Source organism: Melanerpes formicivorus, unplaced genomic scaffold, assembly GCF_026170545.1.
Source record: "Melanerpes formicivorus ecotype bairdi unplaced genomic scaffold, bMelFor1.0.p_v2 SCAF_23, whole genome shotgun sequence".
Lineage (NCBI taxonomy): Eukaryota > Metazoa > Chordata > Aves > Piciformes > Picidae > Melanerpes > Melanerpes formicivorus.
Genome location: NW_027142375.1, coordinates 5765458 through 5837546, shown reverse-complemented (window position 1 = coordinate 5837546; position 72089 = coordinate 5765458).

The window sequence follows — 72089 nt, the reverse complement described above, 5'->3', positions numbered from 1 at the left end:
AAGCCTGTGTACCCCTGAAGCCTACAGAAGAGAGATTATGTGGAATTCGTACGGTGCACTGGTCGGGTGCTGCCTCCATGCACAGGGAGGAATGGCATCCATGCAAAATCGTTAGTCTCCCCAGAATGTTCTCTAGAGTGATAAAAACGACTTATGTTTCATGGAGATCGGTGGGCCAGCAACATCTGATCAGTCTTTTCCCATCATTTGCCCCAGCCACTCTTGGACTGAATATTAGCTTTGGAGCATCAAAAAAAAAATAAAATAAAAGAAAAGGGGGAAAAAAAAAAGGACCATTCAAGGTTTTATCAGTAAAATGCATATCTAATCCAATTTGTGAGGCAATTAAAATTTTAATCCTGATTTTAGTCTTGGCTAATTTTCTGTAAGCAAAATAAAAGCTTCCCCCCACCCCCCCCCTTTCTTTTCTTTCTTTTTTTTGTTTTCCTATGAGACATGCAAAAATAATACAACTCCTGCTGGTAAATTGTGTGGGAAGAGGAACACTGCTACTGGAAGGAGTCATGAGGTCACGAATAATCAAGCATTTTAGCACGATCTCTTTGATAGGTGATCTTGGTCCTAGCTACACAACTTTGCCATTTAAAATGTGTTCTTTCTCCTGGTCCTCCATATGGCTGGCATAGGGAATTCATTTTCCTAAATCAAAATGCAAATCATTACTCTCCACACGCAGAAGTCTTCCTGAGACCGATCCTCACTTCTTTCCATTTGTGCTTGGGTTTAATGTCCTTCCACATGGTCTATGAGTAGAGTATAAGGGCAGAGTATAAGCAGCTTGTGAGGCAGGGATGGAGCTGATATGAAACCACAGGGCCAGGGCTCAGACTCTGCTGGCAGAGAATGGGGAGAAGGGGACAGAGCCTGAATGAGGGCTGAGAGGGCACAAGAGCAAAGCTTGCTGCCCCTGGAGCAGAGGTGCTTTGAGATTCCTAGCAGTCTTGGTCTCATTCTTTCTCCTGTAAGGCAGCCTGGTTCCCTGGCATAGTTGCAGGCAGTAGGGCTGTTGCATTGACCTCTGCTATATGTCCTGACTGCTTTCTCTTTGTCCAGAGCCAAACCTAATAAATATGTTTATTCATGCTTAGCAGACAAGTCACTCATAAACAGCACAAGCAAAGTTTTCCTTTTACTTGTTTCCCTTCTGGTAGCATAAACTAGTCTCTTGCTTGCTGCTTCAGAGGACAGCAGCAGGGAGCACATGGAGGACAAGAAGGTGTGGAGATTATGATTGTTCCCTTCCATCTTCTGAGGCAGGGGAGTGCACTGCCAGAGGGGATCATATGACAGTGAGGTAAAATGGGCAAGATTTTCTGGAAGACCTTGGGGAGGGGTCTGGAGCACAAGCCCTGTGAGGACCAGCTGAGGTTGTTTCGTCTGGAAAAGAGGAGGCTCAGGGGAGACCTTATTGCTGTCTACAACTACCTGAAGGGTGGTTGTAGTCAGGTAGGGGTTGGTCTCTTCTCCCAGGCAACCAGCACCGGAACAAGAAGACACAGTCTCAAGCTGTGCAGGGGGAAGTTTAGGCTTGATCTTAGAAAGAAGTTCTTCACAGAAAGAGAGATTTGCCATTGGAATGGGCTGCCTGGGGAGGTGGTGGGGTCAGTGTCCCTGAAGGTGTTTATGAAGAGACTGGATGAGGCATAGTGGCATGGGCTAGTTAATTAGAAAGGGTTGGGTGATTGGTTGAACTTGGTGATCTTGGAGGTCTCTTCCAACTTGGCTGACTCTGTGATTCTGTGTAGACTTTGGGTTGGATTAGCTAGAAGCATGGTGGCAGCAAATAACACAGAAAATACCCAACAAAGAAACCAAACAATGGAAAGAACTGTGTGAGGGGTAAATAAACAAGTACAAGCAACAAGAGAGAGAGCATGCCTGCAATTCGTGGAAGAAAAGGAATAAAATGTGCCAAGAGCTGAAAAAGGAAAAGCTGCCTTTGTTTTGGGAGGAGCTGTTCTCATACAGGCTCAAGAACGAAGCTGTTGCTCTAGAGGAAACTGCGTAGATAGGCAGTGGTGCCAGCCTCTGGCCCCATCCACTGGCCACATCAGCATGGCATTGTCTAGGCAGCCTGTTCCTTTACGAGTTCACTACCAAAATTACTAGGATCTATGAGCAAAGAGATGCATTCCCTCCCCTCCTTCACACTAGGGAAGAGGAAACTATTGAGTACATTTATTTTCTTCAGGTAGGCCAAAGCGTTAACAGAGTTGTAATTATCAACCACATTACTGATAGTTCAGTTGTATAGACTTTTATATTAGGACAGGTTTGAGAATAGGTTGGGTGGTTTGGTATATTCTAAATTTGAAGTGAGGCTTCAGTTTTGCAGTGGATTTCTGCAAGACAACAAAAATCTCACAAAGTCCATGTTTACCAAAGGACATTAGAGGCATCTAATGCTGCAGAAAATGTGCTTCAGAAATGGGCTGGTACCAGCTGATTTGTACTTAAAGGTTTGCAGGTGAAATACCCCAGCTCACTAAAACACAGATGAAATTTGGTTTGAAGTTTGGGCTTCAGTCTCTGTCTAAATGGCTCTTTTGGTGATATAGGTTATTTGGGGGGGGGTACAGTGGCGATGATACCGAGTTATAGACCATATTTATCACTTCTAAGCTCCCAAACAAAGCCATAAATGCACATTCCTTAGTTCCCAGACAAAAATAAACAGAGTTTGCCATTTCTAATCCATTCCTTCTTTCCCTTGGTGCTGATTAGATTGCATATCCTGAAAGGGATGAATCCAGGCTCTTCCCAAGTTATTTCTTAGAGGTTCGTTTGTGATTTAACACAACTGTTTTGTAGATTTGAAAGATATATGGCACAGCTGTTCCTTCTGCATATGACAACTTTTGTCTAAGCTCTTCTGAAGGAAAAAAAGAATCAGCTCACAGCTATCTGTTTGCCATAGCACCCTGTGGCCTTCTTAAAGCCTGAAGAAAATGTTCTCATTCCAGAGCCTCAGATAGGGGATGATATTAACTGTCACTTATCTGACACTAATTCCATGTTTAGAATACCGAGGGCTGGTATGTTTTTATCTTCTCTCTTAAAAAAGGAAAGATATTTCCTGGGCCAAAAAGAAATATCTTGTAATGACTTCTGATAAGCCTGGAGTAACTAAATAAATGTCGGGACTTTACAAGTAATTCAGTTTCAAATAAAAGAACGTGTAAGAATTTGTTTCCACCAAAACAAATTCCCCGTGTGGCTTAGCTGAACTGATCCTACCGCCAACTCTCCTTATTTTCCCCTTAGATGTTACATTTGTGATTCAAAACTAAGGGGCTAACACCAAGTTCTCTGGCATTCTCTTTGTGCTGCTGTCAGCCCATTCACATGCAAAACACCACCCCACTGCCTAATCCCTAATCTTCATTGAAATCCAAAGTATCCATTTCAGGTTTGATGTTGATGGGTCACCTTTACATTGAAAAGGCCGTGGGTGGTGCCTCCACAGCTTCCTTCCTCTCAGTAGACCACTCTTAAAAGACTAGCACATTAATGACTGGAAAAGTTTTATAAAGGCCAGTGCTTCTACCACTCTGAAGCTAAACCAGTGATCTGCTTGTTGTATAGAAAAACTGGGTGTTTGGACTTTTCCTGTTGAGAATCAATATATGCTAGATTGAAGAACAGAAGCATGGCACAGCTTGGATCCCCACAAGTCCATGGGACCGGATGGGATCCATCCTAGGGTGCTGAGAGAACTGGCAGATGAGCTGGCCAAGCTGCTCTCCATCATTTTTCACCAGTCCTGGCTCACTGGAGAGGTCCCAGATGACTGGAGTTGGCCAACGTGGTGCCCATCCACAAGAAGGGCCGGTTGAACGAGCCAGGGAATTACAGACCTGTCAGCCTGACCTCAGTGCCAGGCAAGATCATGGAACAGGTCATCTTGAGTGCAATCACACAGCACTTACTGGATGGCCAAGGGATCAGGCCCAGCCAGCATGGATTCAGGAAGGGCAGGTCATGTCTGACCAACCTTATCTCCTTCTATGATCAGATGACTGCCTGGTGGATGTGGGCAAAGCTGTGGATGTGGTCTGCCTGGACTTCAGCAAGGCCTTTGATACCGTCCCCCACAGCAAACTTCTGGCCAAGCTGTCAGCTCATGGCTTGGACAGCAGCACTCTGTGCTGGGTTAGGAACTGGCTGGAAAGCTGAGCCCAGAGAGTGGTGATGAATGGTGCCACATCCACCTGGCAGCCAGTCACTAGTGGTGTCCCCCAGGGATCAGTGCTGGGCCCCATCCTGTTCAATACCTTTATTGATGATCTGGATGAGGGCATTGAGTCCACCATCAGTAAGTTTGCAGATGACACCAAGCTGGGGGCAGGAGTTGATCCGTTAGAGGGCAGGAGAGCTCTGCAGAGGGACCTTGACAGGCTGGACGGATGGGCAGAGTCCAAGGGCATGAGATTTAACACATCTAAGTGCCAGGTTCTGCACATTGGCCACAACAACCCCAGGCAGTGCTACAGGCCAAAAAAATGTTAGAATTCGTTGACATTTAAAAACATGCACTGATAATACAAGAGCATTGGCTGTGCCCAGGAAAATTCCTGGTTAAATTGTGCTTCAGAACAATGCAAACACATAAAGATATGGAAACTCATCCAAAGAGATCTGGACAAGCTGGGGAGCTGGGTGCAGGCAAATGTCAAGAAGTTCAATATGGAGAAGTGCAGGGTCCTGCATCTGGGGAAGAATAACATCCAGCACCAGGTTATGGGCTGCCCTGCTGGAAAACAGCTCCATGGAGAAAGACCTTGGAGTCCTGGTGGACAGCAAATTATCCTTGGGACAGCAATGTGCCTTTGTGGTCAAGAGAGCCAATGGTATCCTGGGGTGTATCAAGAAAAATGTGTCCAGCAGGGCTGGGGAGGTTCTTCTCCTCCTGTGCTCTGCCCTGGTGAGACCACACTTCCATTTTTGGGCTCCCTAGTTCAAGAGAGACAGAGAACTGCTGGAGAGAATGCAAGGGAGATCCATGAGGATGATTAGGGGACTTGAGTATCTCCCCCACGAAGAGAGACGAAGAGCCCTGGGGCTGTCTTGAGAAGACTGAGAGGGGATCTGATCAATGTCTATAAATATCTGAGGGGTGGGTGTCAAGTGGAGGAGGCCAATCTCTTTTTGGTGGTGCACAGACAAGTAACAATGGATGGAAGCTTGAATGTAGAAGATTTCACCTCAACATGAGGAGAAACTTCTTTACAGTGAGGGTGACAGAGCACTGGAACAGGCTACCCAGAGAGGTTGTGGAGTCTCCTTCTCTGGTTTCTTCAAACCTGAGCTATTCTGTGATAAGATTTTGCTATAGTTGTATTTCTTTTATTCAGGTTTAATTAGAGATTTCACTCCTACCTTCAAAATTACTGCACTTTTGAGGACAAAAATCTCCGTGATCTAAAAATGATTTTATCTTCTCAAGTAAGAGTTTATTTATTTATGTTAAAATTATCAACATCAAAATTAAAGGATAAATGTGAAGCTATGGCAAATCTCTCTTGCACAGAGTGTAGATGTATTGGAGCTTCAAGCTTTTCACATGGGCAATGTTTTTGATGTCTATCTTTGAGTGCTGCTAGGTTAATGCTTATGAAGTGTGATGGGCTCATACCTAATATTCACACCAGGGCATATGCTGGCAGCAAGATCCACTGCAATAAATGATCTGAACACCTTTTTACATCTCTGACAGTTCAGAAAGAGTCAATGGTGTATTACAAACACTAACCTCAGAGAAAATCGGATTCTGGATCTGAGCATGATTTCTCTGGACATATAACTTAGTAAAACACAAATCCAAAGGAAAATTATAATAATATACATGAGGTAAGAACATGAAAATGTCTGGGCTACATGTACACCAAGAAACTCTATTTCAGGCGGTCGTAGCTTCTTCCAGCAATTCTTCCATGTGTTTCACTTGTTGCAGTCTAATTGACCTAGCCAAATGCTGAAAGAGCACCTCACACAGCTCAAAATTAGTCTTGTTCTTTCTTCTTTGCAAGCTGGAGGATGAACAGAATAATTGCAGAGACTTAATCCTGTGGAACTGTACTCCATTATATTCCAGTATTAGGAAATGGCTGGAAAGAATTCCCATACTGACATGTGAATAGTGCAAAAGCATGAGTTTTAAAATTCAGTCTAATTACATTATTCACCCCTTATCTATGCAGCAAGTGAAAAAAAGTCACTGTTATGCTCCACAAAGACAAGAGTCTTAATAAACCCCAAATATTAGAGGTGTTGTTTGACAAGAGGCAGCATATGACAGAAAATGGTTTCTTTCTTTGAAAGGAATGTCCTTATGAGCATGTTTGCTGATGATTAATTGTAATTATTGTATTTTATTTCACTTAATGCCCTCTAGATAGGTTGGTTGAATTTCCTCTCTGTATGTGTGCGTGTGAATGTAGGTTTTTTTTACTCAAATATGAACGATGAAAATCTCACATGGATCTGTTTGGAAATGGTAGCCAGCTTTGTTGAAAGGCAGAACATCACCCAGCTGGCACAGTGAAAGCAAATTACGCCCAAGCTTCAGAGTCTTTGCAAGTAGGCTTGAAAACCATTTCCTTTACATTTTCCAATGCTTCACAACATTGCCTCTAATCATAACGAATGCTTACTTTGTGCCTAATGGTGCAAATATCATGTATGATGGCATTTTTATCTGAGGTGGCATAAAAACAGTGCAAGAAATCATTAGAGAAAATGCTAAGCAAATGTGAAAAATCAGCAAAGTTTAAAATGAAATGTGCTCTCTTGATTTCATACATTCCTGGCATAATAATACTGTAGCATATCATTATCATTAGTTGTGCTGCTTGAATTAAGGTTATATAAACCAGTTGGGTATAGCCTTGAGTTAGACACCACAGCTGTCTTAGCTGCGCTGTTATAAGGAGCACTGGAATGAAAGATGATATATCTAATGCCCAGTTTCACCCTTTCTTAATTTTGCTTAGGTGTTTGCTGCTAAAAAAGACAAGGAGAAAACTTTCAGTTCCACTTCTCTCCAGAGGCCAGAAATGATAGGAAGTAAGTAAGTAGCAAAATATGATTCACAGGCTGCTTGTAATGAGCTGAAACCCAGTTTCACACACAGCCCTGAGAAGCTGGACATTGTGGTCAAAATAGCAGTACTAGTTGGGAAAGGAAATATTTAATCATGATGACTTACCTTTTTTATTCTTTTTTGTTCCCTCCCAATTTCAAGTAGTGCTGAACTCTCACTTCAAACCAGTACAGGGAGTAACCGGCAGGATTGTGGCTTTGTGCATCTCTTTTAGCCTTTTCAAATCATGAATGGAAGAATAAAATACAGGGTAAATTATATTTTGCCCAATTTCCCCTTCTCCCTCCCCCAAAATCATTAGGAATTTGGTTTGGTGTCTGTAATGCTGTTTCATTCCATTCAGCCACTTCGTAAAGCAGGTATCAATAGCTGAGCTACTTCATGTCCAGAGAGAAAATGCTCATCTTTATTTAGAATAAACCAAACCAGGTTGGAAGAGACCTTCAAGATCATCATGTCCAACCCATCAACCAATCCAACCCACCTAAACAACTAACCCATGGCACCAAGCACCCCATCAAGTCTCCTCCTGAAAACCTCCAATGATGGCGACTCCACCACCTCCTTGGGCAGCCCATTCCAATGGGCAATCACTCTCTGTATAGAACTTCTTCTGACAACAATCTGTCTTCCATTCTCATATAAACGTTAAATAGTTATTATAAATTGTTATATAGGAATTTGGTACAATTATAAAGGCAGAAAGCTGTGTATTGATAGAAGAAACAAACCCAAACCCATCTGAACACCTCAAGTAGGACCATGCTTCTAAATTGCAGGTGTGGTGTTGTATATATTGTCAGTGTGTCACAAAAAGTGTTCTGAGGCTGAATGCTGATTTGCACTCAGATATGGACCCTCCTGGGTGTTGCCCTTTCAGGCTGATGCCTAGGAAGATTCCAGAGACATTGAGTAGAAAATACTTTGAGGATAAATAAGGTTAGCCAGTGGATGCAAAATAATAACATAGATATGTCTGTATAATTCCATTCACTTGCTAACATGGGTAAAAAGCAGTTAGAATCATAGAATTGTTAGGGTTGGAAAGGGACCTCAAGGATCATCTAGTTCCAACACCCCTGCCATGGGCAGGGACACCTCACACTACATCAGGTTGCTCAGGGCCACATCCAGCCTGGCCTGAAGAACCTCTAGGGATGAGGCTTCTACCACCTTCCTGGGCAACCTGTTCCAGTGTCTCATTACCCTTAGGGTGAAGAATTTCTTCCTAACATCCAATCTGAATCTACCCATTTCTCATTTTGTTCCATACGTTTCATACATATTCATTACATTTTCTATTTTCTATTTATTTTCTATTTTCTGCTTTCTATTTTCTATTTTGCATGTTGTATTTATTTATGTATTTATTTTATGCTTTATATTTTTGCTTGCTTTGTAACTACAGCTTTCCTCTGCTTTCCAAACCAACTGAGATAGTCTGGTGATTTGTTTTGGGGCTAATTCTTCAAAACTTGTTGAGAGGTATATTCTCAACCCACCACACCAGCATACAAATTCTTCCTGTCACTCTTCTGCCAGCAGAGACTGAGCATGTGCACAGATTAACGCTCACCAGGTGCCACATGCACTTTGACAACATCGCCTGAGATAATGCTGTTTGGTGCAGGGTCTCTGAAGGAACACTGCATTGCTGTGTTTCAAAGCAGTCTGCTCACATTTCAGTGCACCTGCTGCACTTTCTGAACCTGCTGGCCTAAGCACAGCTGAGTGGTGAGATGCTGATAGTGGTCTCTCTGAGTAAGATCAACAAGACAGCCATAACAATTAGCCTGACAAGCCTTATAGCTGTACTGTAAACATATAAGCAGTGCAAGTGTTCAGAAACTGCCCTGCTGGAGAGAACTGAAGGGAAAAAGGACCTGGGGGTCCTAGTGGATGGAAGGCTGACCATGAGCCAGTAATGTGCTCTTGTGGCCAAGAAGGCCAATGGTATTCTGGGTTGTATTAGAAGGGCTGTGATCAATACGTAGAGAGAGATTCTCCTCCCTCTCTACTCTGCCCTGGTGAGGCTACATCTGGAGTATTGTGTCCAGTTCTGGACCCCTCAGTTCAAGAAAGACCTCAGGGAGCTGCTTGCAAGATTACAGTGCACAGCCACAAAAATGCTGAAGGTAGTGGAACATCTTCCTTATGAAGAGAGACTGAGGCAGCTGGGTCTCTTTAGTTTGGAGAAGAGGAGACTGAAAGGTGGCCTCATTCATGTTTATAAATACACAAAGGGTGAGTACCTGGAGGATGGAGCCAGGCTCTGCTCAGTGATGCCCAATGACAGGACAAGGGGCAATGAGTGGAAGCTGAGGCATAGGAAGTTCCATGGAAAAATGAGAAGGAATTATTTCACTGTGAGGGTGATAGAAGACTGGAACAGGCTGCCCAGGGGGGTTGTGGAGTCTCCCTCTCTGGAGATATCCAAGACCTGTCTGGATGTGTTCCTGCGTGACCTGGTCTAGGTGATACTGCTCTGTCATGGAGGTTGGACTGGATGATCTCTTGAGGTCCCTTCCAGCCCCTGATATTCTGTGATTCTGTGAAAGCAAAAGTCAAAGTCACTCATTTGGTATTTGTGTCTACCAATCTATTTCTAATTTTTCATTTCTCTTTCACAGCATTGGACTACATGGCAGAGAGAGAGCTGAAGTAAAATGAGTCTTACCTTCTGATGGAGGCATCCATGAAATACAAGCTATGGTTTTAAAGGGTATCTGTAGTCTAAACGAGGCAAGAGGATGTTCAAAAGAAGTGAAGCCCTATTAAAACCCTCTGCTTGTGTTGCACAGAAATTTTACATCAAACAATAAAGCCATTTTCTTTTTTGCAGTAACAATATCTATTACAAAATTTTCAGAGCTGGGAGTGGTGAAGAGCAAGGAGACAGAGGGAAAACAGAACCTTCAAATACAGCTCCTTCCTGTATGCTTTATGCTGGACTGAATTTTCATTTAATGTAGAAAATACTACCTCCATATCTGTATTCTGCTATACTCCCAGGCATTCTCTCAAAAGGAAAACCAACAGCACAATGCAAATTTTTATGCACCTAAGTGATATGTGCTCAGAATAGTGATTGGCCCCCTGTGGTATAGGGAAAAAATGAAAATCTTTGCTAATTAGACACCTTTATAATAAGAAAATTTAATGGCTACTGTTATGCAATTGAGAAGGAGAATTTCTCCCATTACAAAGAGCTATTCTTCAGTACTATGCCAGAGCAACCACTAATTTTATTTTCAGATCAATAGTTTGTATGTTGAGTTAATAAATGTGAAATGTTAATGTAGTACCAAACAGCAATTTAGGCCTCTGGGTCCTAGTAACATCCCCTCTAATCAGCACACTCTGCAGTGATATATAGGGCTATCTGGAGGGACAGATGAATCATACAATACATAGAGTGCTGTTAGCTCTTGTAATGATTCCAAGCTGGACAGGCCTCTCTGAAGAGGAGCTGGCCACACAAGGTTTTTTATCATGTTTGTCTAATAAAGTCTGTATAACTGTGAAACTTGTTTCTCAAGAGATATAATGCATATTTATTCTCTGCCTTGGGCCAGTTGAGCTAATAATGATTGCAATCAATAAGAAAGTCTTTCATCACTATAGTTTTCTAATAGACATTTTAAGGGTCTCCAGCTATCAGATGGAACCTACTTACATCTTGTGGGTGATTCACCTGAGATGTCTTGTGAAAACTACTTATAGAATCATGGAATCATAGAATTGCCAGGGTTGGAAGGAACCTCAAAAATGGAATGGAATGGAATGGAATGGAATGGAATAGAATGGAATGGGATGGAATGGAATGGAATGGGATGGAATGGAATGGAATGGAATGGAATGGGATGGAATGGAATGGAATGGAATGGAATGGAATGGAATGGAATGGAATGGAATGGAATGGAATAGACCAGGTTGGAAGAGACCTTCAAGATCATCGCATCCAACCCATCAACCAATCCAACCCACCTAAACAACTAACCCATGGCACCAAGCACCCCATCAAGTCTCATCCTGAACACCTCCAATGATGGTGACTCTACCACCTCCCCGGGCAGCCCATTCCAATGGGCAATCACTCCCTCTGTATAGAACTTCTTCCTGACATCCAGCCTAAACCTCCCCTGGTGCAGCCTGAGACTGTGTCCTCTTGTTCTGGTACTGGCTGCCTGGGAGAAGAGACCAAGATCTGCCAGTCTACAACCTCCATTCTAGTTCCAACCCCCCTGCCATGGGCAGGGACACCTCACACTACATCAGGTTGATCAGAGCCACATCCAGCCTGTCCTTAAAAACCTCCAGGGATGAGGCCTCCACCACCGCCCTGGGAAACCTCTTCCAGTGTCTCACCACCCTCATGGTGAACTCCTTCCTAACATCCAATCTGATTCTACCCATTTCTATTGTTTTTCCATTCCCCCTAGTCCTATAATTACCTGACACCCTTCCTAGCTTTTTTGTAGGCCCCCTTAAGAAGTTAACACTTATTTTCATGTGAAGCTTGTGAAAATCCTGCCAGATCCAGGGAAAGAAAACCATATTTTATCTCTGCTTTAGACTGGTAACTAGCAGGTTCAGTTTTCAAAGAGCCCTCTGAAATTACACAAGGAGCAGTTGAATCCCAGCTTTCACATGCAACTCAACTCAAAAACATGAGCTAAAATTATTCCTATGAAAACCAGGCGTGCAATATTGCATTAAAAGTCAACAGAACACGTTTGAAAATTTGCCCCTAGTTGTCTGGTGTGGTGTGCTTGCAAATGGATTCACTGCCAAGGTATATTTATAGGACACATGAAAGGCATTGTTATTCTTTTTGTTCCTCTTGCCTGCTTTATTCATTTGGGTTCTCTAACGGTTTCCATATGCAAGTGATGGCAGGAGAAGGCCTTAATGCAAGGCTGTGTGAGGGCCTATAGCTGTTCTTGACAACGAGGTATCTCCAAGGGGCTCAGCAGAGTGCCACAAACTTTTTAGCTGCATGAAGCACTGGCAAGCGAGACGTCTTCTAGATGAAGTAAGTTAATGTAAGTGTTATGTGGTACCAAAGGGCTGGCAGCTTTCCTGACTATACCTGTAATAGTTTATTTTCTAATTTGAAGCCCCATGTCCTAAGACCAATAGATCCTGGCTTTTCTTCAAAGAAAATGAGTTTCCAGTCCTCCTCTTTGTGAAGGAAAGCTTGACATTGTGACTGAAAACCAAGCATGGAATGTGGAGCTTCAGACTCAAACTTTTTGGTTGTAAATACCTGGGATTTCTGAACAAATTTCCTTATCTTTAAGGTCCATCTCCTGATTTTGGAATAATATGCAGCAATGGCCCCACAGGTTCCACTAGGCACATTGTTTCCATTACCTTGCTGCGGTTATTTTTATGAAGAACGTTGTTTCTATCTCAACAGTGATGCTTGAAGGCTAGCCAAGCTGAACTTCCTACACATTATTGTTTTTCTTTTTTAAAGAGTTATAAACAGTGATCTGTCTCAAATGTGTTACATAGCCATTACCTAGGATTTCTTGTCTAAAAACATATGTAATCCTTTTACTGAGTGACAGAAGTTAAAAACGTCGACAAACTGAACCAAAGGTGAGGATGTTAAACCTTCACACCTTGCTGCTGAATGCTTTTTCCATTGCTATATAGAAAAAGATGCAAAAAGCATCTGACATTCTTCATGCAGAAGACTTGACTTTGTGAACTAGAGTAATTATAAACCCATTTGGCCATTTTTCCATTGAAGTTATAAGCCTAAGTGTGATTGTCACTGGGATGGCCCCCAAATAATTTGAGAGAATTACCCCCCCAAAATAAAATTGCCAGACTATCTCAGTCTCATGAGGAAAAGCTGAGGGAGCTGGGGTTGTTCAGCCTGGAATAGACTTAGAGGGGACCTTATCACTCTCTACAACTACTGAAAAGGAAGCTGTAGTAAGGCGGGAGTCAGGCTCTTCTCTGAGGCAACTTGTGACAGGACAAGAGGGCATGGCCTGAATAGAATAAAATAAACCAGGTTGGAAGAGACCTTCAAGATCATCATGTCCAACCTATCATCCAACACCACCCAATCAACTAAACCATGCAAGCTGCACCAGGGGAGGTTTAGGTTGGATATTAGGAAGCACTTAGTCACAGAAAGGCTAATTAGGCACTGGGAGAGACTGCCCAGGGAGGTGGTGGAGTCGCCTTCACTGGAGGTCTTTAAGAAAAGATTGGATGTGGCACTTGGTTTAGCTGGTGTGGTGGTGTTAGGTCATAGGCTGGACTTGATGATCTCAGGGGTCTTTTCCAGCCTCAATAATTCTGTGATTCTGTTTGGGATAGAAGCAAATGCAGCTATATTTACAACCAAACTACAATCGAGACATATGAAATGCAATGAGTATGTGCAAAATATAGAATATATGTACTCTCTCTATATATACCTATTTATCTATATATCTATATATATATTACAATTTATAAGCAACACAGAAACTCCTCAGACCCCCCTGGATGGCTCCAGGGGGACCCATTCACCTCCTCCCCCACTCCCTCCCTCCTTTCCGTTACTTCACACAGTAGTCAAAACAGAGATACTCTTGGCAAGGCCAGAAGAAAAGAGGGAGAGCGAGAGAAGTTGCAAGCAGAAGTGACAGGTGAAGAAAAGAGAAAGAACTGTTTATGCCTCTGCTTTATATGCCATTAGCAATCCAATGAACTAAATAGATCTTATCATTATTTTCCTTTTACATCCAACGGTAATTTATTTTAGTTTCAGTCTTTGCACTCAGGATCTAGGCTAAAGTTCCCCCTTCAAACCATAACAACTATGTAGAGGATAGTATACTATATCTGCATTAGCACAAAAAGAAGTTCATGGTAAAAGGTTTTACTGGTGTGGGACTTCAAATTTTAACTGTGAACAGATAGGTGTGGTGACAGGTTGGACTTGATGGTCTTTGAGGTCTCTTCCAACCTTGGTGATTCTGTGTTGCATTCTGACATAGACCAAGTTAGACGAAAAAGGAATTGTTCTGAATATTTGCCATTCTTTTCCTAACCTGAGTAGCAGGTAAAACAGCTACCAGAGAGAGAGAATCTTCTGTGTTAAATACAGCAAATATAAAGCATGCATATCTTCACATCATTAAACATATGTGCAGAGATAGGTTATTTCAGACAAATGAAAACAAATTAGATTCTAAGTGCCAAACACCACTGCAAATTCACTTTCAGCTCTGCTAATGAATACAATGCTAACACTGCTACCACAGTGGTATGCAGCTTGCCTGTGAATTATCTGTACAGAGATTGTTAGGATCTTCCAACAGCCATAAATGGAAGATTCAGTCAGTGGTTTAACTTTTCCATCTGATTGACTCTGAGTAGTCGTGCAGAGTTCAGAGGTCAAATTCGAGACTTTATGGCAAATCTGAGAAAAAAATTACTTTTCAGTTTAAGAATCCAGGAGAAATGTAGCCATTGGAATAGTCATTTAGAATGCCAACATAATATATATGTGGCTGCAGATAAATACAAAATATAAAGTAATGACAGAATTTAAAAGGCAGAAAAGAAACCAGTAATAGAACTTCTGGTCAGCAAAACCCCATTGCCATGGGTTAGCTGTTTGGGTGGGTTGGATTGGTTGATGGGTTGGACGCGATGATCTTGAAGGTCTCTTCCAACCTGGTTTGGTTTATTCTAAATAAGGTTTATTCTAAATGGTTAGGCAAACTGCAAGCTCAAATAGTTTCCCTGATTTTCCATAAAGACCTAGGAATATTTTCCCTGATTTTCCATAAAGACCTAGGTACTAAGAGCACAGCATTGCTAAGTATTAATTAAGCAATGGTGCATAATTGGATAGAAACATAATTGAAGCAATTTATTACTTATTAAGGATGCAATTTCAATCCTATCTAGACAACCACTGATATTTCCTTTGAAAGCTTATGCACTTTGCACATGTGAAGATAAGCATTCAGAGATAACTTGCTAGCACAGGCCCTGCTGCTGAGTCATTTAAAATACTGGCACACTTTCTTGCAGCAGAATCTGCATTAGATTTTGCAGTCTGAGTTCAGTGGGACCTTGCTTACATTCCCTGTGAGGACAGGACATTTACAATTTGAGGACTACACCACAGCATCACGCTGAGTATAAATAAGGTTGCTACCTAGCTCATATTCCTCATGTGCTGTGGTTTTTTTTAAGGGCAGATGTTCCCTGTTTAGAAAAAAAAAGTGTCATTTGAAAGCCCACGCTTCTGATGCAGTGACATCTGGGGATCTGCAGGTGTGTGCTCTTATCACCAATTTAATGACAGTGCTGAGGTTAAATTTCTTAAACCAAGCAAGAATGGAAAAACAAAACTGTTTTTTTTTTTTTTTTCTGTACTAGCTGGAAGGAAAAATTAGCCAACCATCATGACTAGCTTATCATAAAACGTGGTACTTCTTGCTGAGATGAGCATGCTGGCAAAATTTTCTTTGGCCCTCTATCCTTTGAAACACTTGTGGGAAAATATTTACAGTGTAAATGCTGCCTGTTTGGTAAACTGGAAGTTCACAAGAAGGAAAATATCCTGCAGTAATTACTTCCCTATCAGGGATTTATGCTGTCATTTAGCAGGTGGTCTGTTGACCTTCAGCCACTGGATAGTTCTGTGTGTTGTAAAGTGGCCATCCTTAAAATATAACATTTACCTGCTGAGAACAATGTTATACTATTTATGAAACCATATAATTTCAACAGCCACACTCAGCAAGACTTTATTGCTCTCTCCACCTGTAACTGTGGAACAGCTGATTCATCAGTCCACGATCATCCCTTATCAATGAACAGCTTAGCTGAAACTCTCAGTGACTTGTTTTCTCATAATTCCTGGAAGCACTGCCTCTCCTCCTCAACCCCTTCACATTTTTTAGACAGTAAAAGAATAATCTCTAAAGATTATAATTAATTACAGCTCAGACTAATATTCACTGTCTTGATGAAAGATGTATACTTTTAATAACACAAAGTTATGATAAAATAAAATTAATCCCATGAGATTTGGGCAGGCTGAGAGCTGGGTGCAGGTGAACCTTGTGAAGTTCAATATGGACAAGTGCAGAGTCCAGCATCTGGGGAAGAATAACAGCCAGCATCAGCACAAGTTAGGGGCTGCCCTGTTGGAAAACAGCTCCATGGAGAAAGACTTTGAAGTCCTGCTGGACAGCAAATTATCCATGGGACAGCAATGTGCCTTTGTGGCCAAGAAAGCCAATGGTATCCTGGGGTGCATCAAGAAAAGTGTGTCCAGCAGGGCTAGGGAGGTTCTTTTCCCCCTCTCCTCTGCCCTGGTGAGACCATACCTCCATTTTTTGGGCTCCCCAGTTCAAGAGAGACAGAGAACTGCTGGAGAGAACGCAAGGGAGATCCATGAAGATGATTAAGGGACTTGAGCATCTCCCCTATGAAGAGAGACTGAGAGCCCTGGGGCTGTCTTGAGAAGACTGAGAGGGAATCTGATCAAAGCCTATACATATCGGAGAGGTGGGTGTCAAGTGGAGGAGGCCAATCTCTTTTTGGTGGTGCACAATAATAAGACAAGAAACAATGGATGGAAGCTTGAACATAGAAGATTTCACCTCAACATGAGGAGAAACTTCTTTACAGTGAGGGTGACAGAGCACTGGAACAAGCTGCCCAGAAAGGTTGTGGAGTCTCCTTCTCTGAAGACTTTCAAAAGCCTCCTGGATGCATTCCAGTCTTAACTACCTTAAGTGATCCTGCTTTGGCAGGGAGGTTGGACTCAATGATCTCTGGAGGTCTCTTCCAACCTCTAACATTCTGTGATTCTGTGATTAATATCTTAAAAAATTGTATGTATTCTAGCAGTTAGTTAACTTTTTGTCTAAGATGTATTAAAGATTCCTTAAAGGATGAAGACAGTTTCCTCTTGTTTTTCCTCATTCACTACCACAGAACACTCCTTAACAAGCTTCCATCTACCCAACAACTTTTCCCCTTTAAATCTTTTGAAAATACAATATCCACTATGATCTGCAATACTTGTTAAGGAATCAAATGTCTGTGAAACAGGGAAAAAAAAAAAAGTTGTTCCTATTTATTCCCTTCCAATTTTAGTCCAGGAGTAGGGGAGAAATCTTTGCTTTCACAACAAGCAAAGCTCTATATTAATATATGACTGTAGAGAAGTCATGCTTCAGGGATTTAGTAAATTGGTTGCAAAGATCAGGACATAATACCTGACCCTTTAGTATAAACTGGATTTTGAATCTGGATTTGGGTTTTTAACTCCTGTTTAGGCATTTCCTCTGGCAAGAGCTAGGGTTAGGTCACGAAGCAGGATGCACAGCACTCTGAGCCTCCTTTCTCAGGAATTGCCTAGTATATGGTTTTACGACTTAACCAGAATCAAGCTGCTGAGCAGATTTGGTGTGAGGGAAGTTCTGTCAGGAACCCCACTTTTTGCAACATGACATATAGTTCACCTGTCAGAATAATCTGAATCTGACGAATTCCCTGTCCTGTAGCAGGACAAACTGCTGAAACTGAAAAGCACGGTCACATCTCCAGAGCAGTAAATTAATGCTCTTAGCAAATAGCTGGTTGGAGAGATCATAAATACCTCAGACTACCCACTTTCTGCTGAAAGCATACAATCAAGGGATGACTGACAAACCTAAAATACTTCAGATTTGTCTAAGTCATTGGGCTCAGTCTGTCAACAGCTGTACTAAACTGACTTGTGCTCTGCAAAAGGTCAGGTTGAACAGTGCAAAAGAGCCCCTGTGGCAGGAGGCTCTGTGAGTCTGGGGGATTTGCACAAGTGAATTTTAATCTGTGTTTGCAAGGGAACTAAACCAGCACTATAGGAACCAAAGAAATGCTGCAGCAGAATTCAGTATGGATGGATGGATGACTCAGTAAATCCAGGATCCAGGCTTCAGGAAGAAATGAGATCAGGTCAGGTATTTATCACTACACTCAAAGCAAGAGCTGATTTTTGCAGTGAAGAGATGCACCTTTTTAGATGGTTTCTCACATTCCTACTACAACAATGATTACTGAGGAACTCTTCTATTATTCTTTCAACAGCATTGCTGAGGAAATTGTTTTTTTTTCAGATAAGCAGCATCCTGCACAGAGCATATGAATGGGGGGGTGGGGGGAACTCACCAGAGCAAGCTCCTCTCTGTGAATCCCTTGGCACACCCTTGTCTCTGAACTGAGTGCCTAAATCATAGCAGCTACTCCATGGCTCTATTATATGTCAAAGTGACATCCACAATCATTATATATTCCATGCTCTTGAATGCTCCATCCCCTACTTTCTTTTGCTGATGGGAAGATGATACGTGACTTTTATAACTGTCTGGCCAATAGTTCTTTGAAAAGCAACTATTCTTTGTTTTATTTCCTTGCAAAGTGACTTATATTTCTGTGGTTCTGGCTTGTGGCACGTTGTCCAGATAAACCAAGAGGAATTTTATTTGTTTCACAGCTATATCTGAAATGCTAAGAGGCACCTACAGGGAAAAAAAATAACAACAGCCACCAAACAAGAAAGAAGGATTGAAAATACGGATGGAGTCAGATTCTCAGCAAGTAAAAAAATGCCATATCCTCACTGCTTTTGACTGACTTTGCACCAGGTTAAGGTTTGGCCCAGCATTAGAAATGTTGGGAAAGACAATTTATTACTCATCCCAGGTAAATGGAAAGAATGCTTAGAACTGAAAGACAACACCCTGTATTTGACTTCTTCAAAACATTTTTAGACTTTATGGTTAATAAGATTAAAAAGGAGATGAGCAATAAAGATATTGGAGCTGAGTTTATTATGAGAAAAAGTATACTTCAGGAAGAGTGCTCTCCCACCACTTAAGCAGAAAGTTTGTGTACACATCCTTCCATTCAGGTTTTTTTATTGCTGTTTGCCTAGAAAGGAAAGAAAAAAAGAGTTCCTATTAAAAGAATGTGAGCGGGAGTGCATCGCCTCCCTTCTCCAGGTTACTCTCAACGCGCTGATCCCTGTGTTTCCCAAACCAATGTAGTTTTCTGCCAGTCATAATTGTAGACTCTTCAGTGGGAGAAACATAATACTTCCCTTGAAAGTAAAGCAAGTCTTCTGACAAACCGTGCTCCTCCTGCCTTTTGTGGACCGTTCAGTGACTTTATTTTACTGAGAGAGCAAGGGGAAGTTTATAATAGGATCAGTTTTGTTTGCAATTTGTTTCTAATAGATGCCAATAAGCCGGTTAACTAGGCTCTAGTTAATGGAAATTTTATTGTTTCCCCCCCTGCAGAGCACATGACCTTTTCTTACAAGAGTTTGTGATTCCTGAAAACATGTATCTGCTGCCTTGCCTCGGGGTCTGCTTACAACAGCAGGCATATGACCATAGGCTCTTCTGAACTTGTTCGCCAGCCCTCTGCTTTGAGCAGACCAAAATACTTTGATCATCCTGTCAGTGGCAAATTTACAGCAATGCACTGGCTTTTTGTTCCATGTATATTTCTCCAAATATAATATCTCCTTCAAGAAATCAATGATAAGCTGTTAAACTAAAGAGCATGGTAACATCCACAGAGCAGTAAATTAATGGTCTTTTGTGGATAGATGGTTACAGATTTCATCATAAAAAATGGATAAAAGATTACATCTCACACAGAGCGAAACTTTTAATAACTCAACATGACTTTTCTTAATGGGTTTTATTCATTTTAATCATTATAGTGTCAATGATGATTATAGCCTTATTAGATTCTGGTGATTGAGGAGCCTGTTTATGAGATATTGAAAATCTTAGTCTGCTCGGAAGTGTAGTTGCAGTCTGTGTAGGTTTGATGTGTAACTTCATCTGCAGACCCAGGGCTTGCCAGAAGAGTTTCAATTAATACTTTTACTAAATTGCTCCTGTCTGTGGTGACCTAGGTCACAGATGACTTAGGGATTACACAACGCTAGCTTCTCAAAACAGTAGACCAGCAAGAGTGTAAATCAAAGAGAGCTCAGGAACTGGGAAAAAAAAAGAAAGAGAAAAGGAAAAAGAGGAGGAGTGGGAAATCATCTGGCAAAAGAAACCAATCTGCTTTCCTCTCTAGCAGCCACATAAGAATCTAGGCTTGTGTTACCACTCTAGGCCAGGTTTTCCTTCCTAAAGATGGATTTTTCACACAGACCTAAGCATATATCAACACTGGCAATTAGAATGGCTCTTCATATTATCTTGCTCAAGAGCAGAATAAACCAAGTTGGTGCAACAATGCAGTGCAATTATCTTTGCATCCTGAGGGAGAATCACTTTTTAGGAACTGGTTTTTAAAGTGTATTTCTATGCTAATTCCATTTAATATGGACAAGAATACAGCAGACCACTTTTTTTTCTCTCTTTAATTTCTTTTCCCTTTTACTTTTTTTTTTTGGCTCTTGTTTAAATCTTGGTAAAAGAATCTTTTCTTTTTTTTCTTCCTTTTTTTCCTCGTGAGGCCACAGATACAATCTAAACTCCACAAAATGAAAATGATGCCCTAAGTTTGTTTGTAATTAAAATGGAATATGTTTAGTAATCACATGTAGCTCCCTTTCAGGAGTGCCAGCTTCCCCTGCAAATCAATGATGTTATGAACTAGAAAAGCTTTAGACAAGAGACATATAAAACTATTTAAGTTGTTATGAATTAATTAGTCTTTTGGGTCCTGAAAAATCTGAGGAGTGCTCCAGATGAATCTTACTTTTTAGCCTCAGTGTGCCCTGTGTCCTATCTCTATCAGACAAGCAGGCCCCAGGCTAGCAGGTGCTGGCTGGATGCTTGTCTCAGTAGCTTTTGCCTGTTTTCAAGTATGGCAGGAGCTGGAGATCCTCCTATGCTAGGGTGATTGGAAGGACATTTTCAGAGCTGCCTGTGTCCATTCTCCTCCATCCTGATTTGTTTGGTATGTTCCAGGTGCAGCAATAGCCATGCCTGGAGAAGAGGAGGTTCAGGGGAGACCTTATTGCTCTCTACAACTACCTGAAGGGTGGTTGTAGCCAGGAGGGGGTTGGTCTCTTCTCTCAAGCAACCAGCACCAGAACAAGAAGACACAGTCTCAAGCTGCACCAGGGGAAGTTTAGGCTCGAGGTGAGAAGAAAGTTCTTCACTGAGAGAGATGTTAGCCATTGGAATGTGCTGCCCAGGGAGGTGGTGGAGTCAACATCCCTGGAGGTGTTCAAGAGGGGATTGGACATGGCACTTGGTGCCATGGTTTAGTCATGAGGTCTGTGGTGACAGGTTGGACTTGATGATCTTTGAGGTCTCTTCCAACCTTGGGGATTCTGTGATTCTGTGATCTTTATCAACCAGTCTGGGAATGCTTTTCAGCAGTGCCATGCCTCTTTCAGAACTTAAGCAAAATTCAGTGTAATCCCCAGAATCCTTTATCCTGAATAAGGACATCAGGATTTGTTCTGCTAAGGATTCACTTAGACCTTGCAGTGCCGCTGGATGTATTCTCTTTTGCTTCTTTTGAGCTTTAAAGTGATGCTAGCAGTCTTCAAATATGTAAAAGGCAGCTAAGACAGAAAGGAAACAATCTTTCCTTTGTCCCTGGGGATAAACCAGCAAGTGCTAGGTTTAAATTGCACCAAGAAGGTTTAGACTAGACATCAAGAAAAAGCGCTAGAGATGGTTAACAGTGCAGATAGTTAGGGATGGCTGTTGGCCATGGAGGGAAGTTGTGGGAACATCATCTCTGGAGATTCTTTTTTTAACTGTCAAGAGAATAACTGCACAATTTTCAGAGTCTATTTTAGCCTTTTTAATTTTGTTTTAAATTTTTGTTTCTAAGACTTTTCTCCTTGATCACAAGTTTACAATAGTGTGTTTTTTTTTTCCCTTCTAAGATCCAGTTGGTCAAACCATTTCTAATTTCCTTAAACTTACTTCACATTTGAGTTCTTCAATTTGAATGTTTCAGATGCTGCTTTTTCTTTTCTATGTATTATAGAATAGAATCATAGAATCAATAACGTTGGAAAAAAACCTCAGAGATCATCAAGTCCAACCTGGCACCCAACACCTCATGACTATAACTAAACCATGGCTCCAAGTGCCACATCCAATCCCCTCTTGAACACCTCCAGGGATGGTGACTCCACCACCTCCCTGGGCAGCACATTCCAATGGCCAATCTCTCTTTCAGGGAAGAGCTTTCTCCTCACCTCCAGCCTGAACCTCCCCTGGCACAGCTTGAGACTGTGTCCTCTTGTTCTGGTGCTGGCTGCCTGGGAGAAAAGAGACCAACCCCCACCTGGCTACAACCTCCCTTCAGGGAGTTGGAGAGAGCAAGAAGGTCTCCCCTGAGCCTCCTCCTCTCCAGGCTAAGCAACCCCAGCTCCCTCAGCCTCTTCTCACAGGGCTGTGCTCCAGACCCCTCCACAGCTTTGCTGGCCTTTTCTGGACACCTACCAGCATCTCAACATCTTTCATAAACTGAGGAGCCCAGAACTGGGCACAGGACTCAAGGTGTGGCCTAACCAGTGCTGAGTACAGTGCAGAATGACCTCCCTGCTCCTGCTGGCCACGCTGTTCCTGATGCATACAGGCTGGCTATCAGTATTTACCTTCTTAAATCACTGCATTTCTTACTGAAAAACCATCCTTGGAGTAAGTAATCTTCTTGTTATTACAGTGCCACAAGTGGATGCCAGAGGAAACCAAGATGAATAAAAAAGTCTGTCAAAAAATCCTTTGACTCTAGTTCCACACAACAGCCCTATGGATGTGTTTCCTATTCCTGATTCACTTTTCTGTTATTGCATTCCCATTGTGGACAGAATGCTCCAAGTGCAGACCAAGGCAATAAAGGGAATGAACATTTGCTGTGTTCTTACAAGTGTATCTGGCAGATGACAAAATACAGACTGAAACCCCACTGATTCCCAGTGTTCCTCTTCAGCATGCCAGGTGTCATGTATTGCTTCAGATGGCTAAGAAAATGCCATTCTTACCCTACTACACTAGGCAACACACATGTACATAATCAAGGTGAGGAAACAGGCCTTCAGAATTACCATTTCGACAGATCATTCACTTGTTTCCTCTTTACTCGTTAAGCCTATTGGAAAGGTAACAAATATCTCAAAGAGGGGGTAGAAAGGGCAGACAAAGCATGTTTGTTTTAGAAATGTCTGGGGATTTTTTTTTAATTAATGTGCCAATCACTTAATCAGCTGCAGGGCAGACTCAGTAGCTGGGACAATCCAAATAAAGCCCACATGCTCCTGTTTCAGTCACCTCCCTTTCCTCAGGGCAGGATTATTAGCAGAAGTGGGAGACCAAGTTTTAAAGCAGTGCTACACACTCTTTTTAGCTCTGTGCAGATGAAGAGTTGGGAATCAGCCTCTCTCCCTCTGGATGTGTCTGCCTGGACCGGCTCATAGCTTTTTAGCCAAACCCTTCTCTCTCTCTCTCTCCCTTTCTCCTATTTGTTACTGTTTTGCAGGGAAGCTTTTATATGCTTTCAGAATGGAAATAGGAGTAAACACATTCTGGGCCCTGGAGCTATTGCACAGCTCTGCCTAGATCTGTTTGGCTCTGTCTTGGTGCCCACCAGACAGCAAGTTTCTTCTAATGCAGCCAAGGAGCTGCTATTAGCTGCCCTGCTCCAGGAGTCATGGAATGATGCTCAGAGAGCAAAGGGGATTGCTCCTAGCCCAGATCACCAGTAGATTACTTCCCACTGTGTGCCAAGGTGAGGGAGAGGAGGACTGGGGCACTGCCAGCAGCCTGGCAGCCTGCCGTGCCTGTTGGACACAGTTAGGGGATATGCAGGGGCCACCCAGGGAGATTTTGGTTTCCTTATTCCTGGGCGTGGGTGTGTGGGGCAACCTTGCCCTGTTGTATTAGCAGGAAACACTCAGCAAATATTATCAAAAGCACCAAGGCAGAAACTTGCAAACCGCAGCCTCTTTCTTCTTGTGGGAAAGGCTGATAGCATTTAATAGAAAACAAATATCTTTCTGAACTCTCCCATCAAGTTTCATAGGGACTCCTACAGACCAGGCTTTGCAGACAAGCGTGGCTGCAGGAGTCTTCAGAGCAGCTTGACAAACAGCTACCCTCCTGGCTGGCTTTAGTCATCTAATGATCTCTCTCTGTTTTGCCCCTATCAGACATTATGAGACACCACAGAACTTCACTTTATGCCATCAGATGGGCCAAGTTTCTCTTCTGGGGTCAAACATTACATGAGGTTATGCAGGATTTGACTGAGCGTGCTCAGGTCTGCATATATTACCACCTAGTGACTATTCAGGGTGTACTGCAGTACGTTTTGCACAACACAGGGATGTGTAAGGAGGCTTGGAATGCAAGCAAACGAACGGTGATTTATCAAAGTGACTGATCAATGCCATTAAATTGATGTAGAACAGTATCAGCAGTAAAGTGGGCAATTAAAAAACCAAACCCCACCCTGATTTCTTCAGAGAGAGAGAGAACAAAAATCTACCTTTTCCAAATATTTGAGTTTTCTTCACTGAAGTCAAGCAGCCTATCCTGTTTCCTAGAATTTGGCTGGTGGGTTCACAGTCCCATCTTTTCTTCTTTTATTGAGCTAGTAAGTAATTGTTTCTGCCCCATATTTTGTCGTATGTCATTGCCATTTTATTGTTCCCTAAGGTCAGTTTTACTGAGACTTTCAAAAAGCTGAATTTAAAATGACTAATGACGATTAAAAGTAGGAATTCAAGGTTGCAAAGCCTACCACAGCCTTATGCCATTTCCTGTGGCTGTATTTTAAGGTAATTAAGAGCAGATCTCCCCGCAGTACGTCTTTGTAAAGTAACTGCAAGTGTATTAATGTACAGACCCACCTAGTAAATATTCACACTTGTTTGCAGGGTGGAAAGCTTTCCCCAAACATTTCTCTAAATTTTATTTTTCACTTCTGCATGTGTGCCAATAAAACTTCTTTCAGTTGGCTGTCACCAGAATTGTTTTAAACTTCTTACCCACCAAAAGTCAAATCCAGGGGTTGAAGCATGTTACGTATCAGCAGTTCAATCCTACCATCTCTTGCTCACCTGAGCGAGGGGGCCTGAGCACTTCCCATGTGTAGAGAGACTGACATCCATGGGGCTGTTCAGTCTTGAGAAGACTGAGATGGGAATCTCATCAATGTGTATAAATATCTGAGGGGTGGGTGTCAAGTGGAGGTGCACAATAATAAGACAAGAAACAATGGATACAAACATTGGATACAAACTTGAACATAGAAGATTTCACCTCAACATGAGGAGAAACTTCTTTACAATGAGGGTGATGGAGCACTGGAACAGGCTTGGTTGTGGAGTCTCCTCCTCTGGAGACTTTCAAAATCCACTTGGATGCATTCCTGTCTTAACTACCCTAAGTGATCCTGCTTTGGCAGGGGGGTTGGACTCAGTGATCTCTGGAAGTCCCTTCCAAACTCTAATATACTGTGGTACTGTGATACAGCTTCTGATGGGTCTGAAAATTGCTCAATATAGGATCTCCAGTTTGGAGCTTCCTATCCAGCTGTCAAGGATTACCTCTGAACCTAAACCTCAGTTATTTTTCTGGGTCTGTCAGTGCTGGCATCTTTGAAAATCATAATATCATAGTATCAGTCAGGGTTGGAAGGGACCACAAGGATCATCTAGTTCCAACCCCCCGGCCATTGGCAGGGACCCCCCGGCCATTGGCAGGGACACCCCACACTAGATCAGGCTGGCCAGAGCCTCGTCCAGCCTGGTCTTAAACACCTCCAGGGATGGGGCCTCAACCACCTCCCTGGACAACCCATTCCAGTGCTTCACCACTCTCATGGTGAGGAACTTCCTCCTCAAAATCAGGGATACTAACTTGTAAAGATAGTGAGAGATTTTGCCCATTTGAATTTCTTAAGCTATGAAAAAATAGGTTGTTAGTAAGCCTGATGGAGTTAATGAGCCTGGTTGGTGGGTGAGGAACTCTTAGCAAAGGTAAAGAGCTTTACAGACCTTGCCAGATTTAGTCTATTTCTGCTTTTACACCAAGGGTTTTACTTCTCACACTGGAATGCACATCTGAAAAAAATAAAGGTACATGCTAAATGTTTCTGAAAAGACAACCCTCAGCCAGTCAAAGAAAGCTGGCAGAAGCATGATACAGAGGAAATATTTTTATTGTAATGAGTATTGTTTTTTTTCTGTTCTATGATGCCTTTTTTAAAAGGTACTATAAATATTATTTGAACCAGGTTCCCATTACTAGGGAAGGTCAACTCTTACAATAGACTCACAAACTCAGGCTAGCCATTAGTAAATAAGGGTTTATGGAAAACTCATAAAGCACCTCAAGTGCCAGCTTATGTAATGTATCTAATATAATAAACACTCTGAGGGGAGTCTTGGCGTGGAAAAAAAATGCAGTTTCTTATTATAAAATATTTGAACATAGTCAAGACTTCAGAAATTGATCAAATTGCATGAGCCAGAAGGCTTTGTCATAAAGCCTGAAAATCCAGGGAACCTGTATCTTTCAGAGAGGAAGCATTTTGCCACATCCTACAGGGTGGATTGTTAATACAAACTTAAACTCACAGTGATCTCAGCAGTTGTGTAAGAGCTATCTGGCACAGCCATTGGTGGGCTCACATTATACTGACTGCTGTACAAATGACTGCCTGGTTTTAGATTACAACAGCTACCTGGTACCGTCAAACAAAGTAATACAGGAGGAATGGGGCATATCACTCATGTCTGTTGCATAGATGCCTTCTGAAGAGGCTTGCTAAGCAAGCCAGTCATTGATGGCTGCTTGGCACCAGGTTATAATCTTTTCCTGAGCAACAATATTCCCACAACAGCTATAGTCACCTGGTATTGTGCAAACTACCTGCACAGAGGCATTTGATCTGACACTCCACCATTGTGCTGTTTTTGGCACACTCCTTTCTAATTTGTGATTAACAAGGATTAGGTTGTTCTCACTTTGTCAGGGCTATTTATAGTTCCACTGATTTCCCCCCTCACCTTCCCACTCCTATAGTGCATCAATGGCATGATTTTAGTCCTACCATGTGACCACAGTTGTAATTACTAGAGCTGATTACGAAATAGAAAGGACTAACCAGAAACACACAAACAATGCACTGCATTCATGCACCTCATTTTTGTTCTGGAACTAAATCCTGACAAGACTTTACAGGATGCTTTCACAACTAACATGCCTCCTTCAAGTGAAGTATGCCGTTTACCTGTTCCAAAACACACACACGCACACAAATCATGTAGAACAAAAAAAAACCTGCAGAGAAAAAGCTGAACTTGAAATAACAGCAGAACTCAATGACCCCATCTTTCTGCCCTTGAACACTATTGGAGTTTTATGACTGAATTCAGTGAGAGCAGGAACAAGCCCAGAGAATAATTATCTAACAGGGAATTTGACTGAGATAACAGGGTTATGATGCGTGTGTAAATTCACAAGAGAGCTCAGTATGGCATAGGACAGTGCCCACAACAAATTAGTTGGGGGATATTCTAAGTGGCTAGTATGCAGTCTTGATTTAGGATGAATTTATTAAAAGGACTGAATGCTGGAGCAGATGGGGAGCCAGGCAGAGAGGAACCTAATGAGGTTCAACAAAGGATAAGTGCAGAGTCCTTCATCTGGGGAGGAATAATATACTGCGCCAGCACAGGTTAGGAGGTGATCTGCTGGAGAGCAGCCCTGTGGAGAAGGACATGGTTGTCCTGGTGGATAACAAGTTCTGCAGGGGACAGCAACATGCCCTTGTGGCCAAGAGGACCAATGGGATCCTGGGGTGAATTAAGAGGAGTGTGTTCAGCAGATTGAGGGAGGTTCTCCTCCCCCTCTACTCTGCCCTGGTGAGGCCACACATGGAATATTGCATCCAGGTTTGGGCTCCCCAGTTTAAGAGAGACAGTGATCCTCTCAAGAGAGTCCAATGGAAGGCTACGAGGATGATTAAGGGACTTGAGCACTTCCTAATGAGGAGAGGCTGAGAGAAGAGAAGTCTGAGAGAGGATTTAATAAATATTTCTAAATATCTGAGGGCTGGGGGTCAAGAGGCAGGGGACAGGCTCTGCTCAGCTGCACCCTGCGACAGGACAAGGAGCAATGGATAGAAACTATAGCACAAGGAGGTTCCACCTCAACATATGGAGGAACTTCTTCACTGTGAGAGTCACAGAGCACTGGAACAGGCTGCCCAGAGAGGTTGTGGAATCTCCTTCTCTGGAGACTTTCAAGACCCATTTGGATGCATTCCTGTGTGACTTGCGCTAGATTCTACGGTCCTGCTCTGGCAAAGGACTTGGTGATCTCCAGAGGTCCCTTCCAACCCCAACATCCTGTGAGTCTGTGATCCTGTGAGCTGTGCTCCCACTGAAGTCAGTAGCTAAAAAGAACAAAACCAAAACCAAACCCAAACAACTTGACAACCTTTTAGTATTTATTTTAAAAGCTGAATGTTTGTGACTCTTCAGACAGGGTCAGGAGAAAGGATTTCTTCTGAAAGGATGTCTTCCTGTGCAACTGGATCTAGGTGAACCTGCTTTAGCAGGGGAGTTGGACTAGATTATCTCCAAGAACATTTGTGAACTGCAAGAAGAAACTGCTGGGTGTACAGGAAAAGATATTGCTTGTAATGGAGCTGACTAAGCACTGTAGTCTACCCCAGTCGAAGTGCTTTTGAAGAAAGTTAGCTGGGTGAGGCAAAGTATATGTGACAGATATATTAGCCACAGGGCCAGCAGAAGGGCCAGTAGCAGGCTGCTGATATCAGTGCTGATATCAGACTGATATCAGTCCTGACATCTTTGACAGGATAGACATATGTATTAAGGGAGGGATTCTGAACTGTCACCAAGCTGAAAAAATGAGGTTTCCAGTATGAGCTAGCCACTGAGAGAAGGGGTGGGTTTCATACCATTGTAAAGCCAGTGTGAGAAACGTGATGAAATCTTCTCTGAAGGAGCTTGTCTCCTTTCAGGGGCAACTGCAGGAGTTCAGACAGCTGATATGGGAAGCTTTTGGACTGCTCGTGGTGAATGAAATGTGCCTAATGTCAGTGACTGCAAAATATCTGCCTGGAATCATAGAATCATAAGCCTGAAAAAGACCATTAAGATAATTGAGTCCAACTGTAACCTGACTACCATGACCACTAAACCATGTCCTGAAGCACCACATCTACAGCTTCTTGAACTCCAGGGATGGCAGCTCTACCACCTCCCTGGGAGGCCTGTTCCAGCTCCTTACCACTTCTTAGTAAAGAAATTTTTCCTAATGTTCAATTTAACCCCCCCTGGCACAACTTAAACCCATTTCCCCTTGTCCTGTTGCTAGTTACTTGTGAGAAGTGACTGCTACCACCTTCACTACTTCCAGGTAATCGTAGAGAGCAACAAGATCTCCCCTTAGCCTTCTCTGCTCCAGACTAAACAACCTGTTTCCTCAGTTGCTCCTCATATGACGACCTCCAAACCCCTTGCCAGCATTATTGCTCTTCACTGGACACACTCCAGGACCTCAATGTCTTTCCTATACCGTGGTGCCCAGAGCCAAACACAGTACTCAAGCTGTGGCCTCACCAGGCTTGAGTGCAGGGCTACAATCACTTCCCTGCTTCAGCTGGACACACTGGTTTTAATCTTCTCCCTTGATATTTGTGCTTGTCTATTCTCCTGCAGCCATATGTTAATGGATAACTTAAGCCTGAACAACTAAAGAGCTGGATCTGTACTTGCCTGCTTTGTTTGCTTTCCCAGTTGTGCTGTCTTCATGGCCACTTAACTGCTGCATGCAATCCGTTATGCTTGCCCTACTGAGTCAAATCTATGCTGTTCTGTTGCAATTCTCATTTTCTCTCCCTCTGGTTGTCTGTCAGCAGATGGGTCCATTACCAAAGCCTGTTTTGTGCTGTTGTCAGATAGCCTCTTTCCCTGTTGTGGCTCTGTACAGGAATGTAGCATGCTTTGCTGGACCTGTATGTCTTTACTGAACCCAAAGAGTGCACACAGAATAAGCACTGGGACATGAGAACGCAAAAATCTGGTGGACAGCCCTATGTAAGATTGGCAGTTTCCAGTTATGCATCTCCCTTGAGCGTGCCTCTCAGTTCAGCCTTCCCTTTCTTTCTCCCTCTGGGCTTTCCTCCCACACTGTACTGCCTGCCTGGCAGCCTTCAACCCAGCTCACTTTCTGTCTCAGGGTCTTCTGCTGGTGACCGTTAATGCTGAAAAAAATTGTGGCTGGGAGGAATGAGTAGCAAACTGAAGTCAATAAGAAAATGGCCACCCTTGCCATCTGTTACAAAACTGTCCCCTACTTGCTCCCTTTCAGTTTCTTTTTTTTCTCCTCTCTTACTAGCTACGCCCTTTCGTGCAAAGATGCAAATCTCAGCTAGCTTTGATATCATGAATACAAATGTTGTTTTTATTAACCTTCCAAATGACTGCTGCACTGGGCCACATCCTGCTGCCTTTTTTTCCCCCCTTTTTTTCTTTTAGTCAAATGCAAGTAATGTTTCACAGAATCACAGAATTTCAGGAGCTGGAAGAGACCTCAAAAGATCATCCACTCCGACCCCCCTGACAGAGCAGGATCACCAGCACCAGATCACACAGGAACGCATCCAGATGAGTTATGAATATCTCCAGAGAGAGAGACTCCACAACCTGCCTGGGCAGCCTGTTCCAGGGCTCTGTCACCCTCACAGGGAAAACATTTTTCCTCATATTTACATGAAACTTCCTATGCCTCAACTTCCCCCCATTTCCCCTTGTGCTGTCATTGGGCATCACCCAGCAGAGCCTGGCTCCATCCTCTTGGGACTCATCCTTTACATATTTATAAACATTGATGAGGTCACCTCTCAGTCTCCTCTTCTCCAAGCTAAGGAGCCTCAGCTCCCTCAGTCTCTCCTCATATGGAAGATGTTCCATTCCCTTAACCATCCTTGTGACTCTGCACTGGCATCTTTCAAGTAGCTCACTCTCTTTCTTGAACTGAGGGGCCAGGAGCTGGACACAATATTCCAGATGTGGCCTCACCAGTGCAGAGTAGAAGGGGAGGAGTACTTCTCTCGACCTACTGGTCACACCCCTTCTAATCCTCCCCAGAGTGGCATTGGCCTCCTGGTCACAAGAGCACATTGTTGGCTCATGGTCATCCTTCCATCCATCAGGATCCCCAGATCCCTTTTGCCTTCACTGCTCTCCAGCAGGTCGATCCCCAAACTATGCTGGTGCATGGAGTTGTTCCTTCCCAGGTACAAGACTCTACGCTTGCCCTTGTTGAACTTCATCAAATTCCTTCCTGCCCAGCTCTCCAGCCTGCCTCAGTCTTGCTGAATGGCAGCACAACCTGCTGGTTCTTCATGTTTCTTAATTTCTATTTTGTTTTCCAGACACTCTTGTTGCTTTGATATAATTTTGCACAGTAGTTCTCATTTTCCTGTGCCTCTTTGATTAGTTGGTCCCTTACACATTATTCTCCTTCACTGGTAATTCCTTTGCCTTCACTGTATGGTTTTCTACCTGTGCTAAAAAAATTGAAACATGAATAAGAGCCATTAAGCATAACCAAATATAATGCAGTATACTTTAGGAAGTCATTACACTTGTTCATTTGCATTCTTTATTGCTTGTTTTTCTTACAAAGTATCAGGAAACACGCAGGTTACCATTTGGTTTTTATTACTTAAGAGCTGAAGCCACCCTTACTTAAGATTAAAGTAATTGTTGCCACAATAGCTCTTCCACTTCACTGCAAAGGATTGAGCTTGCAGAGAAATGCATTCAATATAAATAGGTTCTGCTGGATCTCCAAGCCTCCTGCCTAGATTAGGACAGGTTTTTAAGCTGGGAAATGACATATCTGAGCTGTGATCAGTTGTGCTAGCCCGGCAAGTCTATTTTAAAAGCACTTTCCATTTTAAATATAGCAATAAAATACCACACTGGCAAACCTTCTTGATAAGGGTAAAAGCAATACATCCAAATCCAATCTAAATTTGACATTGCCTAAACCAAGAATTCACATTGATAAGCCAGGACTCATTTACAAGGCCATAAATGGGTGGGTAGCTATAATTTGGTATTAAACTTGTAAAATATATTGATGGCATGCAAGGGCTAAATAAATAATTTACTACAGGAAAATTGGAAATCTTTACACAGTACTTAATTGGCCAGCCACTCTCTCATGTCCTTGATAGCTTCCTATTTTGCCTTTTTTTTTTCCCCCCCCTAAATTTATTTTTCACACACTGAAATTTCCCCCATGTGTATTTTTTCCCAGCTTCAATGAATGGTCATAATTCGCTCTCTTTCTGCAACCACAGCCTCTTTCCATCCCTGTTCTGTCAGTCTGTTGCATTCTTTTCTGCATTTGCAGGTGTTTGTTTAAAAGTATGAATGAATCCAATGCCTTTGCCTGGGCACAGCTCAGCTGGTGTTATTCTTGAAGGTAAAATGAAATTACCTTGGTGATGCACGTTAACTTTGAATGTTGGTTAAATCAAGTTCCAGCGCAAACCAGAGGGGAATATTGCAGTTAATGTGTATTCCAGTGATCACAGTAAGAATGGGATTGGCAGCTTTATACAAGCTTATAAAACAAATCATATGGCCACCTCACTGGCCAGTGTAACTCAGAGTAGTTGCAGTCAGGCCAATGAATTTTGGCTTTAAAGGAGTTTTGCCATCCGTGGACATTGAAAATCTGCTTCTGATATTTCATACAGGCCTTTGGTTGATGCTGCCCTCCAAAGCACCCTGTGAGTCATGAATCAGACCTATTAACTATATTAGATTTGATTATTAATTCATCACCCTTACTTTTTTTGGTGAGGTTTCTCCTCTAAAACCAAGCCTCCAGGGTGAACCCTTTTTCTGTGTCCCAAGGCAGAGAAGTGGGGGCTCCTACCCAGTTACCCAGCTATTGTCATTTCCTTGGGTGAATTCAGCACTGCTGCACATGCTTGTATCCATTCAATGGTCCTGTTGACTCTCTGTTTCATTGTGGGAGCAGTGAAAGGATGAAAATGTGCATTTCTTTCCCCCATTAAGAGCACTGTGGTCTCTCTGTGCAGTGGCTTTCACTGATTAAAGAGTTCAACTGCTTTTCAGAAGAATCATAGAATAGTTTGGGTTGGGAGTGACTTTTAATAGTTACCTAGTCCAAGCCACCTACAATGAGCAGGCACATCTTCAACTAGACCAGGTAGCTCAGAGATCCACCTAACCTGACCTGTAATATTTCCAGGGATGGGACATCTACAACCTTTCCAGACAACCTAGTCCAGTATCTTCCTTATAACTTGTCTAGATCAACCCTCTTTTAGTTTTAATGCATTACCCCTTGTGTTATTGCAACCGGTCCTGCTGAAAATGTTGTCCCCATCTTTCTAATAGGCTCCTTTAAAGTGCTGTAAAGCTGAAATAAGGTCTCCCTAGAGCCTTCTCTTCTCCAGTTTGGACTATCCAAGTCTCTCAGCCTTTCTTCATAGGAAGGAGAAATGCATTTGAATTCAGCTTCCTCCTAGTCTGTTTTGGTTCACTTTCATTGTTAGCCATCCACAGCAGCCTACTGTGCAAATGGCTATGGTCTACACAGGTAGCAGTAGTGCTTCCCCATACACACATCCTTGGAGATCTTCCCACTGGAAGCTCCTGCTAGCAATGGAGTTATTTTGTTGGTAAAATCAGTACAAGTTTCCCAGGAAATAAAAGGCAGAGTGTCAGAGGACTTTACATGCATTAGTGCTTCTTTGTGACAGTTTTTTGCCAGGATGAACTGCCAAGATGAAGCCTGTGCCATACCACCAGGGCAATAAGGTCTCCCCTGAGCCTCCTCTTTAGCCTGGAGAAGAGGAGGCTCAGGGGAGACCTTATTGCTCTCCACAACTACCTGAATGGTTGGTTGTAGCCAGGTGGGGGTTGGTCTCTTCTCCCAGGGAACCTGTGACAGAACAGGAGGGCACAGTCTCAAGCTGCACCAGGGGAGGTTTAGGCTGGATGTTAGGAAGATATTCTTCAGAAAGAGTGATTGCCCATTGGAATGGGCTGCCCAGGGAGGTGGTGGAGTCACCATCACTGGAAGTGTTTAAAAAGAGACTGGATGAGGCACTTAGTGCCATGGTTTAGTTGATTAGACGGTGTTGGGTGATAGGTTGGACTTGATGATCTCAAAGGTCTTTTCCAATCTGGTTAATGTTGTATTCTGTATTCATACACTGGATCCAAAGTAAGCAGCATAGAGGTAAAGGAGTAAATCTGGACTGAGTATAGCAAATTCAGGGTAAGCAATGGGGGGGGAGGGGGGGAAGCTTTCCTCCATCTGCTCTGGGCCACTGCCATCAGCTTTGCTGTTGTTACAGGCACTCTGAGACTCCCATCTAATTCCACTTTCCACCTGCCCTCCCCAATAAATTCCTTTTAAAATGCTAGTTCTTTTTGCATGAAATATTTCCATTGTTTCTTGTGGAATGTCACCCTCCTCCCAGATGGGACCCTATCCCATGGGTTGGACTGAGAGCACTTTGCTTAGCAGCCACATGACTGTTTGGGAGACTAGACCGAGCTTCAGAGTGAAATGTTTTTGGGGTGAGAGGAAAGTCCAGTATGCCTTGAATGGTGATAGGGTGGAACACGCAATAGGGTTTTTCAGCAAGAGCTGTAGTACCTGACTTCAGACATGAAAAGGTCTCTTGGCTGTGGGAAAAAGGGTACAAGCTGGTGGAACTTATATGTGGGGGAGACAGGGAAAAAAAAAAAAGGAAAGAAAAACTTAGTGCTCTGCTTTACATGTGTGCAGTACACTGCTGCCTGAGGGAGTAAGAACCCTCTTACAACTGTGCATGGATTGCCCTGGCTTTGTCCAGGTGCATGAAACAAGCAGGGCCACACATATGCTTATTTCCTCCCTGGGGATTAGAAATTGGAGGGTGGGAAATGAGTAGAGCCTGAGGTCCATTCTTGCTTGCCAGCTCAGCTGAGCTGGTGAGCCCTTTGGGGGGGGTTGGGGGAGGAATAGTGGAATATTATTTTATTTCTGGCTTAGGCCAGAGGTAAATGACTGCCTGAGGGAATAGGAGACGAGAAGGTGTGCCACTGAGTTACAGTGCCTCGGGGGGCTCCTGCTGCAATGGAACAGCTATGTAATGTGCTCCCTGGGGGACTGCATCTGAAATAAAAATGTAGCCTGTTACTTATTGGCATTAATGTTCACTTACTAATGTCTTTTATTGCTTAACTCTTCCATTTTGGCGCCTGCGTAACTACTTAGGCTCTTTTAAATTCACTGGACCGAATTCAGAGATCACATATCCGGAGATCCATGTAGAGTTCACAACTGGCAGAGCAGCGTGGACTGAAAGTAGTAAATTTAAGAAAGTCTAGGGAGAGAGAGTCATAATGAATAGAAGGATCAGGGTAGATAAGATTCTTGTCCTCACCACATTTACTTTCAGTCAGCTAGTTTGAGTGGGACTTCCTCCCTGGCTCCTTTAAATACTATAAATTCTTTCTGAATTTGAGGTGTGTCTCAATAAGGAAAGATGCTGACTAAAAGCCAGGAGTTGCTTGTGGACTCCTAGAATGCTCAAGAAACCTCAGTGCAATATTTAGTAATATATAGTAATATAACATGGAGGTCTTAGCTCTCCAGTATTAGAGTAGAATAGAGTAGAATAGAATAAAGTAAAATAGAATAGAATAGAATAGAATAGAATAGAATAGAATAGAATAGAATAGAATAGAATAGAATAGAATAGAATAGAATAGAATAGACCAGGTTGGAAGAGACCTTTGAGCTCATCGAGTCCAATCTATCATCCAACACTATCTAATCAATTAAACCATGGCACCAAGCACCCCATCAAGTCTCTTTCTAAACACCTCCAGTGATGGTGACTCCATCACCTCCCTGGGCAGCCCATTCCATTGGGCAATCACTCTTTCTATGAAGAATTTCTTTCTAACATCCAGCCTAAACCTCCCCTGGTGCAGCTTGAGATTGTGTCCTCTTGTCCTGGTGCTGGTTGCCTGGGAGAAGAGACCAACCCCCACCTGGCTACAACCTCCCTTCAGGGAGTTGTAGACAGCAATAAGGTCTCCCCTGAGTCTCCTCTTCTCCAGGCTAAGCAACCCCAGCTCCCTCAGCCTCTCTTCATAGGGCTTGTGTTCCAAACCCCTCCCCAGCTTTGTTGCCCTTCTCTGGACACGTTCCAACAAGTCAACCTCCTTCCTAAACTGAGGGGCCCAAAAGTAGACACAGGCCTCAAGGTGTGGCCTAACCAGTGCTGAATGCAGGGGCAGAATGATCTCCCTGCTCCTGATGGCCACACCGTTCCTGATTCAGGCCAGGATGACACTGGCCTTCTTGGCCACCTGGGCACACTGCTGGCTCATGTTCATGTTATCAACCAGCACCCCCAGGTCCCTTTCTGCCTGGCCGCTCTCCAGCCACTCTGACCCCATCCTGCAGCACTGCATGGGGTTGCTGTGGCCAACGTGTAGAACCCGGCACAGGCAAGAAACCATCATGACAACCTTATATGAAGCTTTCCATGAACTATCCCACCAGTAAGCCTATCCTTAGCATGAAAAGAACACCCAATATTCAGTACATTTTTAGACTCAAACCTCTATCTGTTATTTCCTTAGCTAATTACTATGAAGCACATCACCAGCCTGTTTGCACTCTGGTGTATGACTCAGATACTAATTTTTTTACTGAGTGTTTCTCTTGGTCCTTGCATCCTGGCTACATGCAGAGAAAAAAGCTAAGAAACAGACCTTCTCATCCAGCTCTCATGACTGTTGCAACAACAGCTGGCATGGACATGGATGTCAAAGGAGGACTGTTTTGTTTTCTGTCCTTGGCTAGCAGAAGTGTGGCTGGTTGTTAGCCACCAAAATGGTGCTGCTATGTTCCTTTTCTCAGATGGGCACCAAGTACCCATCAGGCTTTTTCCATGTCACCTCCCACTCGTGGCATGTCTCCCCCACATCCCTTTCTAGTACTTCCAGCTCCCACTTACCATCAGTATGCAATCCCAAAAAATATTTTGCACTTTCTCATCTATTTTGTTTCAGTTACGGAAGGTAGCTACCTAAATCCTTGCTAAACAACCTCATTGTTTGCAGTCAAATGCTGTTTTGAAGCTCTGTTCTGCCACACTGCCCTCCAAAATGCTGGCAGACCCATCACTTACAGTGGGTGCCTCTGCCCCGCCCTCCCCCAAGCATCTACCCACCTCTTTTTTCCTGTGTTTTAAGAGAGGGAAAAGACTATCTTTTTGCTGGTTGTGCAGCTTCTAGCACCCTGGGACAAGCCTCATTCCTCTAGCCATACAAAATGCATGTAACAGTATCTTCTCCAAAAGCCACAGTCTTCTTCCATAAGATTTTAAATTACATGCCAGCCCAAGTGTCCTCCCATGCTACTGAGCCGTTGCACAGCAGCTGGAAAGAAGAGGGGAGGGAAGGGGTAGACATGGAGTTCCTCAAGCTGAGGAAGAAGAACCAGCTCTGTATATTTAGTTACACTTAATTAGAAGTTTATGACCTTATGATGCAATTGTTGTAACCCTTGCTCAATATACTTTTCAGACAGAGCATTCAGAGCCCACAGAAGGGCTGTATTTTATGGCTGCAGTGTTTGCTTGAGCTGTACAGATAAGGGAGAGCTGTAGAGAGGTCTCTGTTCAGGACGAAGCAGAGCCATTTTGGCCATGTAGTATTTGCAGGGTCTGAGTATCTCTGCCAAAAGAGCTTATGAAGTGTAGGTGTAAGGCACACTGATCTGTCGACTTCTGCTTTCTCTGGCAGCAGGGCTGGAATTTTGCCCTTGCACTTTTGGAGGGGAGGAAAACTACAGGAGGGAGCATGTGTCATTAAGGGAAGTGAGAATAGTTTGGGGGCTTCTTTAATGAATTAATTATATATATATATATAATTATTTTTTCTTAAGAAAGGCAGCTTTGGAATTTGACATTTGTTTCACCCAAAGATTTTCAAAATGCTGCACTTTTCTTTCCCCCCCGCCCCCCAGTTCACAGACATTATGCTGATTTTATGGATAAGCTAAATGATTCAGAAAGTGAACAGTAAATAGAGTGTCATTTTCAGGTCTATGAATAGATTCAAAGATTCTTGAAACCCTAATCCACTTGATCCCACTTAATGCCTTCAAGATGCATTAACAGGACAAAAAGAAGTTTAATCGACGTGCATTAAACCCAGTTCAGGCACTGTAACCCTTCTGCTTACAGAAGTAGCCACACAAAGAAAAAGAAGGAAGCATTAGCTTGCCTTTCCCTGGCAAATAAGTAAGCAGGAATGTATGCCACATCCTGGCTGGCATTTTAATCTCATCAGATCTGAGCTTTAAAAATGGCTGTTCTTCCCCTACTGCGCTTGCCGAGATGCTCACAGCACAAATGTGCTCTGAACACAACAGAACTAATTGAACAATCACAGCGAAGGAGGTCAAAACCCAACAAACAGTGCAGCATCTAAAATGACTCTGGAGGATTTTAACAGATGGACACTTGTAAATCTAACAGGATTTCCTACTGGTGAGAATGCCTTAGGTAAAATTCAGAATGTCTCATTAAATTGTCAGCCAGCTATGAGGCATTGCTCATGTGAATATGACCAGCTATGTAGCTTTACTGTAAATACACACAGACATGTATTAATGTAGGCCTGAAAAGCCACATTTGGATGTGAGTTTGGGTAGAAAACCCTTTCAAAATTGAAGGAGGATCAGATTAAACGTTTCTGGCAGGGATCCCTGAGAGATGCAGAAAGGAGATTAAGCTGGGAGTCAGGTTTTTTCTCTCCCCATTCTTGAAGATGTATGGTTTAGCCTGCATGTGCACTTCCATGCAAATGTGTGAATCAGTTTGTCTTAGACTTCTCCAATCCCTTTTGCTATTGCTTTCTTGAAACCTTCCATGTTCTTAGGCTGTTGATGAAATGCATCAACAGACTCAACACAGTTATAATAGTGCTCTGTGTCTCCCAAGTAGATGCTCTCGTGCCAAGAATTTGAATGTGCGTTAGCACAATGCAGTGACAGAGCAGTTGCACGTTTCCATTTTCACACGTTTCTTTTATGTGGTGGCAGTGCTCTGGATGAGGGCAATCAGTCTGTTTCTCACCAAAATGCTTGTGTGTGCCCCTTTACCTCCTCCAGCAGCCCTACTGCTTATGAGATCTGTGAGCCTGTTGTTCGAATCCACATTCCTGTACAGTTACACTTTCTCGGTAAGAAAAAGTCTCTGCTGGGTTTATTGGCATTTCTCACAGTATCTGAGTTCAAAGAAAATGATTACAAGTTAAGACAGAGCTCTGTTCTTTAAAGCACCACAGTGTATAGATCTGTTGAGTGATATATAACATAGAACAACTTCCAACTGAGGAAAGCTTAACGCAGCTCGGGCTAGCCTTGCTGATAGCTGCTCAGCTCCTAGAATTACTGCTTACAAACCATAAAGGCCGCAGCTTGAGTTTCATGGAGGGAGGGGGGAGGTGATGCGTGTTGTGCACACCACAAATACAGCCACAAGGCGGGTAACCTGCCAGCTCTCTAACCTCAGCCAAAAAGTCTGGCCACTGCCTGACAGGCAGGGTATGTGTATGCACTGTCTATCAGGGGCAGGAAAACAGCTTAAAGGCAAAAAAAGAATCGTGTGAAACCACCGAATTCAGTCGTGGGAGTATTAATGTGCCCAACCGACAGACTTGGTATCTGTTAAAACTGCCCTTCGTTTCGGTGGTGTTTCTGGCGAGGAAACGGCCTGTAAATATAAACAGATCTCTTCTCTCCTTACTGAAAAGCAGACACCTTGGATGGAGGAAGCATTCTGCCTGTTTATCAGGGTCATAAATTCTACACAAGGTTTTAGAACTGGCAAGAAGGGGAAAAAAAATCACGATAAAGCTCAGAGACACGAGACTTTCCCCAACACCCATCTCTCACTGCCAAGGCTCTTGTATTAAGGCTGGCACTGGAGAAAGAGCTTGAATGTGTATGCATCAAAATGGGTTATAATAAGATGGCCACACTGGCACAAAAGTTGTGCTTGGTGTTGCTGTAATTAAAAAGTAAAGAGTAAACAGCACATTGTTACACTAGATGAAGAAAATGCAATCTTCAGTAGAGCTTTAAGAAAGCAAGATACCTCACTGCTATGCTGTATCAATACTTTGTGTTTACTGGAGTTGATCAGAAGGGCAAATTGCTTCCAATGGAAAATTGTAGGGGGGCATGTATTGTTACATTTGAAAAGCAGAATTTTCATGACAAATGAAGAAGTTGTTGCATCCTCATTGCTCTGTAGAGGCTACCTTTTATTTTTCAAGTCTAAATGTTCTTGTTTTCCCAATCCAATTTCTCCCACTTGAACTGCCCATCTCTGATTGAATTTTGTCATTATTAAGCATACACTGGTACATCATTACTTTAGTAGCAACACACCTCCTTTCATCTTTCAGCATCCTTCTCCTTTCTTCATACTGTCTTTTCCCTTGTTTCTAACTTGAGCCTGAAGGAGAGAAGTGCTACAGTATTAATGTTAGGAGATATCCTAAACCTTCCAAACAAGAAGACCATGAAAATATATACAAAGGCGGAGTTCCTATATTTGTTTATCCATGCCTTATAAGTGTGAGAGGGTTTTTTTCCTCAGAAAATAATTTCCAACCCTTGAAACTGTGCTTTTTGCACTAGAGCGATCCTGGTTGTTGGAATTATGAAGTTGCACTATCAAAGCAAGGGAAAATCAGGCATCAAATCTCTGCAGTGGGAGAAACCCCTCCAAAAGCCCTCAGAACCGCAGTGGTGTCCTGCCCTGGTGTGCTGCTGTCCTGAGCATGCTTGGGAGGGAACTGAGCAATGTGTCTTTCTCCCAGACTTTGCAGATCAAAGAGCTCTAGAAGATTTGTGAGATATGACTTATTGACCAAAGCCTTGTTGATTCTTCCTTGTTACAGCATGTTTGTCTACATAGCTACTAGCTCTCTGCTATAATCTCTAACACTGTGCACAGTATTGAAGTCAGATTTACTCATCTGTAATTCCCATAATAAGGCTGTTTCCTAACCAAAAAGTTTTTTTCATTTATGGAGTAATCTTACAGGGTCTATTATTAAGACTAAAATGTGAAAATGATCCTTACATCCATAGAATCACAGAATAGTTCATGTTGAAAGGGACCTTTAAAGATTACCTAGTCAAACCCTCTTGCAACAAGCAGGGACATCTTCAACTAGATGAGCATGCTCATAGCTCCATCCAACCTGACCTTCAGGACCAAGTGTAGAGTCCTGCATTTGGGGAGTAATAACAAGCAGGCACCAGTACAGGTTAGGGGCTGCCCTGTTGGAAAGCATCTCCACAGAGAAAGACCTTGGAGTCCTGGTGGACAGCAAATTATCCATGGGACAGCAATGTGCCTGTGCAGCCAAGAGAACCAATGGTATCCTGGGGTACATCAAGCAAAGTGTGTCCAGCAGGGCTAAGGAGGTTCTCCTCCCCCTGTGCTATGCCCTGGTGAGACCACACCTGGAATACTGTGCCCATTTTGGGGGTCCCTGGTTCAAGAGAGAATGAGACCTGCTGAAGAGAGTCCAACAGAGATCCCTGAGGATGATTAGGGGACTTGAGCATCTCCCCTACAAACAGAGACTGAGATCCCTGGGGCTGTCTTGAGAAGTCTAGAAGACTGAGAGGGGATCTTATCGATGTCTATAAATATCTGAGGGGTGGGTGTCAAGTGGAGGAGGCCAATCTCTTTTTGGTGGTGCACAATAATAAGACAAGAAACAATGGATGGAAGCTTGAACATAGAAGATTTCGCCTCAACGTGAGGAGAAACTTCTTTACACTGAGGGTGAGGAAGCACTGGAGCAGGCTGCCTAGAGAGGTTGTGGAGTCTCCTTCTCTGAACACATTTAATACCTGCCTGGATGGATTCCTGTGCAGAATATCCTAGGTGATCCTGCTTTGGCAGGGAAGGTTGGAATTGATCTCTGGAGGTCCCTTCAAACCTCTAATGTTCTGTGATTCAGTGGTTCCAGGGATGGGGCATCTACAGCCTCTCCATAGATTTATGTCTTAAAAAGCAGCTCTATTGTAAGGACCTTGCTGAGCTCCTCTTAGTGAGCACAAATGCAAAGGATTTATTTAGATTATCAGTAAGTTTTGTCTGTCCTGGCTGTTCCTTTATTATTTTGTTAATATTTTTCACCATGCCAGGTCTTCAGAAGGCATCTTGTTTCCAATGAGTTTGTTGTTATTATTAGTTTTATTGCTCTAGCTTAGAATATGAATCTAGATTTTAACTTTCCCAGATTTCAGAGATTCAGTTTTGGACTATTATAAATGTTGAGTCAGGATGTGGGGCTTAAGGTGCAGCTTTGAACCTAACATTGCTTGCAAATATGACTGTGCCCATGCAAGATAACTCAGTAAAATATAGAGTGTCACTCCAGGTGCTCATTTTTAGCTCATGTATTCCACACTGAACTATTCACAAGAAAAAAATACATTGTTCCTACTCTGCAAATGAGACACAAGAACTTGATTAATTTCTCTTCAGGTTCAGATTATTTTCTCTTCTCTCATCATCAGTGCTGCACCAAAATGCTGCAGGATACAAGGCAGTCTGCAAGTTCTTCGCTGCTGGTGATCACATAGCAGAAGAAATGAACCCACCTATAAGACAAAAATGGTATGATTGTCTCTTACAGGTCTGTTGGTCAACAGATGTTGGATCATCTACAGGGAGCATCTACACATTTGCAGTGTTGCCTTATGGGCCGCTGCTAGCTTGCTGCAACCAGCAGCCACATAGCTGTTGGGATGGTAGTGCTCTGGTGAATGAAACTCTTCTGAGTGACAGGCATAGTGCCACTAAACTGGGAGTGACACAACTTTTAGCTAGCTTGTGGCGCAGACTCACACCTGTTGAGATTGTGGCGTTCACTATATTCCTCAGACAGATTTCTGGATCCACCTTGAGGAACATGGCTGTCTGACTGACTTCTGAATCTCTCCTTCAATGCAGCAAACTCTAGTTTTCTACAACCATTAAAAGTAAAAGATGAACTCTCAGTTGAGTGTCTTTTTTATTTGCCAACTTCTCCTCCACTGACATAGCCTAGGTTTGCTCTATGTGAACCCTCACTGTAACTTCACATTCTGTCATTGAAATAAGACACACAGATGAATAAATATATTGCAATGATGGCCTTGTGTTTGTGATAGGCTTTGCTGTTTTTCTGTGACACCATTTCACATTTGGCAGGCAAATAAGGAGAATGTAGATTTGCCTCTAGGAGGTAAGTCTGATAAATATAAAAAGGGGTGGGGAAGATTAGATTTTTGTGGGCTGTTTTTCAATTCCTAACCTCATACCTCAGCTCTGTAAACACTAAATAAGCTCAACAACAAACTTAGTTTGTGATATTAATTGTCACATTGGAATGGGCTGCCCAGGGAGGTGGTGGAGTCACCATCCCTGGAGGTGTTCAAGAGGGGATTGGACGTGGCACTTGATGCCATGGTTTAGTCATGAGGTCTGTGGTGACAGGTTGGACTTGATGATCTTTGAGGTCTCTTCCAACCTTGGTGATTCTGTGAACGATAAGAGAGAAGTGGGGAAAGGATGTCAGAAACTTGCCCAAGAGGATTCTTTTTTTGGGGGAAAAAGTAAATCTTAATTTGAAACTTCTACTGATGCATTACCTTTCCCCTGAAAACTCAAGGCATAACATTAAAGTACAGCAGTACTAAGGACCTGATTTACTCTGCATATCAAAGATAGCAAATAGGTCTGCCCTGTAAAGAAGTGAAAGCTTTTCTGTAGTAGAGCTCTCACCAAGAAGAAAATGGAGAAGCAGAGGAAGATACAATTACTGATATTATTCACTTGTTATATGCAAATTAAAAAGATTATTTAGATTGTCCAGACAGTGTGTTGTTTTTTTTGTTTGTTTGTTTTTAATTAGCCATTCTTTTGGTGGTGAAGGTTCAGTCAGAAAGAGGTAAAGATCTGAAGAAACTGGTTGCATTTTTTAGCAGTCACATTTCTGACAATTTGTTAAAGACAGAAATCTTCATCTTCCAGGAGAAGCAAAATAGGGATGCAACATAGGCATTCTAAAGCAGAAGAGTGCTTATATCGAGGAAGAAAGATAAGGCTGGACAGATGGGCAGAATCCAAGGGCATGAGATCGAACACATCCAAGTGCCGGGTTCTGCACATTGGCCACAACAACCCCATGCAGTGCTACAGGCTGGGGTCAGAGTGGCTGGAGAGCAGCCAGGCAGAGAGGGACCTGGGGGTACTGGTCGATGGTAGGCTGAACATGAGCCTGCAGTGTGCCCAGGCAGCCAAGAGGGCCAATGGCATCCTGGCCTGCATTAAGAACAGTGTGGCCAGCAGGAGCAGGGAGGTCATTCTGCCCCTGTACACTGCACTGGTTAGGCCACACCTCGAGTACTGTGTCCAGTTCTGGGCCCCTCAGTTTAGGAAGGAGGTTGACTTGCTGGAACGAGTCCAGAGAAGGGCAACGAAGTTAGTGAGGGGCTTGGAACACAAGCCCTATGAGGAGAGACTGAGGGAGCTGGGGCTGCTTAGCCTGGAGAAGAGGAGACTCAGGGGTGACCTTATTGCTCTCTACAACTACCTGAAGGGGGGTTGTAAACAGGCAGAGGTTGGTCTCTTCTCCCAGGCAGCCAGCACCAGAACAAGAGGACACAGTTTCAGGCTGCGCCAGGGGAAGTTCAGGCTGGAGGTCAGGAGGAAGTTTTACACAGAGAGAGTGATTGCCCATTGGAATGGACTGCCCGGGGAGGTGGTGGAGTCCCCATCACTGGAGGTGTTCAGGAGGAGACTTGACAGGGTGCTTGGTTACATGGGTTAGTTGATTAGGTGGTGTTGGGTGATAGGTTGGACGTGATGATCTTGAAGGTCTCTTCCAACCTGGTCTGGTCTATTCTATTCTATTCTATTCTACTCTATTCTATTCTATTCTATTCTATTCTATTCTATTCTATTCTATTCTATTCTAAAGCAGAAGAGTGCTTATATTGATAAGGGTGCAAAAAAAACCTTGCTTGTACTTGAGTAGCAACTACTAAAAAGTCATAATACTCAGAATGACTCTTTTCCCCCTGTTTTATTTTAACCCAAGCATAGAGCATGTTTCTCTTCTCTACTCATCCAATGCTTTGTCACCAAGACAAGCAAGAATTTAGATTTTATCTAAATTGTATCTAATGTCAATGCAGTTGCAAGGGATGCATATAGATGCTCACAAAGCAAAACTGTTCCACTTGGCTCTCCCTGACTAGGGAGCATTCTCCCAGGAAGAGCTGACCTCTACAGAGTTGGAAAGCCAGGAGTGGTGCCTCCCTATCTACCCTGTGCCTTGAGTATGCTGAGGAAATGGTGGCAACAGGAGGAGTTCCATCTCTTTGCTGCACCTCTCAGTGGGAAAAGGTTTGCAGCTGCTGTCAACCCACTGCAAAGGGGGGAGCCTGTGTGTTGAGAGAATACCTTTTTTCTCTGAGTATTGCCTGAATTATCAAGTCTGATTGAACTGGCCATGTCAGCAAAGTGTCCCTCCATGGCAATCTGAAGGCATGCAGTGGAAATTTGTAGCAAGAATTATTTTGGCAATCTATTCATGCTTGTAATAATCATTCCAGATGGCACTAATAGGAGAAGACCTTATACTGTCTCTGTAGACCAACCTGACTCTGTGATTGAATTCAGGAACAGCATGAAATAAAATGCAGTGAGACCATGTTGGCTTCATTAGTTTTTGGGCCTTTAATCAGCTAAGACCCAGGAGTAGGAAGCAGTGCAAAATCCTAGCATCCTTAAGGTTACTAAGTCTCCCAAATGAAAGATTAGTTAAAAGTTCTTAGAGAACTTTTAATATTCCAAGTGAACTCAGTGCCCTGGCTGTAGTTTGCAAATAGGTTGGTTTTATAGTACCTAATGTTTAGGCAGACACAGCATTTGAGTATGTCTTGTGCAGCTGGCAAGTGCTGCCAATGTCATGCTGTGCCCTTTTTCTCAGGATTTAGGACTTTTAGGGCTTTCCAGGAATCAGGGCTTTCCTCCAAGATATGAAAGATCTGGGACCATGGTAGTTCCACTGCCTAGGACATTGATGCATGTTCTCTTTGAACAGCTCTATTGCCCCTGGTGCAGCTGCTTTGCCACCTGTAGGGTAGTTAAATATTCATGGTGAGGAAAGAGGAAAAAAGCCCCAAGAGTTGGTAGGGGTCACAGAGGGATGAGCAGAAGTACTAGTGTATCCTGTGCTGCCTGCTCCCCACAAGGTCACCATCCTCTTCTCTTTCTGGAGGTCCTTCTCTGACCCCTGACAATAAGTGATAACTGGTGCTGGGATCTTCAGAGGATCACCAGAGTAGAGTGATAGGCACAGGATGTGTGGCAGATGGGTTGGTGGCAGCCAAGGAGGAGGAAGAGTTTCCAGGTCCTCCAAGCCCTTTATTTTTTGTCATGACTGGACAGCTTCTCAACACCAGGATCTTTAGAGGTGGTCACAATGTTTACTCTAAGGAATATTTACTTCACACAAAGTGACTAAACTTCAGTAGGACAAAGAAAGGCTGTCCCACCCCCACAGCTTTGTAAAGCAAAAATAAATGGGTGGACAGAGATTGCATTTCTGCAACATGTTTAGATTCCCTTGCTCTTGAGGCAGCAAAGGCACTTAATGTGGCTGGCATCTAAGTCCTTTTGCAGAAACAACTGTAATTACCTCCTAGCAGATAAACAAACCCATTTGCAGCAACTATACATGCATTGACAGCTTCCAGAAGGACAAACAAATAAAGCAATTAGTGTAACTTACAAAACCAAAGTGACTCACACATTTGGGAAGGCTGAGCAGATGCTCAGATGCAGAAGGCATGATCAGAAATAGCTGTCCAGCCATTCAGAATACAGAATCAACCAGGTTGGAAAAGACCTTTGAGATCACCAAGTCCAACCTATCACCCAACACCATCTAATCAACTACACCACAGCACCAAGAGCCTCATCCAGGCTCTTCTTCAACACCTTCAGGGATGGGGACTCCACCACCTCCCTGGGCAGCACATCCCAACAGCCAATCTCTCTTGCTGGGAAGAATTTCTTCCTAACATCCAGTCTAAACTTCCCCTGGCACAGCTTGAGACTGTGTCCTCTTGTTCTGGTGCTGGCTGCCTGGGAGAAGAGACCAACCTCTGCCTGTCTACAACCTCCCTTCAGGGAGTTGTAGAGGGCAAGAAGGTCTCCCCTGAGCCTCCTCTTCTCCAGGCTAAGCAACCCCAGCTCCCTCAGCCTCTCCTCACAGAGCTGTGCTCCACACCCCTCCCCAGCCTTGTTGCCCATCTTCTCCTTGGTGCTACCCATCAGACTACTCCACATCAGACTACTCCACATCAGAAACGACTCACACGACAAAAAAATGTTCCCTGAAGTGAATAACTTTTTTTAACAGTTAGAAATCTTGGAAATAAAGAAGTACTTTATTTATTTCTGTATCTATCAATGAATTAATGAATCAATTAAAAAAATAAATAAAGAGCAATAAAATATTTTTAATTTTATAAAAAGGGTATAAAATTACTTAAAGCCATTCGGATTTTTTTCTTCCCCCCCCCCCCCCCAGTAAAATTGCATACTTTCTAATGCAGGAAGATTTTGCCTTAAGAGATTTTAAAGCCCCTGAAATGAGTAGATAGTGAAGTGTGTCCAAGTTGCATGGGCTGTAGCATGTGCACTCAGGGGTGACCTTATTGCTCTCTGCAGCTACCTGAAAGGAGGTTGTAGACAGGCGGATGTTGGTCTCTTCTCCCAGGCAGCCAGCACCAGAACAAGAGGACACAGTCTCAGGCTGTGCCAGGGGAGGTTCAGGCTGGATGTTAGGAAGAAGTTCTATACAGAGAGAGTGATTGGCCATTGGAATGGGCTGCCTGGGGAAGTGGTGGAGTCACCATCATTGGAGGTGTTCAGGAGGAGACTTGATGGGGTGCTTGGTGCCATGGTTTAGTTGATTAGGTGGGTTGGATTGATTGATGGGTTGGACACGATGATCTTGAAGGTCCCTTCCAACCTGGTTTATTCTATTCTATTCTATTCTATTCTATTCTATTCTATTCTATTCTATTCTATTCTATTCTATTCGACACAATGCATGGATAGAGTCTTATACAGTAATCCTGTGTCAAGGGAAGTACTCCCTTTGACTTCAGTGGGAATTAGAAAGGACCTTAAGGAGTAGAAACATAGAGCATAATGGAAACAAAGCTTAGTTTTGATGTGAATTACAATGCTGCCATTGAGTTTATGCTCAGTTTAACCTAATAAACAATGTGAGATGAGCAAAAAGTGCTCATTTCCATACTGCTGATTTTGCAGACTTCAAGAAGCTTCAGTATGAAATAAATAACTTGCTCTTAATAAATCTCAGCATGGATAATATATTTAAATGTAGGAAGGTGTAGATGTATGCTTATTGCATTGCTGGTTACCTCTCTGCATTACTCCAGATAAATGCAGAAGTTTAAAAACTACAAGGAACTGCCTTAAACTGATTTGTCTATTTGTCAGAAGTAAAACAGGAGATAGACCATGATGTTAGGGAAGGTTTTGAAGGCTGAGACAACTGTCTCAATGTAATCAGTAGTGATTTCCTGAATGATCAGCCAGATTGTATAGCTCTGTCTGTGTTCTAAAAACGCAACAATAGAAGTGCATCGAGGAAAAGACTGGAAGTCACTGTAGACTAATCTAACTCACATCTCTCTATGTTATTCTTCATTAGATGAGTGATGTCTTTACTTTCTGCTTTCTACTGCACAGACACTATGTGTCTCATGGGATGTTTGAAATAAAGCTGCAGGTGAAAAATGCAAAGTGATGGGCATTTAGCTTGGGTTATATTAGTAGATTAGTAGGCTCTCAAACTGCTCAGAAGACTCTGTAAGAGCTAGGTCTTGGTTTTTATTTAACCATGTGATATTTTCCCTTTTTGCCAAGAATTATTAGTTCAGCTTCTGCTAACTTCTGAAGGAAAATAATCCCCAACTTGGGGATATATGCAAAGAATAGAATAGAATAGAATAGAGTAGAGTAGAGTAGAGTAGAATAGAATAGAATAGAATAGAATAGAATAGACCAGACCAGACCAGACCAGACCAGACCAGGTTGGAAGAGACCTTCAAGATCATCGTGTCCAACCTATCATCCAACACCACCTAATCAACTAAACCATGCAACCAAGCACCCCATCAAGTCTCCTCCTGAACACCTCCAGAGATGGGGACTCCACCACCTCCCCAGGCAGCCCATTCCAATGGGCAATCACTCTCTCTGTGTAGAACTTCTTCCTAACTTCCAGCCTAAACCTCCCCTGGTGCAGCTTGAGACTGTGTCCTCCTGTTCTGGTGATAGTTGCCTGAGAGAAGAGACCAACCTCTGCCTGTCTACAACCTCCCTTCAGGTAGTTGTAGAGAGCAATAAGGTCACCCCTGAGTCTCCTCCTCTCCAGGCTAAGCAACTCCAGCTTCCTCAGCCTCTCCTCATAGGGCTGTGTTCCAAGCCCCTCACCAACTTTGTTGCCCTTCTCTGGACACACTCCTGCAATCAGGGCACAGTTTGTGTGACATTGCAGGCACGTAGCTCAAGAACACTAGAAGTGTTTAAAAGGAGACTGGATGAGGCACTTGGTGCCATGGTTTAGTTGATTAGATGGTGTTGGGTGATAGGTTGGACTTGATGATCTCAAAGGTCTTTTCCAACCTGGTTGATTCTGTATTCTGTATACTATTCTGTATTTCATGTGCCAATAGAGTGTGTTCATTCCTAAACACAGCACTCCAAATAGACAGGATCACTCTGAAGAGCTCTGAGCACTTGAGAAGTGTGTACCTGATGGATGTGCTGGGGTTGGTGGCTTTTTTGTTTGTTTGTTTATTTGGTCTTTTGTTTTGTTTTGGTTTTAAATAAATAAGTGGAATGTTTCTTACAACCAATGCTTTTGGAGTTTAAACCAGAAATTATTCAAGTTGCAAGACAGGATGTATAAGAACTAATGTGTTTGATGTGTTAGGGAGTAGCAGGGAAATTGGTGATTATGAAATTTGTTTGCTTTTCCTCTGGCTAATTTTCTGATGTGATACATTTTTATAAAATAGTCCCTGTGCTGGGTAGATAAATCTGTGGATGCTTTATGCATAGCTGCTTACCTTTGTGAAGCCTTTTAATATATCTTTTTCTGCTGGCCCTATTCTATGATCCTTTTCTCCATCAAAGCTTGAAACCAAACACGAAACTGGACAGATAAAAGCACACACACAAACCTCCATCCTCTTCTAATTCCTTGCATAAGCCTTAATATCTCCTTTTTCTCCCTTTTACTACCTTTTCCTTCTAGCTTTCTTCTCCCATTTAATTTTTCTTGCCATGACCAATAAGAATTCACAAAGAAATCACAGGTTGGACTTAAGGATCTTTGAGGTCTTTTCCAACCTTATTGATTCTATGATCCCATGAATTGAGAGAAAAAAATACGTGCTCACTCCCTGCAGATAGATAGTCCATGGGCAGAGCTTAGTGCCTTGCACTCATGAACATCTTGCCAATGCTCTTTCCTTTGCAACATTCCCTGTGAATGTAGTTTCCTTGGTAGAGCAGAGGTGGTTCTAAGGAAGCACAGATAGTCCAGGATATTAAATAACTATTCATATTATTGGGGAATATTTAAATGCATAGGACTACAGCTCAGTGATCATTTGAGGATCTTGTGCTTAGAAATGGAGCTGAAGCATTTGCACAAGTTTCCATGTAACTTCTTTCCATTCTTCCACTTTCTGCTGGTCCTATACTCCCTATTCCAGAGCTTCTGCACTATTAGACCTCTGTCTGTTTTGAGGTTTGCTCTCTTTGACTTTGCCTTACTAGAACAATGAGTTATGACTAAGAACAGGGGCTGGCAATGATCCTGTTGCCTCTGTGAGTGGAGGTAGAGAGATTAAAACTTGATGGGTGTGCAAAAATCCATCCATGATACTCTGAATGCCACCTCTTTCACGTGGGCCAAAAAGCCTTTTGTGTGAACAGTGGCTTACAGAGCTTTGAAAGTATTTAACTTCTTCCTGAGGTCAGACCGTAGAATTCCTCTGAGCTGAGGGTGATCTGCCCCTGGATGTGAGGTTCTGCAGTGCCCTGCCATTGTGCAGCAGCTGAGTGCATGCATAGTAACTCATCTTGCATGACCTATTATTTCTGAAAGTCATCCTGCGGAGGGTTGGGATAAAAATCACAACTGAATCAGCCAAGTGAAAAAGATACTTCATGTATTTCTAGGATTTGGGGTTTGAGTCTCACTACAAATGAGAGAGAAAAAGGGAGAGAGGAATGGAGAGAGAGTTGGAGGAAGATATCTTTTTAAGTCTACAAGAAAAGAATGAATGTCCTCCTGTGCTTTCAAAATTTCCTGTCTCAATGTGATGTCATTGTCTTGCTTACCACAAAAATATTGCACTGGAGCAAATGCCAACCTATAAACATAATAAATACTGTCCATGGGCCACCTTATACCAACTCCTGTTCTTTGGTCAGTGCTGTAATCCATTTGGCTGAGGACCCAACTATTTGGGAAAGAGAGATTGATTTTATTTCAGACACAGTTCATATTGTGCCCTGTCTGATTAAAAATACTCAGTTCAATTAGATGTAAAGATATGACCTGCTTCATCGTGATTTCCTTTGTAAATCCTGTTGAACACATGTTAGCTTCCTGCCATCTTACTAGGAGATCAATGTAGAACTTCCCCCCTGCCCCCCATGAGATATTAAAGCAGGATGAATGACTGAAACTCGGAAAGACCTTTCAAAATAAGCTGCTAAACTTACAATTAAACAACAACTGATTTGCAAAAGTCTCTCTGAAGACATACGCACTGGGACTTCAAAGTATGCATGTGTTTTTTTAAGTAGTAGTGACTAAGTTTTTTTGGAGTGGATGGAGATCTAATTTGCAGCAATTTAACTCCTAACAGATAGAATCAACCAGGTTGGAAAAGACCTCAAAGATCATCAAGTCCAACCTGTCTCACTGACATCAAAAAGAGGGCTCCTGTAGCACATTGGGCTCTAGAGGCCAAGTGGAGAAAATACCTCACCTTGTCATGTCTGTTGGTCAAGAACTTTTGTTTTCTTTCAGGTGAAGCCCCAGTGCTTCATATAGATGCTATTCTCAAACCTAAAAGCTTGAATACTTTCCTGGGGACATCAGGGAAGAGATGGAGGATGTTCCCCTCCTGCCACCAGCACAGCTGCTGCTAAGCCCTATGTGAGGCTCACAACAGCTCACACATTGTCTCATGTTTCAGAAAAGATAGTGATTGCTTTCCTGAGGTGATTCCTGGAGCCAGACAGATGCTGGCTCTAGTCATCACTAAAATAATTAGAATAGAATAGAATAGAATAGAATAGAATAGAATAGAATAGAATAGAATAGAATAGACCAGGTTGGAAGAGACCTTCAAGATCATCGCATCCAACCTATCACCCAACACCACCTAATCAACTAACCCATGTAACCAAGCACCCCATCAAGTCTCCTCCTGAACACCTCCAGTGACGGCGACTCCACCACCTCCCCGGGCAGCCCATTCCAATGGGCAATCACTCTCTCTGTGTAAAACTTCCTCCTGACCTCCAGCCTGAACTTCCCCTGGCGCAGCCTGAGACTGTGTCCTCTTGTTCTGGTGCTGGCTGCCTGGGAGAAGAGACCAACCTCTGCCTGTTTACAACCTCCCTTCAGGTAGTTGTAGAGAGCAATAAGGTCACCCCTGAGTCTCCTCCTCTCCAGGCTAAGCAGCCCCAGCTCCCTCAATTGTCATAAGTCATCAGAGAAATACACTGAAGAGGGCAAAAATACCTATTGGAGCCAAGATACTCCATAAGCCCAAATCGAGCACGGTCTGTAGTCTGAACTAATGATACTTTCAACTTGGTGTTGATCTCTTACACAGATGGGCTACACCAGAAAGTAAAGAAGACAGGGTTACCATGTATACTTCAGGGTTACCATGTATACTTCAGGGTAGTGAGGAACAAAGAATGAGAAACAGAGGGAAGGAGCAAAGATTCCTCTGAAGCCTGTGGAGAGACCATATTGGTGCAGACACCCACACTGCAGCCCAAGGAGCTCCCCGCACCAAGCAGGGGGATATTTCCTGAAGGACTGAAGCATTTTAATGTGACCCAATATGTACATTTACACTTGCTATAGAAATCTGCTTTATTTACTAGATATTTAAAATCTCCTCATGCTACCAGTCATTTTTTAATTTATTTTTTTTTCTGAAGATGAGATTTTAAAGAGGAGAGTTGCAACCAGCATCAGAAGATGAAGTTCTCTGGAGTAACAAACCCTAATGCTTCCTGCTGCTGCAATTGCCATAGAAACAAAACTGCCCTTCTCTGTAATGAAATATTGCCACTTGAGGGGATTTAGAGAGTTGCATGCAAAGGCCTTGATCCTGCAAGGTACTGAACAGCCCTGGCGAGGTGCTGGGACTCTGGTTCCCAAGATATGTGCATAGATCACACCTATTGACTTTCAGAACCTAAGAAAGCTTGATGTAAAAAGATTTCTGAGAATGTGAGCTCTGTGTGCCTGTCAATTCTTACTGCAAGGGCTGAGGATTTAAGACTAAACTAATTTCCCATTGCCACTGCTTAGGACTTCTGCTGCCTAAACATTAATAGTTCTGGTCCCTTCATTAGTCTGGCTGGCATTTTGCTGAGGTTAGAATGGATCAAAGAAGGCAGCCACTGATGCAACACAGACAGATGTCAACACAGCCCCAAAAATATTGGTTTAACTTGCCCTGTTCTTACTGTTTTCATATCCTTATTTCAATCCTATCCAGTCAGGTGGCTGAAGCATGGCATATTCCTTATTTATTACTGAAGGTACCAGAAACTATCCAGAGCAAGTGGTCAGAGAACAGTCTACAACTTAAATATATATACTTTTTTTTTTTTAATCCATGAAAGAATCTAATTTTTTACCGAGAAAGCAAACAGGAGCAATAATAATCAAAGCAGTATTTACCCCTTAATAACAGCGTATTTTTATATGGGTGCTAGAGGTTAATAGCACTGTTATTTACTCCTCTGCCCAAAAGTACTGAGGGATATGAAATGTAGCACTCAATAAAGCTGAGCTGTCAGATAAATAACACTCATATTACTCTCTGACAGATTCTTTTGCTACATGGGGCTATAAATAACGCTAAGAAAGCAGTTCCTACATTACAAGTTTACTGATGTGTAAAATGTAATTTTAAAAAGAGCCCAAAGCACCAGGAATGTGACTCACTCTAAAATGATATATAGAAAGAGGTACATGGCACATCTAACACCTGTAAGGAGAGCTGCTAGGAGAGTGAGACATCTTAGTGAACATGGAATGCAGCACAAAAGCGGGAAAAAAACCCGCCAAGAGCAACTCCCGTTCTGGGAAGTGATAATAGCTTTATGCACTGAACAAAGCTTCAAAATGCTAATGATAATGTTTCTGTTTCTGTGTTCACAGTCCTCAGAGGGATGGATTAGCCAGGAACAGCCTGGCTCTCAGAGCAGAATTTAACAGCATTTGTGTTCAGAAAATAGACAGCATGATAAACTCCTCATGCAACACAGGAAATTTGTACTCAGCTCTGGTGAGGCCACACCTCCAGTATTGTGTCCAGTTTTGGGCACCACAAAACAAGAGAGATGTGGAGGTGCTGGAGCCAGTGCAGAGGAGGGCAAGGAAGCTGGGGAAGGACCTGAAGAATAAATCTTATGAAGAGCAACTGAAGGAGCTGGGGATGGTTAGTGTGAAAAAGAGGAGGCTCAGGGGAGACCTCATTGCTCTCTACAACTGCCTGAAAGAACATTGTGGAGAGGCTGGTGCTGGTCTCTTCTCACAGGTCATTAGTGATAGAACAAGAGGGAATGGCCTCCAGTTGTGACTGGGTGGGTTTAGACTGGACATTAAGAAACATTTTTTCAGGGCAAGAGTGGTGAGGCATTGGAATGTGCTGCCCAGGGAGGTGGTTGAGTCATCAACCCTGGATGTGTTTAAAGGTGTTTTGGGTGTGGTGCTGGGGGATATGGTTCAGGGGTGAACCTTGAAGAGTAGGGTTCTGGGATGGACTTGGTGATCCTGAGGGTCTTTTCCAACTTGAATGTTTCTGTGATTCTGTGAAATTTCCTTCTGAGGGTTTCCTTTTCCACAAACACTCAGGTGGACCAGATTGCATCTCTCCAGCAGTGAACAGTCACAAAGAAGGATACATCAGTGGTTTTTCAGCTGCATCCTCCAACCTTAGGATAACACTTCATCAGTTCAGCCCCTTGAAAGTGAAGAACACTGTGTTTCATTGGGTTTCAGAGTGATTCTGTAAGAAGAAAGATGTAGGTAGGTAGGTAGGTAGGTAGAGAGTAAGGTAGGAATGTAGGTAGGTAGGTAGGTAGGTAGGTAGGTAGATAGTAAGGTAGGAATGTAGGTAGGTAGGTAGGTAGGTATGTAGGTAGGAAGGTAGGTAGATAGGAAGGTAGGAATGTAGGTAGGTAGGAAGGTAGAAATGTAGGTAGGTAGGTAGGTAGGTAGATACATAGGAAGCGAATCAGTATAACTACATCCTTGGACTTCCAGAGGCAAGACTTTGACTTCTTTAGGAGACCCATTGGTGGTATTCCCTGAGAGGTAGTCCCAAAGGACAAAGGAGTCCAGGAAGGCTGGACATTCCTCAAGAGGGTAATCTTCAAGGCACAGGAACAAGCTGTCCTCAATTTGTCCCTATGCAGAAGACAGGCCTGGCTAAGTAGAGAGCTTTGGTTAGAACTCAGGAAGAAAAGGAAAGTCTGACTATGAAAGAAGGAGCAGGCAGCTCCAGAAGAGTACCAGGCTCTTGCAAGGATATGTAAGGAGAAAATTAAAAAGGCCAAAGTTCACCTAGAACTTAGTCTGGTCAGGGTCATTAAAGATATCTTAGCAGTAAAAGAAGAGCTAAGGAAAATGTCCACCCACTGCTGGATGCAGGAGGGACAAGGAAAAGGCTGAGCTGCTGAACGGCTACTTTGCCTCAGTATTTGTCAGTGACACCAGCTGCTCCTTGAGGGTTCAGCCCTTGGAATTGGAAGACAAGGATGAGAAGTAGAAAGCAGCCCCCACCATCCAGGACATGGCCTACGAGGAGAGTCTAAGGGAGCTGGGGTTGCTCAGTCTAGAGAAGAGGAGGTTGAGAAGAGTCCTCGTTGCTCTCTACAACTACCTGAAGGGAGGCTGCAGTGAGGAGAGGGCAGCCTCTTCTTGATGACAAGTGACTGAACTAGAAGAAATGGTTGCAAGCTGCAACAGGGGAGGTTCAGGTTGGATATTAGGAAATATTTCTTCACTGAAAGGGTAAGCAACCACTGGAATGGACAGCCTGGGGCAGTAGTGAAGTCACCATCCCTGGGGCTGTTCAAGTGGGGTGTGGACCTGGAATTTAGGGACATAGTTTAGTGTTCACCCGTCAGTGCTGGGTCAAAGGTTGGATGGGATGGTCTTGGAGGTCTCTTCCAACCAGATATATTCTGTGGTTCTGCAATTTTGTGTAAACATCTTCAGTGTGGTTGATGCTTCATGCAGATGTATCTCTGCAGTGTGTGATGGAGAAAGAAGGAATTGCTTCATACAGGAGAACTGTACAACTTCTCTTAATCGTTCTACCTCCAGCTCCTCTACTGCTCACTCTTTCAGAAAGCTTTCTTTGTGGTGCTTTGGATACAAAATTATGCTGTCTGAGCTACTTCCATGGTGAGCATTGAAAATCAGGGAAATCTTCAGCTTCATCTAACACAGATTATTAAAATTATGCTCATATCATTACAACAGAGAGGCCCTGCAGCCTTTCCTCTGTGCTCCTGTGCCTTCAGTCCCTGGCTGTGGAGCGTTGCTGCTGAGCAGGAGGTATCTCTAGGGCAGACCCATCTCTGCACTGCTGAAGAGAGCTGTTTGATAGTCCCATAGCTCCAGAGGGGCTCCAGGGGATGACTGCTTCCAAAGGGTCTCATTTTGGAGCTTCTTGAATAATTACATCCCCCAGATAGTCTGAGGTGAGTATTTTCAAGAGCTCTTGTCCTGCAAATCACCGGGTGCGGTGTTTTCTGCTGTTTTGTGCCGTTACAGAGAACATCTGCATTGTGTTACCTATCAATATGTACAAAACAAAAACCCCTTTCTATTTCCTGAAAGTCTGATTTAGGAAAATGTCAGTCCTGTCTAGTGTTTAGTGCAATAAATAAGCTCCTGCTATCACCCATCAAAGACCCCAGTGACATCTGTTCAGTGCCTGCATCTTGTAGGGGAGAGAGAGAGGTGAGAGAAGGACAGACAGAAAAATGAAAGGTGGACTGTCAGCTGTTGACCTTATAGCTGAGCTTGGATGCGGTGGAGGTGGATGACTGCTCTTGAACAGCCCTGGATCTTGGTTTTTTATGAGAGACAATAAAAGGATAATTCAGGGTTATTGTCCATGATATTAATATTTTGAAACTTCTTGGAAATATTATGCTGATATTTTAAGTTCTATGTTTCTGGAACAGTTGCACGTGTCTCCTTTTGCTGAATTGCAAATGATCATCCTCAGAGCATTAATAAGCACACAAAGCAATGAGGACAGGGAAGCCGCTTCTAAAATGCCAGAAATGTCTTTGTCCAGCTAAGAAAATTAGTAGCACAAACCAGAAGATGCAGAGTGCTTAAACCACAGCAGCACAACAAGAGGAAGAAGCAGCAGCAAGTGTGCTGATGGTTTGGACTAAATATGCAAGTTGCACATTTCAGTCAGAACTGGATGCTGTGGGATTATTTAGATGCCAGTAGAAAGATGTCTCTTCAGACTTCTCTACTAATGGCAAAAATATTTCTGTGCTTCAAATGACTCTGTGTTCTGTCTTCTTCCATGAAAATAAAGAACTTACTCAAATTCATATTAATTAAGGATATGGGGGAAAGTACTTCTGCAGCGGAGGAGTGAGACCTCTCTAATTTCTTTTAAAGCGTGTCTCAGGCATAGCAGTTGCCATAATAAAGAGGATAAATTTTGCAAACATTGTGAACATATCCATTTGGGAAGTCAAAACAAATATGATGTAGACCCAGGTTCTGTCATAGATAAATAGTTCTTTTTGTAGCAAGCCCTGGAGTATTTAGAGCAACACAGCAAAGTCCAATGAAGTGTCAACGCAAGCCAGGAGCATTATTATTTATTGTCAGTTAGGACCTTCATCACTTACTGACATCACTGGAAATATTACTGGTGATTGATACTGATGGCAATGATGATTACTCTTGCAATAACCTTAATTAAAATAATGAAGTACTATTGCACAGAATTTGGTTGTTGCCCAGGCAGGATAATGTATAAGCAGCAGAAGGAAGTCATCAGCTCAGAGAGTGCTTCATATTTCAAGTGTGACATTGCTAAGGAAGCAAAGAAGCATTGTGTGCCATTTCTCCACTATTCCTGCTCCTCCTATGTGTGTGCATAGACAAAAAATTGCTGAAGTAGACGCTACGGAGACTGCCTCTCAGCTGCTAATCCTGATTCTCTACCATGATGAAGTGTATACTGCTCACAGTGGTGGTCTTGCTGTTTTTGCTGCTTTTCCAAGGTGCTGCAAGTCTCCAAGAAACTTTTCTGTGCCATTACTCTCCGAGAACTCTCCTCTGACAGCTTGATCTTCATCTGCCACAGTGAATAAACCAAGGTCAAAGGTTATAAGGGACCCGGAAGAAGGAGAGTAATTTCTGACCTCTCTTGTTCTAGGCAGTCAATGGCAGAAAAATCCCCAAGCATTGAAATCTAACTTAATCTCATTATGTGTTTTATTAGCTGTGCATTTAAAAGCTCAGAATATAGATGCAAATTCTGAACCACCCAGGCTGGCTGAGCTGGTATCAGACTCAAGTCTCTCACAGCATGGGGAGCAGCTATAAAGATCACAGGCAGATCCAATCTCAGAGCAGGAAGATCTGTGTTTAAAAAGGAGAATACTGTCACCATATTTTAGGCTTTTGGATTGCTTTAAGACAGTAAGGTGTATCCACATTGAAGAATAAACTGATTATAAGGGTATTAATAATCAGGTTTTTATTTCTGGCTGGTGTGGCCTTATGATTTTAAGTGAAAACCATTTGAAAACCATTTCAAGTGAAAACCATCGTTTGAAAACCATTTCAAGAATTACATATCAGTCATACTAGCTAAGACATAGACATACCTCACTTAGGAGGTAACATAATAATGATAAACAAAAAGCTTTGTCTGAGCAGATGAAAGGTAACTGTGCATCAAATTAGGAGCTAAGTCTAGAATTGCCACATTGTGCCACTGAGATGATCTCGTTTTGGAGTTTCTGTCACTTGTCCTTCCTTATTTCTAGGTCAAAGCCTGATGATGTTCAACATTACTTTGCCTGCAAGTTTGCACCTTGTCCCTTTGCCTGTCCATAGCTTATGAAACATGCCAAGTGTTTGTTTTTTTTCTTCCCTGCTACTTTCCACTTACTTGAATTCACTGAACACTTCCTTTTGCACTCACACCAAAATTCTTGAATATAACCTTCCTCTACAATGAGAAAATACTGTAAAGCTAAGCAGTATTTTGTATAAATTACACACTCTGCAAGTGAAAAGGGAGAGATGGATGATGTCCAGATGAAGGAGAAAGGGCATGACTTAGGCACTGGTGTTACTTGTACAGACTGCAGGTTCCTCTGGCGTAGCTAAGGATGCATCCTCACTAGCACCATTACAGTTGCTTCAACCACCACAGTTCCAGTACCACCAGTGTCCTCTAAAATTATACCAATAAATTATATTTTTTGCCTGAATACATTATCTTCTCTCATTAGTTAAACCTGTATCCTGTCTCTGTTAAGAGGAAGAGAAATACAAAGGAAATATGCAATCAGCTGAGTAGCTGATGGCTGTAAAACTGGTTTCACATAAGATGATATCAGGGTTTGAATTTTCTTGTGCATAACAAGAAAGTGTATTTGCCTTTACAATGAGATGTTTTGCCTGTTAAAAACCACACAAAGTGCCAAATGCGGAGTGGGAAACCCCCTGAATCCTCTCTTACAGTCATTGCAGGCAATAGTACAGATTGAAGTGTAATATTTCTTAAAGAAAGGAGAAATGGTTCAACTAACACAGATGCACTTGGCTAAGCATCCTATTCTCAGCAGAGGATGGCATTTGCAGAAGGTACCTTTGACCCAGTTTTGTGGCGCAGTAAAATCTCTGTGGCTTTGTGTCTTGATCTGCCACCAAGAAACTGAGAAAAAGGTTGCCCCATTTAGGCCATTTGACAAACTTGCAAGGAAATGTGTTCAGCAGTTGTTTCTAAAGAATTGTGTCAGGAGTGGAGCACTGTTGAGAGACCAGAGGGGAAGAGGAGAGGGGGGGTGTGTGTCTGTGTGTTTGTTTGTGCCCTGAGAGAAGTCTTAGGCAAGGAGAATTAGTCAGAGGGCAGGCACAAGATAATTTCAGCTGGGCGCAAATAAGTTGTTTACAGTAAAGAATATCTGTTGAGGTACCCTAAAATGTGAAGGTTTAAGCTGGTCTGGGGAATGAGTGGGAAAGAACCACCAAATTAATGTAAATCAACTCAGTGTTCAAGAGCAGAGATTGAGGTGCTGCATAAAGCAAGACAGCTTTACACAGAAAGCAGACAGGTGCTCTATTTTAAGTAAATGTGCTTAAGTGTTTTAACAATAATAATGATAAAAGGAAAATAGGCAACATTTAAATGCATTTCTACACAGGATAGTGGTGCATGTTATAAAAATTAAGTCTTTGAAGAGTTTCCACAGAAAAAGTAGCCCTCTCTTGAAAAAACAAACCAAACCAACCCAAAACCCAGACACAGAAAAGCTGTAAATTTTCCTTTCAGGTCCCCAAATGTGTCTCTGCAGACATGCTATTCATAACTTGAATTCCTCCCTTTCAGTGTTGATTCACCAGTTTAACCTCTGAAACCGTGAAGCAAGGAGTCTCAAAATGCACCATAATACCTCAGCCTCGAGTTCCTGGGGTAAGGTGGGCCAGTTAAGGAGTTAAGATAAATACATGAAAGCATTTCAGCTATGATTCCAAAAGGCATCACATCAACGTTCTCGCTTAACTGTCTTTTTAAATGCAAGTTTTCAGTTCTGCCTACTTTTTTTCATTTCATTGTGGGAAAAGAGACTGTTCAACAGAAAACTTTGATAACAATCACTTTTTCCTATGTTTGTCAAGCCTCTGAAAGGACAAACAAATACCAGCCCTTCCCTGCCCTACCATTTTCTTTTAATGCCCAGGTGCAGAACATACATGCAAGCAGGTCATGAAAAATGGTATCTTACTGTTAACTGTTACATCTCAAAACACAATCACGAATGAGAAGCTATGAAGGGGTGAGAATCTTTCTAGCAGGCCTCCGTGGAGATTTGTTTTCTGCTTGAAAGAAATACAGATCATTTTATATGGGATGCAAAAGTTATGAAAAGTATCTGGCAAGCATTGAGAAAGTGGTTAAATAAGGGTGAGGATAGGTCAGGTATGATTATAATCCTGTTCAACAACAATAGACAAAGTCATTTACTTGGCCATATGGGTAGAGGGAATGTACACTATTAACACTGGAAAAGGACTGAGGGATCACAGCAGACAGACAATTAAGAATGATTTTTTTTCAGTGTATAATTATGGTCAAAGTATTTGTGGTATTTTGATATATAAGTGAGGATAAAAGGGTGATATTGCCTATAAATACAGTATCAGTTCACTAGGGGAATGTTGTCTCTCTTTTTCAGTGTCAAAGCACTGGTTGAGGAAAGGCCAGTAAGATTAATCTGAGGCCTGGAAAGTTTATCTTATATGAAGCAAATTCTATATATTTAGGTTCTGAGGGTGAAATTAAAGAGCTAACTTAATTCTGCTTTATCCATCTGAGGACAGAAGTTCTAAGTAAATCTGACACTTCTCAAATAACAGGATCCAGGCAGCAGAAACCAAAAGCAGAAGAACTGAAACTAGAAACACACTGACTTTAAGGTGAAGAAGGCAGCTCTTGCAGCAGACTGGCAGTAGAGGAAGAAATTCTCCACAATTAAATGTTTTTAAATTGAGATTACATTCTCCACTTATATTTATGCAGTAGTTGAACTAAAAGGGTATCAGCAGTTGAGCGCCTACCTACTATGCAAATGATGTTAAGATGGGGTTCATTGTTCACAGAATCACAGAATCAATCAGCCAGGATGGAAAAGACCTCAGAGATCACCAAGTCCAACCTGTTACTTAATACCTAACACCTGATGACAACTAAACCATGGCTCCAAGTGCCACATCCAATCCTTCTTTGAACAATTCCAAGGACGGTGACTCCACCACCTCCCTGGGCAGCACACTCCACTGGCCAACTACTCTTTCTGTGAAGAACTTGTTCATCAGTCTTCAGTGTTTATTGATATATCAGAAGAGGACCATTGCACAGAGCATATCATGGAACAGGCTGCCCCAGCACATAGCTGAGGAAGCTGATCTTATCAAGCACAGAAACTGAAGAGAATCACAGAACCACAAAATCAACCAGGTTGGAAGAGACCTCCAAGATCATCAAGTCATCACCCAACCCTAACTAATCAACTAGACCATGGCACTAAATGCCTCATCCAGTCTTTTCTTAAACACCTCCAGGAACGTCGACCCCACCACCTCCCCAGGCTGCCTAAAAGGGACAAGGACACATTTCCATACAGACAGCATCACAGTATCACAGTATCACAGTATCACCAAGGTTGGAAGAGACCTCAAAGATCATCGAGTCCAACCTGTCGCCACAGACCTCATGACTAGACCATGGCACCAAGTGCCACATCCAATCCCCTCTTGAACACCTTCAGGGATGGTGACTCCACCACCTCACTGGGCAGCACATTCCAATGACTAATGACTCTCTCCATGAAGAACTTTCTCCTCACCTCGAGCCTAAACTTCCCCTGGCTCAGCTTGAGACTGTGTCCCCATTGTACAGAGGGAGAATAATTGCCCCTCTTTGTAAGAGAGGATAGCAAGTAGCAATGAAAATGCAAGATACTGATATTAATTCTATGTGATAAATAGAAATTAATTCAGACTGGAAAGATTAAGTTGAACTATCTGATCATATTTGATTCTGATCTCACTACAGCTACTCTGCAATCAACTGCCAGCAGCACCTGGAATAACACCAACAATACAAAACACCAACAATACAAAACACCAACAATACAAAACACCAACCAAACAACCCCAAAATCCAAACAAACAGCAACTACAACAAAATTAAGAACAGAAAATAAGCCAGGGAGTGTTATAATGGCATGATGTAAATCTTCTGAGGATTCTTCTTATTTTCCTGTCTTAAAGATAGCATAATAGAAATTGGAGACCTTGGAAACAGCTAAAGGTGAGAAGGGTCATGTAAATACTTTTTGAGAGGCTCTACATTAAGGAGAAGACAAATTTAACAGCTAATAGTAGGACACACTATCATGTCTAATATAAAGATGGAACACCACAGGTTTGATTATCCCCTATCTTGATTAAAAAATGAAAGGCAATCAATACAATATATAACTTTTTAACAGTGCCCAACCAGATGTGACACAGATCCTCACTGTAGCCAAGTATTTAATGGGACTGGGAGAGGTAAGACCATTACCTAAGCAGCCAGCATCATCTGAAATGGCATTTTTTAATGATTTTATTTTTTTTAAACTAAGCATGCAAATAAACCCTTATGCCCAAGAACAAAAGCCAGCCACTAGATGACAGAGGAATAACGAGCAGCTTCCCTTACAGAGCAGTGACTCCAGAAGGCTTCAGCTCAGCAGTTCTTCCCTGGTTAGGAAAGTATGTGGAGTGGAAATGTTCAAAGGGGTAGAAAACAATTAGGAGTGTAACTCCCATCCAAAGCTGGGGGGGGTGGGGGAGGAGGAGAGGTGAATGCCAGACTTTCACCAGGCTGTTGAAAATCTTCCCATGCCTGAAGTTTTAAGCATGTGCTTAAATACCTTGGACTTTCACAGGAGAGACAGGACCCTGGATTAGAGGACTCATGGAGTGGATCAAGCCTGGGGAGCCCTATGCTGCTGTACAATAAAACCGAAGTCTCTTTTCCTGTTGTTAATCTCTTTCCTGTCTGTTAGCCCCAAGGCACAGTGAAGAGTTAATTGATTTTCATCCAGGAAAAGAGGACTTCACTGAAAAGTGCAGCCATGGAATTTTTTATTTTATTTCAAGCACCAGGCACACCTGCCAGGCCTCCAATTATTCCTCAGGAGGAGAAAGTCTAATGTTTTTCCTGTGAGGAAACCCTCTGATCCAAGCACTTGTCAGAGGTTTGTACTTCATCTATGCACTGTGTTAATCTGTCTTCCTTTTTAAAGCCTGGCTGCTGGTGGAGGTTTTGGGGCTGTCTGTCCTTTTGTATAGGTGTTTAGTGGCTAGGGCATTTAAACACAGAAAGAGAAAGCCAGGGCTAGTTTCCTCCTCAGCCAGGGGTGCTGAAAGCCTGGGGAAATGTCCCTTGCAGCCTTACCGGCTGCCTTGCAACGAGGGAGATGAAGTTTTTGGCCCCCTTGGGCTGGGCTGACCATCCTTCGTGGGCACTAGACTCAGAAAGGAGGAGATTGCTCCATGCAACATGTTAAAAATACCCCATTTTGTATGGGACCTGGACTCTGCTGCTGAGTATTGGGTGTCTGAAAATGCCCATCAGGTCATGCCTCCTACATGGATGAGGGAGTAGAGTTGATGCAAACACTGTGTTAGGCCAGAGCTAATCTCAGAGTCGTGCTGTGTTTCTGAGGTTTGAATTGAGCACCATTAGGAGCCACGAACTGAGGAGGTGTTGTGCACCATTTGTGCAGCGGCATTAGGTGTGAGGTTGAACACCTGCACAACCTGTTGAAGCTGGATTAGGGTGCTGCCCCATCACAAAATCTGGATCAGTTTGGGTGAAAAAAAAACCTGCATTATATTCTCTGAGAGGATAGATTGCTCCAGTCACTCAAGGACATCTACTGGTGCTAACCTAAATGCTCCTTTAACTTGCCCCCCATGCAGACAATATTGCCCAATAGTCCCCAGTGCCAAACATTTCCCTCTATGGACACACTCCTGTTGTACCAGATTACAATGGAATGGGCTGCCTGGGGAGGTGGTGGAGTCCCCATCATTGGAGGTGTTCAGGAGGAGACTTGATGGGGTGCTTGGTGCCATGGGTTAGTTGTTTAGGTGGGTTGGATTGATTGATAGGTTGGACACGATGATCTTGAAGGTCTCTTCCAACCTGGTCTATTCTATTCTATTCTATTCTATTCTATTCTATTCTATTCTATTCTATTCTATTCTATTCTATTCTATTCTATATTAGATGTAGATTACATCTTAATTCTTCAAAATCAGTCTCAATCTTATTTAAGTACCTCTGTCCTTTTTTAAATGTTTTTCATCAGTCATGTTTTGCGCCACTGCAGTACTCTTCCAGAGGAACTTTAGAGTATTACCCTGGAAATGAAACTCACATTGCTGAGGTCTTCATTAAAAGAAAAAATAAAGAAAGAAAAAAAAAGAGAAAGAAAAAAGAAGAAAAGCAGAAAATATTTGCACTAAATACAAACTTGCACAGGAGGCTGCAAAGGCTCTACATTTTTTTTTAATACAAGCACGACTTCTGTTGTGTGTCTTGTACCCACTAATGGATTTTAACTTTATTACTATCCAGTTTTATTGGAACTAATCAGAAGACTGTAGGAATGAAAGGACTCCCACATTACTGAAACAGTTAATGTTTTTTAAAGCCAGGCTACTGAAGTGCAAGTTAAAAGGGAGGAGCAGATCAAATCCATGTGCAGGTCGTTTAAGAGCTCCGTCTTCTTTTTGAAATATAGATTATCCAGGATAAGATGAATTCAGCATTTCTCTGTAATGTTGTTTCATTGATTGATCCCTTAGGCCAACAGCACTTGGCTGCAGATAGATGTCTAAAAAGTTTTAAAACTTTAGAGGCTTTAATATTTAATAAGCTGTCAAAAAGAAAACAAAAAGGGGGGGGGGGAAAGGAAAAAGGAAAGGGAAGGGAAGGGAAGGGAAGGGAAGGGAAGGGAAGGGAAGGGAAGGGAAGGGAAGGGAAGGGAAGGGAAGGGAAGGGAAGGGAAGGGAAGGGAAGGGAAGGGAAAGGGAAAGGGAAAGGGAAAGGGAAAGGGAAAGGGAAAGGGAAAGGGAAAGGGGGAAAGGGGAAGGGGAAGAGGAAAGGAAAGGGGAAGGGGGAAAGGGGGAGGGGAGGGGGAAAGGGAAAGGGGAAGAGGAAAGGAAAGGGGAAGGGGGAAGGGGGAGAGGAGGGGGAAAGGGGAAGGGGAAGGGGAAAGGGGAAGGGGAAGGGGAGGGGGAAGGGGAGGGGGAAGGGGAAGGGGAGGGGGAAGGGGAAGGGGAAGGGGAAGGGGAAGGGGAAGGGGAAGGGGAAAGGGAAGGGGAAGGGGAAGGGGAAGGGGAAAGGAAAAAGAAAATTGAGTTAGAGGCTCTGCCTTTTCTCAAGTTCTGATATCACAGCAGCAGATCTTCAACAGAAATGTGGATTTTATCATACAACTAAATGGTAGTTGCCACAAAAGCACACGGCAAGTCATGACTCCAAAGAAATTCCTGGGTGAACAGTAGCAAAGGTGAAATGAATGGCTAACACCTGCCAAAACCTGCATGGAGAGTGCTGATGTCATCAGCAATGCCATCACTTTGCAGGCAAAGACTCCGCTCAGGTCTTGACAGGTAAGGGTAGGAGGCTATGACCTTCAAATAGTCTATTTTAAGATGCATTTTCTGTGTGGTCTTTTTAAGTCTCACTGAAGCCTGGGCAAGACCCTAGCCTTTTACTCATCAGATCTTTATTTATGTTTATTTATAAGCTTTTCTATGGAGGTCATCCTGGTACTATGTGAGTGCATTATGTATATTAATGGACTTGTCCTCAAGCTATGCTAGGAGTGATGAAAGTGTGATTCCTCCATCTGACAACAGGGAACCGATGCAAAGAGGGGTGAGGTAATGGGCCAAGGTCATGCACAGAGTCTAAGGCAGAATATTCCAGGGCCCCAGCCTAAGCCTTAATTACTGCTCTTCTTTTTGTTTAAGTTATAGCTATTTACTTCAGAGGGGACTGAAGCTTTAATGACACTTTCCAGGGTCAAGTCTAAAATGACATATTGGACATGTGCAGAGAGTTCAGGACTGAAGCCCCATGATCAGTTTCACAGATATCCCTAGAGCTCCACTGGGCACTTTTTGTAAGTGATAAGCGAGGCAATGTCATCCAACAGACACAAAGGTGGGGGGATCAATTTCTGGCTCCACCAGAGGCTCAGCATGGGAATATTGGACATTTTTTTCATTCTAATGCCAGAGCCATCCTGTCAAAGCCTTTTTGAACAAAACACTTGGATCAAAAGCAGTTGTGCAGATTTTGATATCCTTCATGAAACAACCAGCTTCTCAAGCATTATTACCCTGAAAATACAATGATGTACCCTAAGAAACTATCCACTGAGGCACTGGGAACAAGTCAGCACCACAGTGAGGCTTAATACAGTTAAGTAGCAGCAGTAGCAAGAGCAACAAAGTGTGGTATTCGCCCATTTGCCAAGGCCACTGTTTGGGATAAAGCTGCATATGGAACTAGTTAACCTGTGTGATAGTAAAATACTAGCAATCTGTATAAGGCTGACACTTAATAACCAGCCAAGAAAGATGAGAAAACACAAAGAAACTTGCACTACATTCTGAGCTATGATGAAAAGGAAAGCATATTAGTCTCATCTCTTAAGACGATCACCTTTTTGCATCAGAACTGATAGTCCAGGGTGACTGGCAGGATTTAAGGTTTTAGGACACACAGCAGCTAAAATTGAAAGTAATGTGGATGAAGGTGATGTGTTTAGCCTCAGGAAGCATAGAATTAAACTGTCTCCTGGTAGGAGGTGAGAGGGGGAAAAGCTGGAAATGCAGCAGTCTGTTGTTCTGGCAACAGCAACTCATAGGAAGGTGGGAGGGGGGGAAGGTGGGAGGGGGATGAAACCACAGCAAGTTTTCCCTTCAGTGTACCTAGCAGGAGATTAACAAAGAATATGCTTAATTATTGCCTCCTGCCCACCTGCAGGTCCTGCCTGGTTGCTTCAAGAACCAGAGCTCACTCAAATAACATTCACTCCTTTGGCAAATGCATCGGTAATGGAAGCAGTTACAAATTAACGCAGCTGGTTTGCTTCTTTTACCTAGAAGGAGTTGCAGTTATTTTCCTCTACTGCTTTGCAGACCTGCTGGTGAACCTCCAGTTTTCAAGGATCAAAATCTAGATGTCATGCTGGGGTAAATCAGCATAACTTCTGTTCAAGGCAGTCATATTGTCTGCACTTACACCAGTCAGCCATCCATCAGTTCTGGATGATCAAATACAGTGTCCTATTTACTGCCTTCGGTAATTCTGTGTTATCCTAGCCGGTGCTAGGTTTGTTTTGTTAATAATTCATGGGCTGCCTTCAACTTATTACTCTCTGTGCTACACAAATGATATGGAGTAATTAAACTACCTTTAAAGCACCTTGAGTGCTGTTGGCAGGAACAACAGCAAGTATTTAAAAGAATATTTAATGCTGTGCACTGCCGGCATGCATGCTGGGAAACAAGCTCACATCCCAGAGCCTACCCTAGGCCAATCACAAGAGAATGGCTTAATTGGTTAATCATATAAATTACAGTCACTTAATCATTTTAATCACCATCAGCCAATTAGCTTGGAGTTATGGGCTCTGAGGTAACAGTTATGCAAATGTTTGTTCCACTGCAAGCTATTAACAGCCATATTTTCTATATCAAACTGACAGTGACTGATGTGAAGAAGGAAGTGAAGAAAGTGAGCATTTATTTAGCACAAACTTCTCTCCTTCTGATAAGAATGAAGCAAATTATAGGAATGGCCTTAAAATAAAGTGGTTGTCTTTTTTTCTTTTTATCATAGAAATTGCTCTCCATCAGCGTCCTAGGAGGACAGACTGAGGGAGTTGGGGCTGTTCAGTCTGCAGAAGAGAAGGCTCCGAGGTGACCTAATTGTGGCCTTCCAGTATCTGAAGGGGGCCTACAGGAAGCCTGGGGAAGGACTTTTCAGGATCTCAGGGAGTGATAGGACTAGGGGGAATGGAATGAAGCTGGAGGTGGGGAGATTCAGGCTAGATGTGAGGAGGAGGTTCTTCCCCATGAGAGTGGTGAAGCCCTGGAATGGGTTGTCCAGGGAGGTGGTCGAGGCCCCATCCCTGGAGATGTTTAAGACCAGGCTGGATGAGGCTCTGGCCAGCCAGATCTAGTGTGGGGTGTCCCTGCCCATGGCAGGGGGGTTGGAACTAGATGATCCTTGTGGTCCCTTCCAACCCTGAATGATACTATGATACTATGATACTATGAATTATGCTGGTGTGGGCATGCTGAGATGCTCCCCTAGATGTTTTTGCAGAACCCTACTACCCTGCTTGCTCCAACGCCCCAGTATCTCTGTCACTATTAACGAATCGTTTCTCTAGTAGGATAGGAATGAATGTTAGCATTCAGTTGCTGGAAATCTGCAGCAGAGAGTGAATGCTAGTTAGTTGCAGTACATCCACAGTTCATAATTTCCTGGAGCACAGGTGTGAAACCTTCACTGTGTAACGTTGGGTCTCACCTGCGCTGTGTCTGTCGAAATCATCTCCAAGTTTCATCTCTGTGACTGTACCGTCATTGTGCAGGCTTGGGTGATGCTTAGTACACAGGCCAGCAATCAGAATTCAGCCACAGCACTTTCTCATAGGTGAAAGAGTGTGAAAGAGTTTTTTTCAGTGTCATATGGCTCTTTTCACAGTATCACAGTACATTAGAGGTTGGAATGGACCTCCAAAGATCGAGGCCAACCCCCTCTGTCAAAGCAGGATCACCTAGGATAGCCTGCGCAGGAATACATCCAGGCAAGTTTTGAATGTCTCCAGAGAAGGAGACTCCACAACCTCTTTGGGCAGCCTGTTCCAGTGCTCCATCACCCTCACTGTAAAGAAGTTTCTCCTCATGGTGAGGTGAAACCTTCTATGTTGAAGCCTGTACCTGTTGTTCCTTGTCTTATTATTGCACACCACTGAAAACAGGTTGACTTGCATTGCTTGGGTAAAATGGAGCAGAACAGTACAAACCCAGACATAGGAAACACATAGCAGTGGAAGGATCTTTGGTTCAGTAAGACTCACAGTGGCACTGGAGCTGGGACATGCAAGATTTTTATGTGAGTGGATATCCATTGATAACAGTTTTGTTGGGGAAATACATTGTTCTGCTCCATTGCCAACAGAGTCTCCTTTGACAGGCATGCAGAAGTTTCAGAGCTTCATTCCTGTAATAAACCTGCCATGGAAAAAAGGAGGGAAAAAAAGGTGGGGAGGATGGGGGCTTTTGTTAACGTTCTCTTTGATAGTATATATTTATCAGCCAAAAGTATACTTAGATATCTAGAGCATAAAGTGGATGCAATGGCTATGATTCTCTAGAGTATTCAGAAGTTTGATACTACAGGAGTGACACAGCTCTCAGAGAAACACTCAGGAGCTGCAAAGCCTCACATGGAAAGTGCATTTGTTGCATTTGGTGTGCAAAGCCACAAATCACCCTTCTCAGGAATGGCTTAGTGCTGTCAGGAATATGAGTTAAAAGATTTCCACAAAAATCCATCAGCTTCATAATCAAGGTTTGACTTGATTTTTGAGTGTGTGTCTTGTTGTTTAAAAATATTTGGAGGTGCAAAGTTCCATATTTGAGACACTAAGAGGCATATGCACACATATCACTGTCATCAGAGTTAGGTATTGTGGCTTGAATTCAGTGTGCCCGTGCACAGCCCGAAACTATCACAACTAAGGACATCAGTAATACACAGTTTTAAGCCATGGTTACTAGAAACCAATTAACCTGTTTGACTCTATAATACTCAATTAACAAATTATTACCACATCTATTAACCATTTATTAGTCTTTTATCCATTACTCATAAATAGAATCCCAGTGTAAAACATGATCGTTTTGGCTTTTTAAATTAACAGCCAGTTTAAGGAGATGACGAACGAGTTAAGAGTATTTATTTCAGGACAGAGGAGCTGATTCTGTCAGGTAAAGCAGAAAAACCAATCCCCTCACTCACCAACAGAGACAACCTATAGGTGAAAAGGCTGCAGACAAAAAGTGTTTCTCCTTTGGTGCAGGAAAAGAAGAAAGAAATATATTTCTGAGCTTCAGCACAGTTTCACTGACACAGTGAATAGAGGAGCTCTGTAGATATTCTAAGTAACCTAATGAACAAAGTGCTACAAATAGGTTATCATCTTTGAAATGCAAAAATACTTGGCAAAGCTGGGAAAAAAACCCTTGCTGCTTCAGCTGCAGATGGGTCTGTACCTGCAAAGCAACTGTGGTGCCAACCAGTAAAGTCTATAACAAAGGCAGCCAAGCTAAATGGCAACTGCTCAGAGGGGAATCCCATTCATAATAGGTCGGTGAGCTAGGATAGTATTTGCATACAAATGTTATGGAGGAAGTTGAAATTGAGATTAAATCCTTTCTCTTACAAAAAACCTACACCAAGCAGTAGTCTGCCACTCCAGAGAGAGGATCCATCTTCAACACACCACATGAGCACAGTGTTGCATTCACATGGACAGCCTTGGTTGGCTCAGGGATCAGTGCCAGGAA